The 53,150-nt window shown below is 38.0% G+C and overlaps 1 protein-coding gene across 2 annotated transcripts; it reads left to right on the top strand.

Annotated features, from left to right (window-relative positions):
* The first annotated feature begins 214 nt into the window (after positions 1-214).
* On the top strand, positions 215-49,656 carry Arhgef33 (Rho guanine nucleotide exchange factor 33). 2 transcript variants are annotated; one of them, XM_026410123.2, is made up of 16 exons: positions 215-239; positions 2,221-2,270; positions 9,731-9,895; positions 10,421-10,542; positions 11,878-12,023; positions 15,803-15,862; positions 17,058-17,282; positions 21,802-21,931; positions 27,436-27,568; positions 29,047-29,130; positions 30,422-30,505; positions 33,813-33,961; positions 34,934-35,098; positions 36,396-37,227; positions 41,397-41,536; positions 48,850-49,656. In XM_026410123.2, the coding sequence occupies exons 1-16, from the start codon at positions 215-217 to the stop codon at positions 48,977-48,979; spliced, it is 2,640 nt and encodes an 879-aa protein (XP_026265908.1). In that variant the 3' UTR covers positions 48,980-49,656. The 2 variants fall into 2 exon arrangements, with proteins under 2 accessions (XP_026265908.1, XP_077648280.1); XM_077792154.1 differs by lacking the exon at positions 48,850-49,656 and adding an exon at positions 46,862-48,286.
* Positions 49,657-53,150: the final 3,494 nt, after the last annotated feature.

Below are 53,150 nucleotides of genomic sequence, written 5' to 3' on the forward strand. Positions count from 1 at the left end.
TATTTTTATTCTTCTAAAATTATGTAAACCTCAAGATGTGTTCAATTTTTTTTTCATGTTAACACATAAAGCTAGTTCGGTTTCTTCCTTAGTTCTTCCTGCTATCCCTATTCTTTATTTCAATCCACAGGTGCAGGGAAGGGGAGGTGGCCTGATCAGGACAATGATGATGCAATGTTGAAGAATAAGCTGGAGGAGAGAAGTAACAGGCACCATGGAAAAAACCAAAACAAAGCAAGGTCAGATTTCCCCATGTCTTGCTTTAGAGCTCAGGATTCAATAAATGTAGGTTTTAGTCTTGTCTTGCTACTGTCTCAAAACCTTGTTTCCCAGTCGGGCATGGTGGTACACACTTGTAATCTCAGGGATTTAGAAGCCTGAGGCAGGAGAATTTCAAGTTCAAGAGCAATCTCAGTGATTTATCAAGACCTTTAGCAACTAAGAAACACCCTGTCTCAAAATGTAAGAATAATCAAAAGGTCTGGGGATGTGACTCAGAGGTAAAGCATCCCTGAGTTCAATCCCCAGAACTGAAAAAAAACAAAAAAAAAAAAACAAAAAAAAACAACCCTAAAAAACAAACATGATTTCCCTGTCATCATATAATGACCATGAATATTGTAGACTTGCTGGCAAATAGGAAATGTCATCTATATAAAATTTGGCTTAATTTGTTATCTTATTATTATTATTTTCAGTAGTACCCTTAGGACTGCCTCAGAACAACATGCTCATTGAGGCCAACATACAGATAATCCAACCCCTTCTTAGCTAGCCTGGAAGTACAAGAACTTTCTCTTTTCTTTTTATCAGTACTGATGATTGAACCCAAGAGCACTCTATCACCGAGCTTCATCCCAGCCTTTTTTCAAATTTTTTTATTTTGAGACAGGGTCTAGCTAAGTTGCTGAGGCTGGCCTCAAACTTGTGATCTTCTTGCCTCAGCCTCCTGAGTCGCTGGGATTACAGACACGCGTGGTGTTCAGCTTGAGTTTTCCCTTTTCATCTTTACCATTTAGGAGCAACCACACAGAAGTTTCTGTTACAATCTCCAATTTATGGATGAGGAAACAGTCATGGAGAAGTCAGGCTGCAACTACAAAATGTCAAGGCTAGGTCTGGGATTCTGGTCTGTGTTCCCAAGTCTTGATTCTTGCTGTTATGCCAGGCTGTTGGGTCATAGTATAAAATGGACTAAAAAATTCTTACTCAAGATTATATTGGGAGTTTTTGGTAATCTTAAAATATCTGGATTTCACATGAACTGTTCTGTGTATTGAGTTACATATTATTTATGAACTTAATGTTTTGCATATCTCAGGAGAACAATATGCATATTCAGGCAACCAAATGTCTGCAACCAGAGGTTTCATCTATCAACTGCTCAATTCATATATATATTTAACACAATAGAACAGTAGCCAAACAGATGATCAAGGAGCTAAATGTGTCACATGGGTTGTCTTGCCTTGTCTTCAGGGAGAACCCATGTGGTTCTGGAAGGTTCAATGTAGGCCAATGTTTATCCTCTGTAGGTTGAAAATTATTTTTGCAACTCATGCCTTCCCCCCTCTTTTTTTTTTTTGCCCTGTATTTCCCAGTCTCCATTATTGACAATACTGTTCTATTTCCACCTATATTCTTCGCAGACCTTTTCATTGACAATTTCCTTCTATTAGCCCTCTTACCATGCAAGAGAGTGAGATTCTCTTTGCTAATTTTGGCAATGATAGGAAGGCAGAATTCAGAAGTATGGCAAGGATCAGAGGTAGGAGAAGCAAGGGACATTTATATAGTTCTCCTGAAACTAGTAAATGACAACTGGACTGGTACCTTCCTGGACAGGAAGAACAGGCTTCTTGGCATTAGAACCATCCCCTCAAGTAAACTTCAGTCAGCTCAAGAATATGAGGGAGACACTTCTTGTGCATTCCTTCTTTTCTATTTAAAGATCACTAAATACTCAGTTTGGCCAAAAACTTCCCCACTGTGGTAGAATATGGTCTTCTTCTACAAGAGTTCTATTAGATAGATTTAGTTTGTTTGTTAGGATGTAAACAGAAAAACCAGTTATATCCAGCTTATTTTTTGTTCTCGAATTAATGTTATGCAGTCATATATAGAGAATTCTGTAGGATCTCTATTCCCTGTATATATTTATGAGACAGGATAAGGACAAAACAAGTTGTTTTGATTAAACAAAGCTCTTTCTTTCGACAGGAGAGAATGAACATATGCCGGTGAATAGTCCTTCCACGCAGATTTACCAGGTAAAGACAAATAGATTGTTTTAAATGCTCCCACATGTGACAGTGGCGACTGTCGGTTGTGTGCAGAGATTTTTGGCACTCACAAGTGCTTCCACGTACATTTGTTCTCTTCACAAGATTGAGATAGACAGGGCAGAGGGCCTCTCACATTGTACGTTTGAGAGAAGCAATTATTGTAGGACAAATTATTCAGTTTATAAAATGTAGCACTACTATCCCATCTCAGCTCTGCTTTTCTCACCTGGTGCTACAGTCACATTGGCCCTTACATCATACAATATAACAGTTTCATCAAAGAGGAACAAGCAAGTTCCCTAAGTTCCTTTCTGCTAAATAGTTCCCTATTTTAACAGAAAGAACTGAGAATTGAAAGGAGCTATCATTGCAAGTATTCAAATATGGTGATAGAAAAATTTTAAGCTTTTTTTTTTTAAACAATGGGAACAATTTGATTTACAAAGAAGATAAAAAATCTGCAAAAGAGAACTGGGGTTGTAACTCAGTGGTAGAGTGCTTGCCTAGTAGGTTTGAGGCACTGGGTTTGATTCTCAGCACTGTATATAAAATAAAGTCCATTAACAACTAGAAAAAAAAAGTCTGCAAAACATCTTTGCAGCAAGAGTGACATCAGGTGCTTTGGCTCTGTCAACGGAATTTATTTGTCTTCTATCTTTCAAACTGTAAAATTGAAGACAATTTTTATCTTTAAAAATCATGGAAATTTATTCTGACATAATTTGGAATATATAAGGCTAGGGAAATCCATGTTCCTCTCTAGGCTTAAGACAGTATTATCTGGAATACATGAGAAAGACGGAGGTATTGTCAGATCTTAGCAGAGGTTGAGAGAAAAGTCCTTTTTAAGCTGGTTTTAAGCCCTGGTAACCAGGAAAAGGAGTTGTCTTTCAAGATGAAGAACTGGAGTTCAGAGGAACAGATAGTTTAGGAGAAATATTTTTAAATTGGTTGAGTTTAAGTGACAGCAAGAGTGAAAATAGCAACTAGTGCCCAGAAATATCATGCAAGAGTTCAAATGGTATGGGACCACTGAGGGCAAACCAGAACAGGATTATGAAAATATTTTTAAACATATTGTTTCTAGACTTAAATCAGTCCTGGGAAATTGTAGAGAAAGCAGCCTTTAATTTAATTTATATTTACTGAGTAGTTATTATGTGCAAAGTCTTCTATTTAGTTTAATGGGAGGTTAAACAGATAAAACAAACATTCTCATTGATTTTTAAGTGTCTACAACCTAGAAAACACATATGCTAGATAGTTCTTGCAAGGAAAGTTTTTGAAAAGATTACAGTGGAGGCACTGATTAAATCTACAGGGAGAGATGAATTAGTGTAGACTAAATGATTTGAGGTAGGCATTTAAGGACAAGTTGGTCATTTGACAAGTGGATACGAGAAGGCTAAGTAGGCAGCGAGACCAGCTCAAACGAAGGCCAAGAAGCAGAGTTGGTCTTCACTTGGTGTTGATTTGGTGCCTCACTGATCCTAGGCCTCTCTCTAAATGCTTTCCTTGCCCACTTCTCATCTGTTCTCATCTGACCTGTGTATGGCATTTGAATCAGTGTGAGTACCTCTTTAAACTCAGGTATGATTTAAAGTCTATTATAGATTTTATGTAGGTCATTCCCTGGATGTTGGCTAAATATAGCTGCGATGGGGGTGGCCTCATTAGCTTATCATATCACAAACCCAAATACATCTGTTCACAGTGGAATATACAAAGCAGTAAAAGTGAAGTTGGTCTAGGTGACCCCTGTGACACTATTATAATCCCATCCTTGTTTTAAAAGAACTTTTCCTAAGTCTGTTTACTACAAGCAACTTTTAACCAAGAGAAGAAGAAGTAAAGAAGAGGAAAGAGGGATGTAGGAAGGAATTATCTATAAGAGAATACCTATTACAAGGGAAACTATCTGAAGCAAAATGTGAAATTTCAGCAATTCTGTATCTCCATATTTTATTTTCTTGATAGATCTCTTCCCTTCTTGACATTATCGGATGTGGTAACTTTCTTTTAAAAAATTGTCTGTCTCCTCATCTAGAATGTAAGCTCTAAGGGCAGGGATTTAGTCCATTTTGCTCTTTGTTGTATTCTCAGCATAAAGCACAGTGTTTGGGATATAATGCATATTCGATAAATATTAGTTGAATGAATGAATTAATGAATATATGCAAGATGTGTATATTGCTTTGAGACAAAAGGTCTGATGTAGTCATTGTCTGGTGTCAGTGTTGGGAAAACTGATTCTTTGGGAAAAAAAGAAGAGATCCTCACTTCATACTCTAATCAAAACAATCTCCAAAAGGTTTGTCATAAAGGTTAAGTATAAAAACCAAATCAAAAGTTTTAAAATAAGTATTTTGTTTCTGTATGTAAAGTGTCTTTTTATGTTAAAAAAAAATTGACAGAAATCACAAAGAAAAGGGTTTGAGAGTTTATTCACATCTCAATTTACAACTTTGTCAACATAAAAACATCTTAAAAAAATAACTAAATGCTTTCAACCACTATTGCAAAAGCTTAATGATACAGAAATAGCTCATGAAAATGGATTATTCTAAGACCCAAATAGAAAATGGGTGAAGAAAACAAACAATTTTTCAAAGTAAAGTTATAGATAGCTTAGTTAATAAGCAAAAAAAGTTGATGCTCAAAAAAGTAATGATTAAAATAAGAAGCTTTATTTTTTGATTATCTACTTTAGCAAATAATAAAATAATATTTAGTTCTCATGTATAAATTGGTAGAAACTTTAAGAAAAATTATTAGTTAAAATGCAGGAAATGTGTTCAAATGTTCAATCCATCACTGGCTCCCTGTCCTATAACTATTGGATAGATTTGACCTTCTTGGTGACAGTAAGATACAGTAATCCACATCAGGTCCCAGAAGTCAAAAGGAGAATGAGTAGTACTATCTCCCAGTGCATTCCAGGTAGAATTACCTCCAGAACATCAATCAGTGTGAATATACAATTACCCGTTGGGTTTTTAGGCTCAGGATATTCTCCTTTATTCCATCCCAAGTGTATTTTTTCTCTCATCCTGAATTCCTGGCACATATACCTTTCAAAGTCACTGAATGAGATCTCTTTTCCAGAGTCAGGTGATGGTGTTTCATCCCTGATGACTTCAGTTTGCATATGGATTTTTTCAAATTATAGTCCATTAAAACAAAAAGGGTGGTAACTGCAAAACTTAATTCCAGCCAACCCTCACACCAATGACTGGTACTCCAGGGGTGTTTTTTTGTTTTTGTTTTTTTTTTGTTTGTTTGTTTTTGGCTCTCTTGTAGTTTTAGGAATGTAAACATTGTGGCTTCCTCCAATTCTATTGTTTACACTTCATATATTTTATTATACAAGACACAGTTTCCTAAATCCACAATTTTAGGACCTTATGTCCCATACAGAATGCTTCCAAGAATATGCAACCATAATATTATAATTTTCAAACCCACTGGCCAAATATATTTTATAGAACTATTAATTAATTGAATATTTGCCTCCCTATAATGTAGTAGATTTTTCCCTTTGGGTCAGATCTTACCTAATATCTTTGACTCATAGTAATTTCATATTTCAGAATTTATCCTATTGACAATATAAACAAAATATATGCAAAGCTTTAAATAAAAAGCAGGATATGACAGCATTATTTATAATCTCAAAAAATAACAAATAAATGTTCACCAAGAGTAAATGAATAGGTAAACTCTGGCATGTTTTATATAATAAAATAGTATGTAGCCATTAAAAACTAGACATATAGAAAACATTTTGAAGGCTATGGGAGAGGGCTTATAAGAATCAAAGGGCGAAAAAAGAGGGGAAGATATCTCTAGTGTGATCTCAACCATATAAATGTCTGTATATCTATACATATAATGAAATGGAAAAAATGAATAAACTGAAATGATGAGATTTAGGGTGATTCTTATTTTTCTTCTTTTTCTCTATAATTAAAATAATTGAAGAAAATAACTTAGGTGCCAAAAGGACCTCTAACTGAAAAATTATGGGAACCAGTCCTACAGTAATAAGTTTCATCATCCAAACTGCCATTGAATTTCTTCTAGGATTTGTAAGTCTTGGCTGAGCCTCAGGGTGTTTTGTTTTTTTTTTGCCATTGAGGAATGTTCTAACCCCAGAGAAGTAAACTCTTCTAGGCCTGTAGTGTATCCAGGGATGAATAAGACAACTTTCTAACACAGGAGCCTTCGCCTCAGCATCAACATCGTCTTGAAAGGATGATTTCTGCAGGAGAGTAGAGCCGTAGATTAGGAAATTGCTGTTGATGTTCAAATTACTTACTATCCACTTAGTGCTTTAAATCATTGCATTTCTGGGGGAATCAATAAAGAGGCCTAAATAAAATTGGAAGATGGAAGTTGGCAGAGAGAACAAGCAACCACCCCAGCATCCTTGCCATTATGTGCTACTCCAAAACACTTGACCTTTTGCCCTCGTGAAGTCCAGTGTGGTAGGAATTTGACATGCCTTGTGGAGTTTTCCTAAACCTTGACATTAGGACTTTGCAGAGTTCCCAAGGTATAGGCACAGTCTCTTGAATTTACCTCTTGGTAGCCTCCTGACCTTGGTCATGTGGCAGAAAGGAATGGGAAGTTTATGTAAAAACAAAACAAAACAAGCTGGAATTCATGAGAAATTTAGTTTGAGGCTTGACAGATCTTTGGTGGAAACCAAATTGGAAGACACTGATTAAAAATCATCTTCAGAAGAGTTCAGAAGCCAAGAAGGGAAAGAAAATTGAGAAGCAGAAATTAACAGCAGGAAATAGGAGGAATTCCGACTCCGCTCCCCCATTTCTTTGAGCCTAAGCTGCCCTCTGTGGAACCCTAGGCTTTGAAGTTCAAGTCTTCCCTGAACCTACCTCCAGTGGGAGCCCGCCCCCAGCGGCAGAATGGAGGGATCATAACCTCTCTAGAGCAGCTTCATGAAAAAATCAACGGGATGAGGAACGTGTTCAACTCGCTGGAGAACAAGGTAGACACCTGTTTCTAATCCTTGGGGTGGGCAGTGGGCTGTCAGATGAGAATGTTGAAGAGAGAGCAGAGAAAAGATGTTAAGACACTCATCTTCTGGCTCCTTTTTATTCCCAAGGCTGTGAATGGTCAGGTTGGTATGAACAACCAATCTGTCCCAGCTAAAGACAGTAAGAGCCCTGTGTTGTCTCAGGTGTGTGATTATGCCCATAATGGCATCCCCTTCCTGGCTTGTCACTGGTTGTGAAGCTTATAAAGTAGCAGTGTTACTTTTCTGGAAGAAATAAAGGGAGGAAGTAGACTGACACTCAGAACAGTTTTAGCATTCCCAGAGTCCCTTTATGACCTGGTTGTTAGGAACCTTCCAATGGTTTTAAATTACTTTAGAGCTGAGTTTCTACAAGTGAGAAAAATCTTTTTCCCTAAGACTCTGCTGTTGCCTTTTGGCTTCTAGAAAAACTCCACATATCCACTTATAGGAGCAGTGATAATGAAACCTATTTCTGTTGGGATAGTGGTTCCCTCTTGTTTGATTCAAGTAAGGAAACCTAAGATTTCCTTCTTTCAGTTTTAAAACTTGCATACTTTTTGCTCTGACGTTTATATAGCAATCAATTTTATTTTACTCACAGAAGATGAGTTTATATGATAAAAATTAGCATATCAGAAAGTAATTGATCTGGTGATTTAATCCATCATAATGGTTTAGTACACATGCTAAGATCAATCATAATGATTAGCTTTAACTAAAAATTTTTGGAATCAGACTCAGATTGCTCATGTTGTTTCTAAGTCTTTGAGCCCCAAACACTTAATAAGTTCTGATTTTTTTTTCCTAAAATTTATTTCTTTTCCTCTTATTTTTCCCTATTTCCAGTCCTAGAAAGAAACCATTTGTGAAACACACTTAAACAACAACAACAAATAATCCTGGTTTTTAAAACATAGGGTAGGATACTGATTCATTTTATAGTAGAACGTGTTGCTTCAAATTGAAACCATTTGGATGACTTGATTCTGAAAATGTATAGAAGTACACATATGAAGACACTTTCTTGGTGAATATTTTAAATTATAGAAAAAAACCTTCTAGACCATTATGTCTTGAAGAAAGATGGGAAGTTAAGAATTTCTCTACCTAGCTGGGTATAAGGTCATATGTGTCAAGAAAGTAATGTCGTTGTCTGGCTATCCTATATTATCTTAATTTATTGTTTGTTGAAAATTCATTTTTTATTGTTCAGAAAATAAAACTGGACCTTTAGAAGTGCCCCATTTTCTCTACTTTTCTGTTTGTATTTAACTTTTTGATTTGTCACATAAAGAGGAAATAATTAATTTTTAAAAATACCTGTGTACTAAGCATATGACATAGTAAGTGCCTTACCCACATTTACTCATTTAGTTTTCAAAACATCCCTGTGAAATAAACATTATTATAATTATCTTAAAGATAAGGAAACTGCTGCAAAAGAGCTCTCTAGAAGAGAGCTAGGATTTGTACCCAACCTAATTCTGAAATTATTACCTCACCACCGTGGGGAACTTGACAATAGAAGTCCAATGTGGGCAGTCCTTCGACAGACTGGACTGCTGAAGATGATTCACATCACCATCAACATGCCACACTTCTGCCATTACAGATACTTCTGTGCCTTCCTTATGGATTAAAGCCTGTTGTCATGGAAAATGCCCAAGAATAGAAAGAAAGAAAGAAAAAGAAAGAAAGAAAGAAAGAAAGAAAGAAAGAAGGAAAGAAAGAAAGAAAGAAAGAGAGAAAGACACTTATTTTTTCTCTTTCAAAGAAATTATCATTATTTCTAGGTATTATTGTTCTTATTCTTTAACTTTTTAAGGAAAAAAAACCCCTGAATTTCTTTATCCTCTCTTAATAACCAAGAGGAATGTGACTTATCCGTTCTTTCACAGAATTCAGAGTTGTTGTATTAAGATTGTCTTTTTCACATACTTACATGGCTTTTTAAGTAGACTGCATTTTAATCAAAAGCTGTGAAATGAAAGTAGTTTGCAGGGGCGTGCATAAACTTAGTTGATTGTTTTATTGCCAAGCTTCAACATATTCTGTATAAAGAAGACAAACAGGGCCAAGTTTCCCTTAAGTTGTCCAAATTTAGTAAATGAAGTCTGTAGATTGTCAAGAGCCTGGTTTTTCTCTCTCTCTTTTTACCTTTTTTTTTGTGTGTGTGTGTGTGTGTGTGTGTGGTGCTTGGGATTGAACCAAGGGCCTTGTACATGCCAGGCAAGCACACTACCAACTGAGCTATATCCCTAGCCCAAGAGCCTGGTTTCTTGAAAAAAGAAAAAAAAAAAAAAAAAAAAAGAAGAAGAAGAAAATAGAGGAAGAATTCAAGGAGCAGTGGTGCCATTTATAATAATTTACAGCAAATTGAGTTTATTTTTCATGCATTATTTAGTTGCAGGCCTTAGCCTCTGAGCTGAAAACTGGATTCACAGAAGCAATGCAGGAACTGTCAAGAATCCAACATGGAGAATATGCTTTGGAAGAAAAGGTTAAGAGCTGTAGGTGTTCCATGGAAGAAAAAGTTACTGAGATGAAGAATTCATTAAACTATTTCAAGGTAGGTGCATCTTTTGTTTTCCTGCTGAAAAGAGTATGTTGGGGCTTTTCCCATAGCAGCCAGATATAAGAATTTTCCTCCTGATGCATGGTGGCGCACACCTGTGATCCCATCAACCGAGGAGACTGAGGCAGGAGGATTGTGAATTCAAAGCCAGCCTCAGCAACTCAATGAGGCCCTAAGCTACTTGACAAGACCCTGTTTCAAAATAAAAAGGTTTGGGGATGTGGCTCAATTGTTAAGCACATATGGGTTCAATCCTTGGTACCAAAAAAAAAAAAAAAAAATCCAAACCAAAACAAACAAACAAAAAAGATTTTCTTTCTGAGCCACTCACTAGTTATCATGAAAAAAATATTTATTTCCTGTTTTTCTTTTTGGAGCTCTGTGTCAAAATCAGGGGCCACAATAGATTCATTCATTCATTCAATAAGTATGTACTAAAAACTTATGGAGTGCTGTATATTATGTTCTATGCTTTTATCCTACATACCAGTTTGAAATATAGCAATGCTTATTTTTTAGGAAGAGCTGAGCAATGCCATGTCAATGATCCAGGCTATCACTTCCAAACAAGAAGAAATGCAACAGAAAATTGAACAGCTTCAACAGGAGAAGAGAAGAGAATCTCGAAAAGTTAAAGCCAAGTGAGTGTTTTTTAAGCTATTTACTAAAAAGAACTTTAAGAAAGAAAATGCCTATTAAAACCATAATCAGTTTCTTAAAGTGATCATATAATGTGCTGGTGAGCATGTGGGACAATTGGAACTCACACACTGATGGTAGGAAGTAGTACAATCATTTTTGGAAAACAATTTCCAAATTTCTGAAGGTTTCTTTAATTTATTTAAAGATAATAAATTTTTTAAGAAATTTACTATACAAAGAATATTACTATAATAAATATTTGTAAATAAAGGAAATTAAATTCTTCTTTAAAAATATTTACCAGGAGCTGGTGTTGTGGCTCAGGGGTAGAAACGCTCACCTACCATGCATGAGGCACTGGGTTCAATCCTCAGCACCACATAAAAATAAAATAAAGATAGTAAAAAAATATTTACTAAAGGCAAACTCACAGCAAGAGCTTATAGAAAGGCACTGAGACTACCTTGCCCTTATTAATAATATAGCTAGCTGGCCACTGAGCTTCGCCAGTCAGCATATGATGGCAGGTATACAGCCAGAAAAGTTGGTTAATATAAAAATGAATGATAACTATTAAATATAAAAATTCATTTAATATGATATGAAATGAAAATGATATGAAATGGCATGTATATGTTGATTACAACTGTAAAAATATGTGAAATAACCAGAAAGATATTTTTTAAAATAATAATTGTTGTGCTAAGACTGTGGGGCCACCAGTGATTTTCTTTTTTCTTTTTAAAATAATTTTCTAAAGTTTCTCTAATGCTGCTATTATTTGACTCATATGATTGAAAGCAAATTGACATTCAACACTGCCTCAACTAAATGGAATCAAGTAAAGTTTCACCATTATGCATACATAATCTTCATTTGTTAAGTTTTTGATGTTATTGAATTTAAGACAGAAATATGGGGATAATATTTGTGTGACCAGGTAGAATAGATTATGGTGTTCAGTTGAAGATCTACAACTTTCAGGTACCTTTGAATTGCTTGGTTAAGCAAACGTGAATCATCCCAAGCAAATAGTCACTACTGCTAACTTTATAGATCCTGGTGACAGGGAACCAGTAACAGAAAAATAAGAATGAAGGAATTACATTTAGAAGTGATTTGTAGATATCTGAAGTCTTTCTTGGTTTTAGGTGATGAATTAAGTTGAACTGTACAAATTGCTAGTATTGGACTTTTTAATTTTAAAAAATAGCAATTTATACAATTCAACTTAATAATTTGGACATTTTCTTAAGCTGTCCTGAACTGGATTTCCTCCTACTCTATCAAGTACTAAGAACCAAAGTGACCTTGGGGTTGTTTCCCTTTCCTAGAAAAACTCAAAAAGAAGAACATGGCACACAGGCTGGGCCTGCTCAACAAGCCCAAGGAAGCCCTTTCCGCTCCATCAACATCCCTGAACCTGTTCTGCCAAGTGAAGAATTCACAAATATTTTGCCATCTCAGGCCTATGAGAAAGGTATAGTTTGCAGACCACCACGGTGAACTAAACAAGTATTTCCCTCCTTATTTCTAGGTCTTAAATAATAGCAAAAGTGGGCTCACAAGTTCTCCTTCTTTATTAGATGGAAATCATGCATTGCTCAGAATTTTTCTTCTTTTCTGGAATTTAGAAGAGTCTAGAGAACCAAAGAGATCCTGAGAGTCTGCCCAACTTTAAAGATCTTATTTTTTTGAAAACATACTAATCTGGATTCTTCTAAATTCCAATTGGATTAAGAATAATTTATTGCACAATCAATACTGTACCCAACCATATGAGAGAAATGCTTTTAAAAAATTCACTCTAAAAAATCATTTTGTTGGTGGTGTAACTCCGTATCCATCTTTGTCTGGAAAATGAGAGCTAGTGCTGTCTGTAGACTGAAATGGTCACCAACTACATACCTGCTCTTAGGGATGTGAGAACAGATGTTACAAAATGGTACACTGGCAATACCAGCTTTCCAAGGGATGTGGTTACTGACCTGTGTTCAATTCAGGAAAAAAAAATACATAAAACAACAACAACAAAAAAAATTTGCTACATTTTTGTATCCTTGACAAAATCTAGCAAAACATCTATACAGAAAAATGAATGCAGAAATTAACATTGATTTGATGACCCCTCCCCTTTTTTTTTTGGTCTCATGTAGAAAGTCCTAAAAAGTATAAGTTCCTCAAAGGTAGGATTTGGTGGTTTTCTATCCCTACAGCTTATGGAACAGTTTGGTTTATGTATTCATAGACAATATGTGTGGTTTGAATAACTGAATCTAAAAATATGAATCAAGTGCTTTTTACCTGATGTACTTCTAAGAAAATATTTACTTCATTACTTTTATTTTTCTTACTCAGGTGAGTGTTTACTTTAGAGGCTGATAGGTACAGCCTGGGAAAACTCACTTGATCCATCTGGGAGTGGGTCCACAAGCAGTTCTGTTTTCTTTGTTCCATGAAGTGGACTGCAAGACATGAAGGGATGATCCTTATTGAGAAACAGTTCAGGATTGTCTTAGAAAGTAGAAGTCAGATCAATGCCAGGTCTGGGGCAGCTGAACATGTTCACAAGATAAAATATTAAAGGTTTTATTTGCAAAACACATCTTTAGAGAATATGTACCAGCCCCCAGGGAAAGGAATAATCATAGGGCTTGTTTAACCCATTGAAAACAGCTGATATAAATGTTTTCAGAGTTGACACAGATTTAAATTAACTGTTTAATGGCAACTCCTTCCTTCCCTGCTAGGTAGACATGGTCATAGTTTATTCTACTAAGTTACTGCAGAAATTTGGGGCTAATGTGCTATAACAAAATATTCTGGATACAATTGGTGGTGGCTTATGTTAAAACTTAGGGTTAAAGAACCAAATTTTCTCAATGTGTTGGTTTACCCATTCCTAACGATAAAATGATATGACTGTTAACTATTGTCCTAAAATTCACCGAGTCCGGAGTTGGTGCAGTTTAGTTGGGTGCCACTGGTTCCAGGTCTGTCACAAGGCTACAATCAAGGTGTTAGCCATAGCTATAACCTCATGTGATTTCTCTACTCAGGAAGCGTCTCTTTCCAAACTTATTCACATGGTTGTTGGCAGGCTCTGGTTCTGTGATATTGGCCTCTCCAAGTTGCTGCCTTACAATAAGGCAACCAGCTTCCCCCATGGCAAATGATCTGAGAGAATGCTAAGGACAAAAGCCACAATCATTTTATAACCTAATCTTGGAGGTAGGATTCCATCCTTTCTGCCATATTCTATTTTTTAGAAGCAAATTACTAAATTCAGCTTCTACTTAAAGGATTACATAAGGACATGAATGCCCAGGGATGAAGATAATTGGGAGCCATCTTAAAGGTTGCTTACCACAATGACTAGCCCTCTGTTTGAAAAGGCAGCCTCTTTTTATGTGGGTCCTCTGATGTGAAAGCTTCATTCATATACTTTATAAATACATAACTGGTAGTCTGAAAATGTCATTTTATAGGACTAATTATACTTTTTCTTTCTTTCCCTCTCCTGCCCAAGAAGGCTTCAAGAAAAAAAATATGTACATATACAAATATACACATGTGTGTGTGTGTGTGTGTGTGTGTGTATATATATATATATATATATATATATATATATATATATATTGCAATTAGTCTCCTCATATCCTCACCTTTCACCTATTCTTGTTCAGGACAATTGAAAGAGAACTTATTTTTTTTGTTGTTGTTTGCTTTTTGCAAGACCCTATCTCAAAATTAAAAATTTAAAAGGCTGGGAATGCAGCTCAGCGATAGAGTGCCCATGTGTTAAATTCTCAGTACCAAATAATAATAATAGCAATACAAAGTAAAATATGTTTTGTATTAAATGATGGTAAGTTAAGGAGAAAATAAGTAGAGTAGGATTGCAATTTTAGATAGGGTGCTTGGTAAAGATCTGAAGGAAGGAAGAAAATTAACCTATGAATCTGGAGGGGAAGAAAGGGCACAGCTAGTGCCAAGGTCTTGGTGGGAACAGAACTGAGGTGCCCAAAGAATAGCAAGAAGAGTATTGAGGCTAAAGCAGAGTGGATGAGGGAGAGAATGGAAAATATGATAAGAAAGAAAGAAAGAAAGAAAGAAAGAAAGAAAGAAAGAAAGAAAGGAAGGAAGGAAGGAAGGAAGGAAGGAAGGAAGGAAGGAAGGAAGGAAGGAAGGAAGGAAGGGAAGTGGGAGGGAGGGAGAAAGAAGAAAAAAAGAAAGGGAAGGGGAGGGAGAGAGAAAGAAAAAAAAGAAAGGGAAGGGGGAGGGAGGGAGGGAGAAAGGAGGGAGGGAGGTGCTGCAGGCTGCCCAGCCAGGCCTCGTGGGCTCTCCCGAGCTCCGCTCCTGCCGCTGCTGTCGCCGAGCACGCCTGCTGCCTTCCTGCTGGGCGCCTTCCTGCTGGGATGTCAGTGCACGCCGGCTTGCAATCTTGCAAACCAGTTGGGCACAAAAACACAAGCCAGTCAAACTGAAACAAAGTTTTATTTTGTGAGAGGCCGTGTGCGTCCCCTAACAAGCTGGTCCACACACGTGTGTTCTACCTGAGCCGGGGGCCCCACTTCCCCCGGAACACCCTCCTACCATCCTTTCTCAACCAATGGGAACTCTCCCATTACAAGAGTGACATGAGTAACCTGAGTCCCGTAATGGGCCCAGGTAAACAGCAGGAGTCCAATTACCATATGAATGTAACTTAACATAATCATAATCTCAATGGCTGGCTGGCAGTCACTAAACCCAAAGGTGCCTGTATCAATATTTTTGCTGTGGCTCCTAGCAGGGAGGGAGAAAAGAAATCAAACAAGCAGCAGAGAGCAAATATTCTCGGGCTGTATGATGATTATGAGGACTTGGTCTTCTTACACTGAAATGGGAAGCCATTGAAAGGCTAAGTAGAGGAGTCTGACTTACATTTTAACAGTGCCATTCACCTCTCATTTTTATTATCATCATGGTTAAACAATAATTTTGCTCTTACAGTATTCCAGGTACTACTTTAAGTAGTTTACATACATTACCCTACTTAATTCTTATGGCAATCATTTGAGGTAAGTACCACTGTCATATATATTTTGCAGCTGAGAAACAGCACTTGCCACACCATACTATAATTTTCTTCCTTTTGGCTGCTGTGTCTTTCCCAACAAAGTATAAAATCTATGAGTCTTTCAGTGCCTGGTTCATAGAAGGTTCTTAGTGCATTGGCGGAATGAATGCTGAGTAAGAACTTTCCTTTCTCTGCAGCCCAAGAGTCCAGATCTGTTCATGTAGGAGAGAGTAATGTGAAGGGAATGATGGGTCCTGGTAAGTGGCTCTTGTGTTGGTTCTTTTTTCTTCCATCCATTCCACTCTTTCCCTCTTACATCTTTCCTGCCTCTACTCCCTCAGTCCCAAAACAGGCATGAAAGAACTCAGGCAAGGTAAAGCATTGCTGTTACTAAGATCCTAGGATGTGTGCTAGAGTGGATCAATGACTTGTTTAATCCCAGGGATGGGTGAAGGCCTGGGGAATAATCTTCATTTTTTTTTTCCTGGCTCCTTTCAATTACTAATGAATTAACATTTGCTGAAATCTCACAGGTGAGTGTTTTATGATGTAAGTTTCCCATGAACCACACATCTGTATGGTTTAATTCAAGTTATTTACTGAATTGACAATTTACCAGAATTTCATATATTATTGCATTTTCCCTTTCCCTTCCTTTTTCTAATGTACATCATCAGGGTGAAGGGGATAGCAAAAGAAGACATTGTTGTTGGCATCCTTCTTCCTCCTCATTCTGTTCTTCCTTCCCCACAATATTGCTGGCACCTGGTGTGCTCACCTGAGAGGAAGCTAACATGAGGAGTCAGTACATGCTACTCTAAATTAGCCTCAAGTTTATTTATTATTATTATTGTGTGTGTGGTGCTGGATATTGAACCTATAACTTTGCATATTCTACCACTGAACAATACTCCTAGCCCCATACCTTTATTTTAAAAACTCTATTTAGTAGAGCCTATGTAAAAAGAGTAGAAGATTTGTCTAGAGGCAGAGAGAGGTAACACCTTGCAGTTGGTAAAACTTTTGATCCTTAATTGACATATTTAATCCTTGAAGGATAGTTGTACACATACAAGGGCATATTAGTTGAGAGTAAGTAATGAACACTATTTTTTTTTTTTCATTTCTTTTGTTAGGACATTTTATTGGTTGTTTTTAGTTATGTCTGACAGTAGAGTTCATTTAAATATAAATATGCAAGCATGGAAAGTCATGTCAGATTCATTTTTCTGTCTTTCCTTTTCCTATCTCCTTTTCCTTCCCTTCATTCCCCTTTGTCTAATCCTCTGAGCTTCTATTCTCCTTTCTCCTTTATTGTGGGTTAGCTTCCACATATCAGAGAAAACATTTGATCTTTGGTTTTGGGGAATTGGCTTATTTCACTTAGCATGATAGGCTCCAGATACTAATATTTTATAAAGAAAGATCTTGACAGCAGGTGTTATTTTTCAGGAGTGAACCCAACAACTCCAGAAGCAGATGAAAACCTCAAGTCTTGTCTCTCAGCTGACATCCAGCCCAAAGGCCACCTCTCATCTGGTGTATGGAGGCAGCCAAAGGATGGCAAAGAATGGGGGGAAGAATATGTCACAAAAGACCACCCAGATAAACTCAAGGAAGCTGGCCAGGGTAGACACAGTTCCCTGGAGAATGTTTTATGTGAAACCTCTTTAGCTGGTAAGTTTCACGGGGAATGCAGGTTAAAATTTTAAAGTATAAGGTATACCAGGGCTTGGAACCAAAGGGCTAGAATCCTGGCAATGTAGATCCAGTGGACAAATGTGACACCTAGTCTCTGGGTTCTTTTTCAGATGAAGCAATAAAGGGACTCACCAGAGGTCACATGGCCTGTTGGGTATTAACCTAGATTTTGCATGTTCATGACACTTAGTAATATAGTGCTTTGGAGATAAAAACCAACATAAGGTTGGTGGAGAAGAAGGCAAAACTTCATGAACTATTTAGTGATGTGGAATCTTCAAAATATAAATCTTTTATTAATAGTTCTCTACCGAAATACCAATCACTGGAACAGGTTCTCTCCTCCCTCCCTCTTTCCTTCCTGCCATAATCGTTACTGAACACTTAACTATGTTCAAACAATGGCATTTCCTACGATGGAGGGTAATTTTTTAAACTAAATTTTATTTTTATTATCAAATACATTAAAAATTAAATAGTACTAAAAGGTTTGTTATAAAAAAAACAGCAGCAACCACTTTGAGCTCTTTTGGCAGTTTCTTCTGGTACTTGCTTGCAGCTTTTTATAAAATGTCTGTGCTACTATTTTGCAAACAGTACTTTATTAAAGGTTAATTTCTAGCTAGAGAGTAAAATTCACAGAGTGTATATTTTAGCTTCTTGACTTTTTACATATGTATATCCACAGTGATCATCACTCAGATCAACATATACAATATTTTTACTACCCCAGAAAGTTCTCATACACCTTCCAATCAATATCTAACCAAAAAACTTCTACTATGTCTTCTACTACCATAAATCATGTTTGTCAGTTTTCAAACTTCACATGAATGGAACTGTATGGTATGTGCTTTTTTTGTGTCTGGCTTCTTTCTCTCAATATAATGTTTTCTTGAGATTCACTTATATTATGGAGGTATTAATTCCATTTTATTAATCACACTAAATGAATATACTACATTTTTAAAAAATTCATTCTTCGATGATGAGCATTTGTACTGCTACCATTTTGGGACTATTACTAATTAAACTGCTATAATATTCTTGTACAAATGTTTTAAGTATATACCCTATTTATCTTAGGTTTACACCTACAAGTGGAATCTTTGTTGTAGAGGCTAAGGATATATTTAAAAGAAATGTCAAACAGTTTTCTGAAGTGGTTGGATAATTTTATACTCCCACCACCAATTAATGAGAACTCCAGTTGCTTCACATCCTTGCCATTATCAGCATGAACAGTCTTTTTAATTTTAGCCATTCTCATGAGTTGGTACTTGTAGTAACATACTATACTTTAAATTTGTACGTCTCTGATGATATTGATATTAAACATCTTTTCCTCATATGCTTATTGGTTCTCCATAGATCTTCTTTTACAAAGTACCTGTTTAAGTCCTTTTTAAATGGATTATTTTTTTTTGTCTAGGAATTTAAAATATATCTGGCTATGAGGTCTTTATCAGATGTATGTGATGAGAATACTTTATTCCAGTCTATGGTCTGCCTTTTCACTTTTAGTCATTTTTTGGATAAATAAAAGTTTTAAATTTTGATGAAATCCTATTTGCCAATTTTAAATTCTTTTAATAGCTTGTGACTTTTTTGTGCTTCCAAGAAGTCTCTGCCTATCTCAAGGTTGCAAAGTTATTCTCATGTGTTTCTTCTAAAATATTTATAATTTTAGCTTTCACATTTAGGCCTATCACTTATTTAGAATAAATTTTGACATATGGTGTAAGAAAGGGGTCCAAATTCATTTTTTCCCCCAGATGATTATACAGTTACTTCAGTGCTAGTTACTGAAAATACCCCCATTAATTTACACAAGGGAAAGTCAAGTGATCTTATATGGGTGAGTTTAATTCTAGAATTTATATTTTTATTCAAATTATCAGAGAATGGATACCTTGGTGGTATAAAGTCTTCTATTTGAATAACAGGGTATTTATGTTCTTCCTATCTTCTTATATTTTTCAATTTATAAAGATCTTCTTTAATTTTTCTTAGTCCTATTAAGAGAAACTCTACCCTTTATTTATTTATTTTTTCTTTAAAGCATTTGTCCAAGGGACCTCTGTCATCCTAGTCTACTCTTGCCCATTATACTGCTATTATCCTGGGACTTCAGTCTTCCTAGGGATTTCCTTCATATTTCTCCCATGCTAGATTCCTGCTTGGTTATTGTGTTAGCCAGCTTTTTGTTGCTGTGACCAAAATACCTGACAAAAACAACTTAGTGGAGAAAAGTTTATTTTGCTCAAAGTTTCAGAGGTTCAGTCCGTGGTTAGCCAACTCTGTTGCTTTTGGCCCAAAGGGAGGCAGAAGGTCTTGGTGGAAATTGTGGTGAAAATGAAAGTTGTTTAGCACATGGCAGCCAGGCAGGAGAGAGAGAGAGAAAAAAAAAAGGGGGTGGGGTGGGGAGAGAGGTCAAGCGCAAGGAGTTGGGGACAGATATAGAGTCCCCAAGGCCACTCCCAGAGTGATCTACTTTTTCCAGCCACACTGACCAGTCAACAAATACCATCCAGTAGTCTATTCAACTATCAATGAATTAATCTATTTGCTGGATTAATTCACTGATGAGATCAGAACCCTAATCATTGCCTAAAAGCCCCACTTCTGAACCTTATTGCATTGGGGATCATGCCTTCAAAACATGAGATTTGGGCGACATCCCAGATCCAAACCATAAATTATTGTCACTTATTATGGGTTTTCATCTTGAATGTTCTTGGTATCTTGGTTTACTCCTTATTTTGATGAAACACATCATCTAGTAGTTTTCACATATATGACTGATACTTTGGCTTAATATAAAACCATTTTCCCTCATCAGTTTGAAGCAATTGTTCTATTGTCTTCTAGTTTCTAATGTTGCTATTGGAAAGTTCAATACCATTGTGAACCCTAGTCCCTTGAATGTTACCCTGTTTTTCTACCTGGTTTTGTTGAGTCTCTTTCTCTTTATTCTTGGTGTGCTTAAGTTTCCATGGTGATGTGCTGTGCCTTCCAATGATTTGAGAGTCTTTTTGTTTAATTACGCAGAATACAATGGTCCCTTTCCTTTGGGAATACATGGCCTGGATTTTTTTTTTCTACTATTACTTTGGTAATATCCTTCCACCATTTTTTTTTCATTTTCTTTGAAGCTTCTAATAATTTGAATTTGAATCTCTTAGACCGAATTGTTCAACTGCCATATTTTCTCTCCTATTTTTCTTCAATATCCTCTTTCTTCTTATTTTTATCTGGGGGAGATTTCATTGACTTTATCTTCTACCCTTTTTATTTATGCTATTTTAAAACAAATGCCCAAAAGTTTCTTTTTAAAAGCATTCTGTCTTTTTAAAAATAGCATCTTGGGCTGGGGATGTGGCTCAAGCGGTAGCGCGCTCGCCTAGCATGCGTGCGGCCCGGGTTCGATCCTCAGCACCACATACAAAAAAAAAACGAAGATGTTGTGTCCGCCGAGAACTAAAAAATAAATAAATGTTAAAATTCTCTCTCTCTCTCTGTCCCTCTCTCTCTTTAAAAAAAATAAATAAATAAAAAATAAAAATAGCATCTTATAATTGTTAAATGGCTGGAATATTTTTCTCATATCTCTTTGATAATATTAACTATATAATTTTTAAAAGTTTTCATTATATCTTACATTATCTCTGCTTCTTCAGTCTCCCCCATCTTAAATAAATGCACATATACATTTTCCCTCTTTTATGGTATACACTTATTCAAATTCCTGAGTATCTTCAAGAGATTCTTAAAAAAAAAAAAAAAAAAAAAACCTGGAAATTTTGTGTTGTCTAAGCTTTTAATAAATGGGCTTCATTACAGATGGTGAATCGGATAGCAAATGAACTTTTTTGGCAGGTGACCTCTTCATGTCAATTTCTGAGGGCCTTTTTTCCTTGGAAAGTTCAGCTTATCAAGTGGAGGACTCTCTCCCTTGCCTGGAGTGACAAAGCCTGGCTAGTGGCAATTCTGGGTCCTGCAGGGGAAGGGAACCCAGGGGAATCTCACTGTTCAGAATGCAGGTGGCCTTCTGTGAGTGCCCTTGTTTTCATATTAGCATCTCAACCCTGCCCTCTGGAGTTGTTAGCCCAGATCCCAGAGAAAGGGCTTCTCTAGTTTCACTTTTCCCATTTCCCAAGGGATGGAAGTGAGGAAGCCAGTGAGAATCTGTGTGTTCAACGTACCTACGTAGACTTTTGACCATTTCACTAGTTGGCAGTGGCCCTTACTTGCACTTTCTTGGTGTATCTAGTCCTTGAATCTTTCTGCTGCTTCTCAGTAGATTCTCTATCTGCAGACAGGAGTGTGTCCTTTGCTCTGCTGAATGAATTATCCTGCCTCCATTCTGTTTTCCGTCTTCCAAAAATTTGCTGTCTTTTTTCTGCTTTTGATATCTTTTTATTGCTTTCTGTCATTTTGTAGGATTTGGGAGGGAATGACTAACAAAAATTCCCTCTTTGGTTTGTTTTTAAAGCCAAAAGACAAACTGTGGCTCTAGAACTGCTTGAATCTGAAAGAAAATATGTTATTAACATCTCTCTGATCCTGAAGATAAAGGCAACATTCCAGGGGTCAGATGGAAAGAGGAATTCCAAAGAGAGAAGGTATCCATGTATTCATTGCCTTTGCTTTTCAGATTGATTAGGATTTAAGGTAAGTTGTTCACCATTTCCACCTTGGGAATTCTGGGGCCTACAATGAGTTCTAGAAATAATCTTTGAAAAAACAATAAGCAATGATAGCAGGTAACTCCTGGAAAATCTCAAACTTAGATTCTCAGCAGGTAAGAAAATGAGTATAGTCTCCAGGGCCGGCAGTGTCTCTGATATGGTGACAAAGAACTTAAATGGCATAGTACAGTGACACAGCCATGTCAATATTTAGAGGAGCTCAATTGACAATAGCCAAGCTATAGAATCAATCTAGGTTGCCTTATAACAGATGAATGGATAAAGAAAATATGGTATATATACACAGTAAAATATTACTCAGCCATAAAGAAGAATGAAATTATGGCATTTGCTGGTAAATGGAGAATATCGTGCTAAGTGGAATAAGCCAGTCCTAAAAAGCCAAAGGCAGAATGTTCTCTCTGATGTGTAGATGCTAACCCACAACAAGGGAGGGGAAGAATAGAAGTTCATTGGATTAGACAAAGGGGAACAAAGGGAAGAGAGTGGGCATGGAATAGGAAAGACTATGGAATGAATTGGACATAACATTCCTGTCCTTATATATGAATACATGAGCAATATATCTCCACATCATGTACAGCCACAATAATGGGATCCTAACTGGAACAAGTTATATTTATTCTATGTGTGTATACTGTGTCAAAATATACTCTGTCACGTATATCTAGAAGAACGAATTAAAAAAAAAAAAGAACTTAAAGAGAGGCATTGCTCCCTGTTGCCATGGATCACAGGTCTCAAAGAGGTACAAGGAAATGGATATAGTGGGTCTGAAGCATTAAGTAGCCATTGGATAAATGACACTGGAATGATATAACTCTTCAGGTGCTCCCACAGTACCAGGTCACTTCTAAGATTGCGTGTGCGTGCGCGATCACACACCTGTGTTGTGGGGCAGTGCTCTAAAGTGTAGGTAAAGTATTGTAACAGCTACTATCCCTAATGTTACACACCTCAATCTATACCTGTTCATAGTGTAGATTTTCTCGTTCACTCTCTGTTCAGAGAAAGCAGGAAGGAAAAAGGTAAGACTTGGTGAAGAAGACTAATGTAATAAAGATGAAATGATCCAGAACAATTGAGGCAGGCAAAGGCCAATCCAAATGAATGGATGGGGAGCCCCTAATTATATTTTTCTGCTCCCTACCATGCCCCTAATTTTGCTTGACTTTGCAGCTCCCAGCAATATACCATGTCACCAGAACACAATGCTCCTCCTATCTAAATGACTAAAGTGAGGAAATATTCCCCGACAAACTCACAAGTGCCTTGACTATTTTCAAGGATCATATTACTGTAAAACTGAGGTGAACAAAATTTAAAGTAATAATGAACAGAAAGGATAATGTGACACATTTAAAGCTGTGACCAATAGAGGTTCTGGACTGGGCTTCACCTTCTCTCGGTGGCCACCTGGATTCTCACAGTTCCTTCCCATCCCCTCTGACCATTGATTTGTCCCTTCTAGATACCAATACAGCTTATCTAACCCTCCCACCTCTCATTCAGGGTTCTGGGAAGTTTCTAACCTCTAGGGTTTTGTTTTTATTGGCTATTGCTAAATACCTGCTCAGTTTACGTTAATCAAATCTAAAGGTGAGTCTACCTTTTGGTGTGGCTTTGCTTCCATGTCTGAGAATCCTAACCAGCAGAGTCTCTTCCTAGTTTCTGTCAATTTGGGAAACTAGGACAAGAATGGGAAAAGAGAAAAAGAGAGTTGTTAGCAGGTCCTATGCTAGGCACTTGATTTTAACTTCATGAAATCTTCACCAGACTTGGGGCTAGTGATGTCAGTAGCATGTGTGAGGCTCTGGGTTCCATTCCCAGGACCACAAAAACAATTAATAAAATACAAAATGCTGTGATTTCTACCTTATGGATGAAGAAACTAAGATCTAGAGAAGTTTAAAGCCACATAGACAATTAGTGCGAGAATTCAAATGCAGACCTGTATGACCTGGAACCTTGTACTCTTTCCATGTCAGACAGTTTCTAAGGACCTTGTGGTTTCAAAGACACCACTTCAACTAACAGGAATAGGAAACATTTCTCCAAAAGCAAGAGGCACAAATTTATCTCTTCCTATTTCAAAATTCAGGCTTTTCTCTTGAACAACCCAAAAGTTCTTACTTCGGATCTCAATTGACCTGCCAAATAGAGATGCTAAATATATTTGTAGCTGTCAAAATAGTAGGGTCCTTTTTACTTGCTGTCACTTCCTATTTTTCTGACATTCTCTCATTCTGACATTACTCTCTATAACTGAGTAAGAAGAAGTAGATCCCTCTCCCAAACTTTGAGATTAAAAAAATTAAAGCTTCATATAATCCTCAACAAAAGATAGTTATTTCATATTAGTTATTTACCAAGCTAGCCCTCTTTTCTTTTTGTAAACAAAGCAGAGAAAAAGCATCAATTCCATATTCTTGATACTCAAAATGAATCTCTAAGCCGGTCGTGGTGGCGCACATCTGTAATCCCAGTGGCTTGGGAAGCTGAGACAGGAGGATCATGAGTTCAAAGCCAGCCTCAGCAAAAAGCGAGGTGCTAAGCAACTCAGTGAGACCCTGTCTCTAATAAAATACCAAAGAGGGCTGGGGATGTGGCTCAGTGGTCAAGTTTCTCTGAGTTCAATCCCTGGTACCAAAAAAAAAAAAAAAAAAAAAAAGAATCTCTGGTTCTGAGTGTGGCAGTGTTGTCATTTATCTACCCTAGAATTAAATTTTCATTATCCTTTTTCCTAAGCCTTTCTGAAGCCTCTGTGTACTTTAAATGGACCTATTGGTATTCTCCATGCAAAGGTGAAAATAAATTTATTAACATTTACTGCCTTTTCCATCACAAACTGCAAGCCTTTGGCACTTTCTACCCTATTAGAAAGTAACCTGGGTTGAAAATAAAAACCACGACAACTACAACTTGACACTCAAACCTGACATTGCCACATCTCAAACTAAAATAAAGCTTTAGGTTTTCCCTAGGAGGGAAAAGAAGTGACTTGCTCAAGAGCTGCCTCAGCCTGTCTCGAGGCAGCCTGTGCCTGGCGGAATGGGCTGGAAGCTGCAAGCACATGCTCCCAGCTGAAGCTTGGGCAGATCTTGTTGGAAGATCACAAAAGTTGGAGTTCTGGGCTGTTTTTTGGTCTGACTCACCTAGATAGGTTAGACCTTAACATTAAACACCTGTCTAAATACTTATGGGGAGGATTGCCATTTAGCCTGATAAGCTAAACTCCAGTTGCCACATCCACCCAGAACTGAACCAGCTCTGTGCTATAGATAGCCACCAGGTGGCACATATTTAATTATCCATGCCCATCCAATATGGTTGTAGTGTTCTGTACCTGAAGCCCAGAAGTTATTTTAGCCTACTACTGGACTGGCAAGAGAAAATTTATTAACTTAAAATTATAGCCTCTGGGTAGGCAAAAATGTTTTTGCATCTAGACTTTTGCTGATACAAGTGTTTTACTCTGTTAGCACCATCAGTTGTGCTTTCCTCCACCAGGTTTATGGTCTTTTCCCAGCCTTTCTACATGGCTTCTAGCAACCCCTCCAAATTTCTCTCTGGTCTAGACAGGGATTACTAAGACCTTCCAAGTCCATCATCCTATCTGTACAGCTCAGATGGAGAGGTCTCTCATCTGATACTTAGGATCAGCAACCTTTGCATATGTGGAGACTCATTGAACAGAAGGTGGAGGGAATGGAATGGAAGGTTTCCTTGTATATTAGTCAGGATTCTCTAGAGGAACAATCAACAGGATCTATCTATCTGATTATGAAAAGGGGATTTATTAGATTGGCTTACAGGATCAGAAGCCAAATAGTCCCACATTGGTCAACTGTTGAGTGGAGGACTGGAGAAATTAGTAGCTGCTCAGTCCAAGAAGCCGGAGTCTAAGAAGAGGAGAAAACTATGATTCAGTCCCAGTTCACGACTAGAGGCTGGACACTCCCTGGAGACTGGTCAGAGTCTGCTTTGGAAGAGAGAAGGAGCTGAAATCCAGTGTCCTCAGGTGATCTCAGCAGCCGTCTAAGCAGCTGCTCAAGAAGAATGAGTTTTAATCTACATTGATTTTCTCCTTCTTCCATCTTTTTTCCATCCAGGTCCCCAGCCTTTTGGACTAAACCATCTACATTCAGGGCAGGTCTCACCCTTTGGTTTGCTCTTCCACATAATAATTATCTCTGGAAACACCCTCGTCAATGTACCCAAAAGTCTCTTAACTTTAGGCATTTATTAATCCAATCAAATTGGTAATCCCAGTTAACTATCATAGTTTGTATCTTTCATAGGGGATCTTGGTACCTTATTCGGTTTGTTTGTCTTCGCTGAGTTACAGCCACAGGGAAGTCTTTGGAAATGGGTTGAAAAATCCAACCCATTCTTCTCAATTTGATGTCCTTTCTACTTTTCCAGGAAAATTCTGCTTGTTGGCAAATCACCCCAGTTGTCCACTAATTTGCTCCCATTAGAACCTGAGAAAGTATTTAAATAAGTTCAGCACTCAGTGACAAGTAGGCCATCGCTTTCATCTTTCTTAAATTTGTTGTGTTGAAAGCATAGGGAACCTACTTTCAATTTACTTCTCTTTTCCACTCTACCTTTCTCTGACTTCTCTCTTCCTCCCTTCATTTCCTCTGGGGGGAAAATGATCCATATTAAGAGGAAGAGGAAAGAGATTTGAGGGTGGGAAAGAGATTCTGTGAAACTCCAAGGAGTACCAGGACATCCCTGGTCTCTAGCCTCTGCAGGCAAGACTTTGTCTTTGCCCAGTTTGCCTCTTAGGAACTGAAAGAAAGGGGAAAAGAGACCCTCTCATTGCCCCCCAACTCCCTGAGCTTTTAGTTACTAGCTTTAAACAAATTTTTCTACTTACCTAAATAGCAGTCTGCTAGCCAAGAATAACTAAGTGCCACATTAGATGCCGTCATCTACAGCACAAATTAGAATAGATTATTTGCATATTAAATTGGAATAAGTATAAAATATTAAAAAAAGGCTTCCCTTAGAATTTTCACTCTTAGGTATGATAAATAAGAGTGTACCAGGTGAACTTTAAAAAGGTCAATTGAGTGATAGGCTCTTACTATTTGATCAATACACATTTGTATAGGGGCCATCAGTAATGGGGTCTTTTTACAGTGTGAAGGCATCAGCTAAGGTCTATGACAATTTTTTTTTAATCTTAAATGCAGACCTGTAACTCACAGTATTTCAGAGGACTGTGAAAATGTGACCTTCTATATTTATCCCTACCCCTGCCCCCATGCTAGGGGTTTCATCCAGGGCCTCATGCATGCCAGGGGACCACTTACCACGGAGCCACATCCCCAGGCCCTTAATTTATGCTTGTAGGATCTTTTCTTCTCTACACCTGGCACGTGTTTCTTTCTGTGCTCTGTTTCAAGCCTCTTCCCTGGGTCTTTACGGTACATTGTCCAGCAGCACCTGGATTTGCTTCATGCACTGCAGGAAAGGGTCCTGAAATGGCCACGCCAAGGAGTTCTTGGAGATTTATTCCTTAAACTAACAAATGATGAGGTAAGCCATTTTTTAAATCCTCCTCTACAACTTTAATTATATTGATCTGTGTTTCCCTCATCTGCTTCTCTTAACGGAGAATCTAAAAAAGAGTGATTTTCAGAGGAACTACTACTAACTTCCTTATTCTACAATTACTGAATAAGATTCAGAGAGATTTTAAAGGCTTTTCTGAAATCACCCAGCTTGCTGGGTAATGAGATATCTGTGTGACTGGAAACATGGTAGGTCTTTTAACTTCTGGTTCATAACTTTATATAGAACTATAACTGACTTCACTGAAAATGCAAGTATATATGATTATATGTGTTTCTGTTCATATACTCATGCTCATAAATATGCATACATACTTGTAAAATAAGCGTATAAGTATATATGTGTGTATTTTCACACATAATTTTCATTCTTTAGAGATTTTTTAAAGTATGACTATTTGTCCTGGATATCTTTTGTTTTCACTTTCTTGGTGAAAGGAAAGGGTGCTAAGTTTTGAAAGTCTATATAATGTTTTACATAGAAAATATGATCCAGACCAAGGCTACAAATTCAAATGTCTGCAGGGCCAGATAGTGACATAAATGAGAGATGTGGGTTAAATGTAATACAATATGGACTGGTGGGAATTACACCGAATTGCACATATATTTTACTATAAAAATAGCTCACAGTTTTATCCAGTTATTGTTCAGGAAAATGGACTAGAGTTGCCATACTTCTATTTTAAGAGAAGTGAATAATCCACAATTTTGTGTAATTTTTCTTATTTTTAAAACACTGTGTGGGCTACTTACAATTGGTCTGAAAATCAGTTCTTGCCTGTAATCAACCTCTGTATAATGATTCTCAAATGCAGGTAACAACACAAAGTTTACAAATTAGTTGTAGAGAAAAGTAAGTATAATGCTATCTCTCTAATATCCCTTTCACTTGTTTGTAGTCACTGTGATTTCTGGGGCTAAGAATTGTTATATCTGTGAGAATATCACTTTGGAAACTATGTTTTTCTAAGGGAAAATTGCATAGGTGAATATGCACTTAGTTGAAAGATGCAGGTAGTTGAAAACACTGAGAACTGCTGGTCCAGATAATATGAGAAGGGTTGGCCAGTGTTTTTATTTGGATGTAGATAATTAAAATGAAAATGAATTACAAAAACAAAATAAGCATCTTTATCATTGAACAATTTAAAAATACTTTTTCAACTTTAAGACTTTCATTCTGCCCTTAGTTTATTATTTCATGTCATTGAGGTAGGGCCATTGAGTTTTGGTTTCCAAATTGTAGTGATGTTTACATTAAAACCAAAAAGATTTATTAAAAAGATAACACAAACCTCCAAAATACATTAAAGAACACATTAATTGAATGATTAAGATAATCTCTGCCAAGCATTCCTTTTCAATATACATAGCTTTATAAATATATTGTCATTCCTGTTTCCAGGTTCTTACCTTGCATTTTTTGTGTTTCTTTTAAAGAATAACTTCTTGGATTATTATGTTGCCTATTTGAGGGATTTACCAGAATGCATCTCATTGGTTCATGTTGTTGTTCTGAAGGAGGTAAGTTAATTCTATGTGTGTACTGTCTTTTATTGGCATATCATCTATGCCATGTTGCTGATCTACCCAGTCAGTACAGCATGTACACTCTGAGCCTGTTTTCAGGTTAAGGGATTGCCTCAACAGAGCCACTGACACCTTTCCTGGGGCTTTAGGAGCCTACTCAAGATCACTTCTGTTGCTTTGGTCCTTGCCCTGCTTTATTGGACCTCTGTTTTACTTCAATGGAATTATAGGCAACGTAAATAGGTGTTCTAACCAGAACTCTTCAGGTTGCAGCTTTTATGCTGTGTGTGTGTGTGTGTGTGTGTGTGTGTGTGTGTGTGTGTTTCAGGTTTGGAAGATATGAATCTCAATATTAAGTTCAAATCATCTTTTGTCAGTTTATACGATCATAAAGTGACTGTAATCGTGTTGCTTTAAGTGCTACTGCTGTGGTGATATATTAGGTGATCAATAAGTATGTATACATCTATAACACTTCTATTTATTTTAGGTCAATAGGAAAAAACAGTGTCAGAAGCCCCAAAGCTGCAAATTAATCAAGTCTCATAAGAGATAAGAGGCTCTGTCTTGCTTTCTACTTCAAACTTCCACCCCTACTCCCAATCTGGTATAATGACTACTATAAGTTAGCATTCAGCAAATGTTTGGGAAGCAGGAAGGGGAAATGGAGGAAAGGAAAGGCACATAGAGAAAGCCCAACATGTTTTCTGCTTCCAGGCCAAACAACCAATTTCTAATGACATTTCCCTCCAACTCTGATGAAACTCTAAGCCATCCTTAGAGCCTATTAGTAAACCATCATAATGATTACTTGCTGGAGAACTTTAATTAATTAATTGAATTCAAATATAATTTAAGTGCCCATTTCTCTTTTTTAAAAATATTGTTTGGTTGTCAATGGATCTTTATTTTATTTATTTATATGTGGTGCTGAGAATCAAACCCAGTGCCTCACACATGCTAGGCAAGCGCTCTACCACTGAGTCACAACCCCAGTCCTTAAATGCCCATCTCTATTTAGCTCTGTACTAAGATGCAAGTGGGGAAGGAAAGTGTAGTTTGGAAATTTAAGTGGATTCAAAAGACATATATGATACGCTCCTTGCTAAAGAAGAGTTACCTCCTTTGTCATGTCCCTGCACATGTGAAAGATCAATGCTTCATGGTGATCTTTGGCAAGAGAATGCTCTGGGCATAAATCCTTTCTCTGGTGCAACTGACTCCAGGGTTCTGCTGCCAGAGCTGGAGGAACACTGAAAAGTGACTCCACCTTTCTTTCATTCAGGGTGATGAAGAGATTAAATCTGACATCTATACACTGTTTTTTCACATAGTCCAGCGGATCCCTGAATATCTGATACATCTGCAGGTAAGCATTGCAAGGCAAGCCATCAAACTGATTCTCATATTGAAATATTATTTTTGGTTTCCAACTTATACTGTAAAGGTTCAAGGAATCATTAATATTTCCAAGTGTTTACATGGCTTATATTATTATGACTACCCCATACCTCATCCTACTCTGTGGGATAAGCTAAAAATCTCGTATCTCCAAAAATCTTTTTTTTTTTTTTTTTTTACCAAGGATTAAACTTATGGGCAGTTGACCACTGAGCCACATCCCCAGCCCTATTTTGTATTTTCTTCAGAAACAGGGCCTCACTGAGTTGCTTAGTGCCTTGCTTTAGCTGAGGCTGGCTTTCAACTCTTGATCTTCCTGCTTCAGCCTCTAGAGCCACTGGTGACACAGGCGTGCACCAAGTGCCTGGCTCCAAAAATATCTTGACTTATGATGACTGACTTTGAGTTTTATCTTTATTTATGAGCCATGTCCCCCTCTGGTGGCCCAGGATTGAAACACTTTATTTAGTGCCATCTACTTTGGCTCTACAGTCATCTAAATGTCAGCTCTTGGTGTCTAAATTTCTATTTAACCTGCCCACTTAATTGCTATCCCGATTACTTTCACTTGACTCAAGTCAAAAGTTTTACTTTACAATGCTTATACTTTATGTCACAGAAGAGTAATGAAGAAGCTGATGAGCAAATTTCTTCACACTATTTTCCCACAGGGTTTGAGGCATATTGGAGGAAGTAGACCCTAGAGACTCATCAATCTCTTACTAGTCCCTCTTCTTCCAATCACCCACCTGTTCTGCTTTAACTACTGACTGGTTTTTGAAGTAATTCAGCAAAAACATCTTAGAAATACTTGTGATTAATCTTAGATGGAAGCAGTCCAATGTCAATATTGAGGTTTTCTAAATTTTGTATGGCTTTAAGGCCTAATAGCATTTTCTCATAATAATTATATTATTACTTAATATAATTCCTTTCAAAAATCCCATAAGATAGGAATCATTGTTACCATTTTTTAGATGAGAATATGAAGGGCCAAAGAAGTAAGTAATATGCCTAAGTTCTTATCTAGCGGTGAAAAACTAGGGCTGAAGTCCAGGTCTTGCAAGTGTTAGAATATGGTAAATAAGCCCTGGTTATACCTTGTGATTTAAGTTCAAAGCCTTCCTCCATTACTTACTAGATATGTGATTTAGTAAAGATCACTTAATTTCTCTGAACCCCCAATTTTCTTATTTGCTAAAGAGAGATAATAATTATACCTGTCTAACTAGGTTGTGGTAAAAATTAAATGGGGTAATATATATAAACGACTCAGTTCCTGACAAGAAGTATTAAACCAATGTTAGAGAGAGAGAGCTAATGCAGCTTTCTCTGGGTCATCTTTTATTGCAAATTTTCTCATCATTATAGATTCAGAATACGTCATTGATTATACAATTTAAAATTTTTGCCAAGACATGACATTTCCTTAACCATGATTAGGGGTACAAAAAATGTGACATTAATTTACATTTTTCCAGGATATGACCTTTAGTTATTTAATTATTAAAAGTACAGAATCATTAATAAAATGCATCACTAATTTACATTTTTCAGATTTTTCCAAGATTTACTATTTTTCCCAAGATATGCTATTTTCTTATTAACTAATGCCAAACTATGTAACCAGACTCTAAGTCTCCTAATCTATCATTAACCTTTAAGTTTAAAGTACACCTTTACTTTATTTCTAATCTAAAGTTCCCATCTAAAAAAGTTCCCTTAAATCTTATACTTAAAATATCCTAAAGTTTATAAGTCATTCTTAAAACATATCAGAAACCCATACAACTAAAAACTTAAGAATTTCTAAACCAAAAATCTAAATAGGATAATATTTCTAACATTATTCTAAAAATATCTTATAAAGCTTCTTTAATTAATTCCTAAATTTATTCTCATAAAACTGGTTGAGCTGCTTTTTCAAAGAGTTTCTTTGTTTCTCAGTCAAGGTGCACTAGTTCTCATATCTTTATAATCTTTCTCAAAAGAAAGTAAGTTCTAAAATCAGTCCACTTCCCGCCAATATTAACTATGCTCATCATAAATCCCTATATAAAGTAAAAAAGGGTTTATAAAAAGAGAAGAATATATCTTTATATGTTTTAACTTTCCTAAGTGTATAATATAACTTTCCTTAATCAAAAATGAGACTACATATGGTGGGCTTTGTAAAATAAGCATAATGATTAGGTTTTCTAAGAGGCTGGAAATATGGGCTTGGGTTCTAGTTGATATAATCAATGTGGTGCCCAAAATTCTCGTGACCTTTCAGAGAATGATTGTTGTCAATTATCAGATTTGTCCTCAATGTACCGAGATAGAAGAACAGCCTTCTACTTTGACCTTGATATGCTGAGGGGTAGTAGAACAGCCTTCAAGGCATGAACTACCTGTTATGTTCTAGCCATCTGAAATTTGTTTGGCATTTAACATACTCATGCCTCCTGTCAGAAACATAAGCATGAAAATGAAAAGTCCCAATTACATAAAAAAAGGGTCTTATGGTTTCGGTTTCCCACCAACCAGTGCGGCTTTGCCAGCATTCATCCTCACTGTGACCCTGTCAAGACAGTGGGAGAGCGGCTTTGCCAGCACTTATTTTCACTGTGACCCTGTCAAGACAGTGAGTGGGGGATGGCCTTCACCAGGGAGGGTCCAGGCTTACTTATTTATAACAACTCACTCTCATGAGAACTAACCATCTTCATAAGACCAGCATTAATCCCTTTAAGAGTGTGGTCAGTCACCTAATCATATCTCACTAAGCCCCACCTCTCAAAGGTCCTACCAACTTTCAATACCACTACATCATATGCCAAGCTTCGAGCACATGAACCCATAGGGAATAAACCATATCCAAACCATAGCAACAAGCAATGTAATAGGAGAGGTCACCAGGCCAGGTTTGATGATAATCACCCATCCACCAACCACCCCTACCTGCCTGTCTTGATGCCTGACATTCTCATCAGTAGTCTGACTCATTTGAATTAAGACATTAATTATAGTAATTGTTAGAATGCCTCTACTATTTCAGAGATCTAATTCATAGATCCTTCTAACTTTCCAGTTGGAACTGTAATGACTTATTTTCCCTTGGAATGGTGGACAGAGAACAGCAAATTTGACATTCTAGTTTATTAGATGGGTCATATGTATTGTTTTTTTGACTAAAAGGCTATCAAACTTAAAATAGGTCCAAGTAAGATGCAGAAGAGACAAAACAACTTTTCCTTCTTCTTATATAATGCTTCCTTTTTCTCTCCATGAAGAATGTCCTCAAGTTCACAGAGCAAGAACATCCTGACTATTACCTACTACTGGTGTGCGTTCAGCGTCTCCGAGTATTTATCTCACACTATACCCTGCTGTTTCAGTGCAATGAGGATTTGCTTATTCAGAAACGGAAAAAGCTCAAGAAGTAAGTTTCTGATAATTCAATTGGGAAGGTCTATCAAAGGTTCTGAGAATAGGTTACATAGACCAGTCAAATGTAGGTATCTGTCACAAGTAACCACATTGTGGTTATGTGGCTGAGATACAGTGGTGGGAGGTAGGAGAGAGTAGGAGAGGTGCCCAGACAGTACAGGAGGGAAACACCTATAACCTGGTCGAAATTACTTTAGAAAAAGAGCATTTTCACTCTAATGCCCTCTCATGTTAACTACCTCAAAAATAGTTCAGTTTCCCTAAACTTATCAGGTACAAAATCACAGTTTAAGGGCCAAAGATCATTTCCTTCATCAATCTAGTGAACATTTATTGAGCCCCTGTTCTATTATTCTACACACTGAATACATTGCAATGAACAAAATGGTCAGAAACCCCTGCCACATGGAGCTTACTTTTCATAGTTGGACAGTGAACAAATAAGTTAGATGTTAATAAGTGCTATGTATAAAAGTAAAGCAAATGATGTGGGGAAAGAGTTTGAAGAAAGAGAAGGTTAGGAAACTTCTGGGCTCCAAAGGGAACTGATGCAACCCATAGCATAGCTTCCTGATGACCTGGAATTCAATAACAATCAATAACAATCAAGATTCAATAACAATCTTCAAAGTTAGAAGAGTCAGATCAACCTTATCCCAACCCACTTGATGGAAAATAGAATTATTTCTGTCACAGCTTCAGACCAGAAAAGATGCTCTCTCAAGTCAGGGCTCTTCTAATAGCATGCATCTCTCAATACTACCCCCTACCCCCAATCTCTTGTCAGCCAGTTAATCAGAATCCATACTTGTAACCAGGTTGCTTACCTGATTTTAGACCGCCCTGGAGAAAGAGAAAGCTCACAACAAGGGTCATCTGAGAATTCTTTCTTAGCATAATCTGTGCATTTAGAGAGCCACTTTCCCCTTGTACAACCTGAGAATCTTTACTTCTATCCTGTTAGGTCATCAATGGCAAAGCTATACAAAGGGCTGGCTTCCCAGTGTGCAAATGCTGGCCAAGATGCTTCCCCTACTGCAGGCCCTGAGGCTGTCCGAGACGGTGGGATCCACTCAGAAGAGATTCTGCAACCCTACCCATCTGCTCCCAGTTCTGGCCCCACTGTCACGTAAGCACCTATTGCTATGGAAAGGCTGATGGCAATGCCCTTAGTCCCAGGCAGTTTGTGTGGGTTAGTAGGCTGATCTGGAAAGGAGTATATCTACAGAACTCTTCCTCTTTACCCCATCAGGCCTATCTGTGACAGCTAAGCAGTTGACTAGATGCTTTGTTTCAAGAGAAAGACACTAATTTTGAGAGACTGGCCTACAGTGGGAATAGAGATAGAAAGTGTAAGTTTACTTTGTGGATTACTCCAACTCTTGAGACAGTGATAAAGCCTTTTATCTTCCTTGAAGTGCAACAAACAGAGCTCCAAAATGAAATATCTAGCATTTTATCCCAGACTGAACAACATGGCTATCATTACACTCCGTGCAAAGAAAATAAAATTCAATAACAATCTTCAAAGTTAGAAGAGTCAGATCAAGATTCCATTTCACTATTTCTTTTCACATCTATAAATGTAAGACCTAATTTTCATTTTAGGATCACCAAAGTAAGATACTCTGGTGTCTTACTTTTTTATATATTTCTGAGGTAAGAATTTAAATATGAATAAATTAGAACACTACTTTGAATCAATGTGGAGTTGTCCATTTACATCTGTCTGGCAGCTGAAGCAAAACTGGAAAGTCCCCTCTGATGGGTATACTATACTACATTGTAACCTATGTAAACTATTCACTATTCATGATCCCTCCCCAAACAAATGAACAAAACCTTCCATGATATTGGGCATATTCAGAGCGGAAACTCTTAAAACAGTATTAATGCTTTGTGGGTGGAAGTTTGGGGTTACTTAGCATCATTATAGCCATAGTTTTTTTTTTTTTAAATTAAGAAAAATTTAAATTTACCCAAGTACAATGAACCCCACATGCCACCATTCGGATTCAACAGTTATCAAGACATGCCACATTTATTTCATCTAGGAATATATTTGTTTTTAAGTGTGAAGATCCATGGGTGGAACAAAAATTGAATTTCCATTATTTTGTATAAACCAGGGCAAGAAAGAGCAGTTTTAAGAGATGCCTTGGGACACTGTGACTGATGTTGGGAGGGTCAGAGCTTACACAAAGGGGAATGAAAATGGTCCTTGGTGCCATTGAGGGGCTCAGGCATCCACTTCCTCCTGGCCATTTCTACTCTTCCACTTGGGGACAGAGGTTCCTGGGAATTATTCAGTAGAAGTTTGTGGAGCTTGGCAGGCACCTGGGACGGGAAGGGCGAGCCATTATCATTAAGAGGTTAGCACTAATAAACAATAAGCACACCTCTTCTGTATTGTTTCCCCTTTAAAGACACCTGATGCCCCCAGTGAAGAAAGGCCAACAGCAGCAAAGCATGATGGAGAGCATGCAGCCCGGGAAGCCCAGTGACTGGGAGATGGAGGGTAGAAAGCACGAGAGGCCTGAGAGCCTGCTGGCGCCGGCACAGTTCTGTGCGGCCGAGCAGGACGTGAAGGCGCTCGCCGGGCCCCTGCAGGCCATCCCCGAGATGGACTTCGAGCCCTCTCCCGCCGAGCAGCTGGGCAACGTGGAGCGCTCCCTGCGCGCCCCGGCCGAGCTGCTGCCCGACGCCCGCGGCTTCGTGCCGGCGGGCTACGAGGAGTTCGAATACGGCGGCGAGATCTTCGCGCTGCCTGCGCCTTACGACGAGGAGCCCTTCCAGGCCCCGGCCCTCTTCGAGAACTGCTCGCCGGCCTCTTCCGAGTCCAGCCTGGACATCTGTTTCCTGAGGCCCGTCAGCTTCGCCATGGAGGCCGAGCGGCCCGAGCACGCGCTGCAGCCGCTGCCCAAGAGCGCCACGTCGCCGGCGAGCAGCAGCGGCGCCTATAAGCTGGAGGCAGCGGCGCAGGCGCAGGCGCACGGCAAGACCAAGCCGCTGAGTCGCTCGCTCAAGGAGTTCCCGCGCACGCCGCCCGCCGAGGGCGTGGCCCCGCGCCTCTACAGCACGCGCAGCAGCAGCGGCGGCCGCGCGCCGCTCAAGGCCGAGCGCGCGGAGCGCGCGGAGCGCGCCGCGCAGCCCCACGGCCCGGCCGGTGGCGCCGCCGTACCCCGCGGCGCGCCGCGGACCTTCTTCCCCCAACAGAGGTCCCAAAGCGAAAAACAGACCTATTTGGAAGTAAGGAGGGTAAAGTAAAACCGAACCGAAACCCACAACGCCGGCGGCCCCGGGCCTAGAGCGGCAGGGCCAGCCCGACGCCCCCTAGCGAGGAGGGGAGTGGGGTGAGGCCAGGCTAGGGACCCAGAAGTCGCCTGCCCCAGTAAAAGGCCTCGGTGGCCTTGAAGGCGAGTGGCAGCTCCCGTACAGGACACTGAGCAGGTCACACAAGTACATGTGTGAGGGCAGAGAAGACCTCGACCCCATTTTAGATCTGCGTTGTCTCCATGTTCATACTCATTCTCTCTCCCTCGCCCCTCCTCTCCAATCTCTCCCTTCTCTCCTCTCTGTGAAAGCGTTCTCTTCCCGTCTCCCCTTTCTCCTCTCGCTCTGAGAGGATTAGGAGTGATGTTATTCTCCTTCAGCTTGTGACGCCTTAGAGTTGAACTTGTTTCAAAGCGTTGCACGCAACTCCCTGGCTTGGCTTTCCCCCCTTGCCTGTTAGGAACCCCTCCTTGTTTAAACGTTGAAGACTGTGTGACAGCTACCCTACTCCAAGCCCCCACTGTCCTTGTTTGTAGCTAGGGATGAGGCAAGTTGCCCTGCTTTTAGTGTGGGCTTTGAGAAGTTTGCTGCAAAGCTGACTTTCATTTCTGCTTGCTTTCTTTTTGATTAGAAAAGGATGTCACATTAATTTATATTGGATGGGACAAGGACATCCCATGATAGAGAAGAATTGACTCAAAAAACACCTTCTTTGGTCTCAGTGAACGTTGATGCATTTTGATGCCTATCCTTAGTGTTTTCAAGCCTTGGGGCCTTAAAAAGAGTGATTAAACACATGTCCATGAAAGGGCCAGTAGTTCCTAAGCAAATACTTAAGTTCTTAATGTGATTGAAACAGGCAATTTCTGATTTGGCAGAAAGTAACACAACTTTCACCTGTACCACAACCCTTCCATTCCACTTATTCTCATCTCCGAGTAGGGACAGATTGATGATCACTGACTCCTTTAATTAATTTTCCAACAAACAAAATTAAGTGCCTGCCTTGTTCTAATTTCTATGCTCATTGATGAGGATTTAGAAACAAACAACATCTAATTTCTGTCCTCCAGGATTACTAGCTTAGTATAGGAGTAAGGCACAAAAACACAGAACTGTGATAAACTGTAGGAGCCCACAAGAGGATTATCTAAAATTTCTTGGTATGATGGTGGTCAGAAAAGCCTTCCTAAATACAGGAAGTATTTAGGAAGTATTGGGTGTCTGAATTAGATTTGAAAAGTTGCCTAGAAGTTAGCTGAGGGAAATCTGAGGTAGTCAGGCATGAAAAAAAGTAATTAGTATAGTTTATGCTGTTAAAAATGCTTTCATTTCACATGTTCATAAAAATGTTTTTCCCTAATTGATGTGTGAAAATTTAGGGGTTCAACAATTGCCAGGTAAAAACCATTAATCAGAAATAACAAGTAATATATCTGAGAAACAATGAGTAATATATTTGTGACTGTTTAACAGACATATGAAATAACAATATGTTAGAAACTGTTAATCACACAAATTGGGCAACAAATTTCCTCTCCTAACATTGTAAGACAGAAGTCAAGTCAGTTTAAGAAGAGATACTAAAGAAGTATCAAATGAAATCTGTTTTAAAAAGATCTTTTCTCTAGCAGTACATGTCAGTAAAATTTTCAAATATGCAAAAGTTCCCATTGCTTATTTCTGATTTTGGACAAATTTTTCTTTATAAAAACTCAGAAGGCCTAGATTAATAGAATTCCTAGAGAGAGTTGTGTGCAGAGTGCAGGTGGGCAGAGATTGTGTATGAGTATTAAAGTTGGTGCAAATGTGTATGTGCATGCATGCATGTTTGTATATATGGGTGAGTGCATGTATATATGAATAAGTGTATATGAAGTGGGGGCAGGATGGGGAATTTTGTTGCAAAAGATAACCCTACAACTATCCCCCCTTTTGGTGGTATGGGGGATTGGATTCAGGGGTCCTCTAACCCTGAGGTACATCCCCAGCCCTTTTAATTTTTTGAGACAGAGTCTCATTAAGTTGCCCAGGCTGGCCTGGAACTTGCAGTCCTTCTGTCTCAAGACTCCTGAGTTGCTGGGATTATAGGCATGTGCCACCATACCTCACCTTATCTTATTTGACTATTGAGATGTGGAAAACTTCTGTTCTATCTCTATATACTCTGCATCTCCTACGTCTGCCCAGGAGAGCCAACTGAAGCCTAGTCCTTAGTGTCCTCTCTCAAAATCAAGAAAGAAGATAGTGTGTTTTAGTGCAAAGAGCATCTGATTGGGTGTCAGGAGCTCTAGGTTCTAATTCTGGCTCTATGCTAAATAGCTATGTGCTTTTAGACAATTCACTTGGCTTCTCTGTGTTTCCAGCTTTCTTACCTATAAAAACAAGGCAATATTTTTACCTTACTTATGTCACAGGTTTGTTGTGAAGATCAGGCCAAAAAAGATAAAATTTGTCAATATGCTTTGTAAAGTATGGGATGCTATTCAGATATAAAATTTTATTAAGCTTATGGTTCTACAGAAAGATTTTTTTTCTTAAACAGTTAATAGATTTAGTTTCCCTAAATGAATGATTTGATGAGGGTCCTAGTTAAAAATCACTTTAATAGAGTTTCCATACTCAACTGGAGGCAAAAATAAGCTATTTCCTTCTGTAGTCCTGAATTCCAAGTCCTTGTGTGAAACATCACCCACCAGGCATTTTCGCCAACACTGTAGCCTGGTTGTAGTCCCTAAAAGCCCATTTCTCAAAATATAATTGTCAAGCTAGTGGTGAGTGCATTGCCTAGGAATTTGTTATATCCAGAATTTATAGCCTAACCTACTGAATCAGAAACTGCAATTTAGGATTCATACCTACGTGATTCATGTAAACATGAAGAGAAGATGAGAAGAAACATGCCTTAAATCACTGATTTTCATGTGCAAGTGTGCTTAAGGATTATCCAGGCTTCACTTCAGAGATTCTGATTAAGAAAGTTGGGTGGGGCTCAGGTGTTTTTGAGATAGGGTCTTGCTATGTTGTCTAGGCTTGTCTCAAACTCCTGACACAAACAATCCTCCTGTCTCCACTTCTGAGTTACTGGTAATACCAGTGTGTGCCACCATGAAAGGCAAAAATCTACATTTTAAATAGAGGCCTCAGCTGATCTTGTAGTCCCAGGACCACACATCTGAGAAACACTCTACTAAGCCATCAGGATATTGATCTCCATAGTCTAGTTATGAATCTTAGCAGAATCTCAGATAATTTCAGATCTGTGACTACAACCCCAACTTAATTTCTCTAAGTCAAACCTGTATGTTTCCTGAAAAAAAAAAAATCATCCTCATGTTTTGCTCTTCTATCAGCAGTCACCCATCCAATTCATGTGACTTACAGGGCATTCTCTATATTTTTTTGCCTTGACTTCTTGGATACTTTTAAGGTTATTCAAAATCCAGAAACTATTTTTAGATTAATTTTAAATTAGTTAACTCAAGATATAATATATATGTATATGCACATCTAGCTTATATACAGATGAATACATATTCACATCTATTAGTTGACACATTTCACATTTTAAAAATGAGAGTTCACAAAAGATATATCCTTATTTCTATTTTATTTTATATTCCAAATATCATGGATTCAGAATTGTAAAAACTGTGTTAAAGGCTTATTTTCAGTTTGGAGATAGTAGGTGATCTTACTTCTAAACAGTTCTGACCTCTCAAAAACTCCTTTCCTCATTTATGCCTAAAATGGAGAATTAGAAACATGAGTTTAAAACTCATATTACAATTAAGGAGATTTCTTATTTTTTAGAAAGAAATATATTCAGAGATATGAAGGGGCTTAGTACTGGGTTTCCAGCAAGACAGTGTCAGTGCCAGAATAAGCATTTACTTTCTATACTTTTTAAGCATTCACTATGTTCCTATCCTAGATTATTGATATATAGGAAATACTACACACAGCAGAAAATTTTCTCCTTTTCACTTCATGATTTCTTTATTAGCCTAAGTGTGCTTTAGTTGCGATTGGGTATTCACTGATAAGTCTTTTGGGGTAGGTGAGGAAAGTGACAAAATAAAAAAACTGACCCATAGTCAGGATAGATATTTTTGGAAAAGAGTAAAAAAGCAGTACCTCTTTTGTGTTTTCAGGAGATGCATTTAGAAGACACCACCCGATTCTGTCCAAAGGAAGAAAGAGAAAGTGAACAAACATCTTTCAGCGATCAAAATCCCAGGCAAGACCAGAAAGGGGGCTTTCGCAGCTCCTTCCGCAAGCTCTTTAAAAAGAAGTGAGTAGCCTTAGACAAGACAGCATTGTAACTCATTTCCCTTTGGGCTAAGTCTGGAGGTTTTAACATTAATAATTATCAAGTAGTCTGGTCTCGCATAGTTTCAAGTTTAGTGCTTGCTCCCAGTGGCCACAATTTCTGCAGGGTGAAGATGTTTCTCATTGTAATCTCCCAGAGTAGAAGCACACTCAACTCTCTCTCCTGCTACTTCTTTTATCCCTTCTTTCTTGTTCCCAAAGTCACCTGCCCTGAGAGGAGTGAGCAGAGGAGGTTTCTCTGGGAGTGGGATCCTCTATTGAAGTTGAGTTTAATGGGTACTCCATCAGAATCTCCTCCACACTTGGAGAAAGCTTTTTTTTTCTCCCCCCCCCTTTTTTTTTTTAAAAAAAAATATTGTTGTTGGATGGGGTATCAAATCCAGGGCCTCACAATGCTACTGGGAGGTTTTCTAAGGGCATCACAGCACTTCTGCTTTTACGGGCCTATAGTTTTCTGGGGTACTACATGTTTATTGGGACTTCTGCTAGTGTTTTCCCTGAATGGATGATTTGGCCTGGGTTCTAGTTAAAAATCACTTTAATGAAGTGTCCATGCTCCTCACAAGGCAACAAGGCATTTCCCTCTGTGGTTCTTCTAATATTCTAGGTCTTTGTTGTTGGATGAAACACCACCCACCAGGCATTTTGTCCAGCACTCAGCTACAGTCTAGGAGACAGGGCCAAACCCTATCATAAATATAAGGGGGAGATGAGCATTAACATTTGAATACTGAGAGATTTGCCTGTCCAGCCATTGCCTGCCTGAGTCACTGCTGTTTGTATCTCCACTGTTCCTTAGGTCTGCCTCTCTTTCCTTTAGAGAGATCTCTCTGCTATTTATTTTCTCTTGGTAGAAAGTTTTTTGCAGTCACTTTTAATAGCAAGTCTTCATATTTTGTGGTTTGAAAAGTTAAACATTTGAGGTGTTGTTGTTGCCTTTGGAGAATTGCTGGAAAATCATTTTTGCCTTGAAGATAGAGGTTATTGGCTGATTTAGATCATGGTCTTAAATGGAGAAGAGGGGCAGACATTGAGTATGGATTTTTTTTATGGTTTGCTTAATTTTACAAAGGGAGGGTGGTACTAAGATCAGTGGGTCTCCAATTGTTGGTCTTTGCCTATTGTTACTAGATGAAAGAGGAAGAGGAAGAACAGTTCTGTAGTTAACCACAGCCCTACAGTCCCCTTTCAGTTTTGTTAAGGCAACCCAATGTGTGCATGACTGCTGCTAGATCCTCAAGACACTTTATTCAGGGGTTGAAATGTCAAGAATTGTATATTCTTTCTAGGATAATAGACTTAGATCTTTCTTGGCCTAATGCCTGCTTCTGTCAAGTTTGATAGCTTTCCAGTCTGAACTTGGGATTAAGGGACTCCAGATTCCTAAAGGCACTTCTTGAGCCTATTCTTTTTCTTTTTTTTCAAACCATGGTATTCCTGAAACAGTCACTTTTTGCTCACTACCATTTATACTGACTGGTTACTGTCTTGGAAAACAATGAGAAATAGATTCACCACTGGTTCCTTTTCAAATTTCTGTTTATTAGAGAAATATAAAAATATGCTCTTCTGGTTACATGAGACAGAGGGAGTGGACTTGTCCTCTTTGTATCCAGAGGGCAGGAATAGCAGCCGTGGGTGAAAAGGAGAGCTCCCTAAAATGTACCCATAACTGGGGCTGGTGACCTCATGAGAGAGTGAGTTCTCTTAAGTAGAAGCAGGGTGACTGCTCAGGGATACTATGAAAGGACTCCCTGCACTGGGTAGGAGATTGCTCAGGAAATCACCAGTCCTTTCTAGTTTGGTTTGACTTTATTGTAGCTCAGTCTGAGTAATCACATCATTTTGTCACCAGAAACAAGAAGTGAATGTGGCCTTGAACTTATAATTCTAATTTTAAAACTTTAATTTTAAAGATCCATCACATAGAAGGCCAGGATTTATCTTTTTGTAGCCCCTCCCCCATAGAACTTTATATAATGTTGAGGACTTGCTTTGGACTCTCCAAATTCATGTTAGCTAATTGCTTTTAGTTCTCTTGCAGCTTTTGGGGATTCTCTTTAGATATGGCCAATATATTCCCTTAATCCTCTTTCCCTTTCTCATAGATCAGCCTGTATCAGTCATATTACTGTCAACAATACTGGAACTGTCATTTATATTTAAATCTTGAGTGTTATATGAGAGGAAGTAAAGGTGGAGCCATACAGATAACTCTTCTGGCAGGCTTTACTGGCTTGGTAGCTCTGGCCTAGGACAGTCAGCACCATCAGGTGATGCCGGCATGGCCTTGTGCTTAGGGTGCCATGGTGGGCACTTTGGTGACTTGGCATGGGATAAAGAAGCAACTTAAGTAGCTTCTCCTGAGTGTTTTCATCTGAGAACCATGGAATGTCCATTATGGACCATGCTAAAATATGATACTATAGAAAGAAGGGGCAGAGAGGCCCCAGCATAGCTCAGAAGTGCTAGTACCTTTTAACTCAGATGAGAACACAGCATCTTCTATCCCTGCACTATTCCAGACATTTGTATAGGATCTTGAATGACATGATCCCAGCCAATTGCATAGGAACTTGTACTCTGAACTCAGCCATGTGGACAGGTACTGGAAGGAACTAGGAAGAGACATTTAGCCCAGTCACCACTTATGTGTCAGGAAGTCAGACTGGCAGCAAGCCCAGTGACTTTAAGAAGGTAGCTAAGCCTGGTACTGGAACTACTCCAGAGTTTGGTCTCATAGGTCCACATGGGCCAGGGCCAGTGAAGCTGCTGTGTCATTTCTAGGGCTCATTGCCTTCCTCTCCTACAGCCCTTTGGAGGCTCATTCTTGTCTACACTGACACACTTTTTGTTCCATAGGGGCTTGTTTGGCTGGTGGCCCCACACACCCAGAATGCTGCTTCGGGATGAAGCTAGGCATGGAGCCAGATGCAGCAGAAAACCTGAGAAAGGGTTCTCTTCCCTCTGAGACTCATATCCACAAGGATTCAAAAGGGAAAGTCAAGTTGACATCATAAAAAAAAATCTTGAAAAATGCCCACGATAACTGGGGACAAGGATGACCCTCTGATTGTTTCTATCTCAGGCATATTTGTCCTGGGTAGATACCAGGTTACATGTCCCTGAAAGGTATCCAGAATTGATCAAAATAAATCTATGTATCTTAAAGTTTGAAAATATTAAGTGACTTTAAACATTTTAAAATGAAGATTCTTAGAAGCCTAATGTGAAAGGCTGATGCTGGACTGAACACTTCTTCCCCTGCCTTTAAGCAGGACAGAGGCAAACTATCACTTCTAGAAGGATCTAAATGAAGACTGTCAAAGACTTTAACCTAGCTTATTGTGAAGGCTGAGGCAAATGCTACTTCATCTTTATATGTAAATCTTGCAGTTAGGTAAACAGTATTCTTGGTTGGGAGTGTGGCAGTGGGAAGAGAATTATGTAAGACAGTTCAGGGGTAAGAAATGTAGATGGTACTTTATCTTTTTGTCTTCAAATGTGGGTGGGAAAATGGAATATGGCATCCAAATAATTAATTCTATTTCCTCCCCCATTCTCTTCCTTTTTAGCACTTTGTAACTTACATGCTTTTAGAGTCATTACTATTTTTCTATCAGTCACATCAAAAATCTATTTTTCCCTCTTTTTCTTTCTTCCCCCACCCTACCCAGTACTGGGGACCAAATATGGGGCCTTGTACATGCTAAGCAAGTGCTCTATCACTGAGATATATCCCCATCCCTCTATTTTCTTAATCACACACTGGGAGAGAATTTCTACAGGGTCCTATATAACTGAATATCAGTGAATTCTTTTCTTCTGACATCTTTTCAACTGTTTTTATATATGCTCAGCTTTAGCTGAGGAACGGATCATGTAATAGAAATCGGGACTGTCAAAGAATCAATTTATCATTTTATCTTCACTTGCTTCTCTACCTCCTTAAAGCTCATCACAAGTCCCACACCCATTGTTACCCACTTTAAGATTCTCATATCTCATTTCATCTCCTATATAATTTTAAAATTGAAGGGGATGGTTGAAGGGATAGACATTTGATACTACTTAATCCTGATAATAAATATTTTTTCAATAAGTCATTTGAAATCCATTATTAAATTAAGGATCTTAAGTATACTAGGTTTTGTCCAGTACAAAAGAAATAAAAGAAATAGTTCTTGCCCATTAAGAACTTAAAGTTCAATATAAAGGTAATCTAGCTTCAAGTTAATAAGTGTTATTGGCACTTAGTAAGCACTCAAAAATATTCATTACTCTCATAGTGTACCATGCCAGAACAAACTGTGCCTTGAACCATTTCCGGCCCTCTGTGCCTGTAGGCTGTTGGCACTGAAGAAGGTTGCATAGTGGGGAAAACAACAACAACAACTCGTTACATGAATGCTCATTTGATACCTTCTTGATTATCAGGGCTGACTGATTTGTCCAAGAGTATAGGTGGTCCCCCACCAGTCCCCCTGCATTCTTCTCCCTATACATGTCTCCTGAAACTTTTAGGAAGGATAGTCTTTCCAATCAGAGAATCAATCTCTTCTAAAGTCTGAGGTTCTATGTCATAGAACCACTCCTCTCCCTTCCCCAAACCAAATAAGCTTTCCAGATTTACCTGTAGCAAATCTATACTTACTGATCTACCTGACTTGTGCTTTTCTTTGTCTCTGTAACTTGAATGGAAGGAAAGTTACCAATGAGTCTCTTCTGTTTCCTCTTTCTACCAAATGCTTGAATTGGCTATGTGATGTATTGGGAGCCATTTCCCTTCCCTAGCAAGTCTTTGCTCAGATCTGTTCTGCTGTTAGCCAAGACAGCTCCAGAAGCTCAAAAGCCATTTCTATGTTTTACAGAGAAAGAAAATAAAAGTAGATATATTGACTCTTTCTCCTAAACTCTGAAGGTCATTTCCTAGTACTTTAGGTGTACATTACTTCAGAGTCTAATAGTGATGCCTTTGGAAGAGTACAGGTGTTCTTATAGCACATATTAAGCATCATTAAGAGGGCAGTTAAAATTATCTGTAAAAAAGATGAAAATGAGTTTCTAGTCATGGCTACATTAGAATATCAGATTTTGAAAAGGATTAGTAAGTTAGCCTTTAGTTAATGAATAGTTAGTTAATATAAGAAATGCAGAGACATTCAGGTACTAGAAACCCAGGGAAGCTACAATTTGTGATAAGAGCAGTTAAAAAAAAAAAAAAAACAACTAAGCTGAGTTTGTGGACTTTAAAAACTAGACAGGGCGATTTTGGCATTTGTTTCAGAAATGGGAACTCAACTGGTGAAGATTTCTGTGGTCCTTGGGGCTGGTGGTGACATCAAAGCTTTCCCATTTCCAGGTAAACACTAAACAGTTGCATGTTGGAACATCAAAGTGTGACATGTTGGGTTTTGGAGAGATCAGATATAGATAAGGGGAAATGTGAGGTGAAGATTTTGTTTTGATTAATAACTTTCTGCTGAGAAAGTGTGATGGGGGAGGTGGGAACAATTTAGAAGAAACAGCAGCACACGCCTGCCTATAATCCCAGCAGCTCAGGAGGCTAAGGCAGGAGGATCGCAAGTTCAAAACCAGCCTCAGCAACTTAACAAGGCCTTAAGCAACTTAGTGAGACACTGTCTTTAAATAAAAAACTTGTAGGCTGGGGTTGTAGCTCAGTGGTTAAATGCTCCTGAGTTCAATCCCTGATACCAAAAAAAGAAACAACAGCCCAATTCAAATCCTACCTTCCTGAATTCCTAGTGTTCTAAACAACAGAAGATATAGGGAAAGAATGAAATGGTTAAAAACATATTTTCCTAGCTTTTGGGGTCTAGCTATACTAATCAGGGATGATTTGAACTGGGCGTAGGCAGGAGTTCTGATAAGGACTGGAGTTTTAGGGAAAGGCATGTGACGTCTGTTTTATGGGAGAGTTCAGTGGGGATGCCTGAAAAAGAGAACTTCACCCAGTAAGAATCATTTTATTTGATAAACATCCAGATATACTGGAATTGATAGAATAGTTTTTTTCTTTCTTTGCTGGGATGCAGGGGAAAAGTGTTCCTTACCAGATAGAAGTAAGAGGAGCTGTGGCTTCATCTGTGATACCAAATATCAAGGTGAAAATATCTAGTCAGTCATCAGGTTTCTAGGCATCAGGATTTTAGTCTGTGTCAATACAACTTCTTTCCTTGAATAATGTAAAGGAATAGAATTCTGCCCAATTCAGGAAATAATAATAGAGTCATAATTAACTTACCTAATAACAACAATAAGGATCCAACAATAACATACCAATGATAGTGAAAGAGCTTGGAGGCCAGTTGTCCTTCTTAGTGGATAGTGGAAGCAACCTGACTGAGCATCAGCATATGGAGAACTTGTTCAGTTGTATAGGCGCTTTGCACAAAGAACTTCACGTCTAGCATCACTTTCATGCATCCTGCTTATTGTCTTTGGTATTAGCTCTTTGTTACTGGGCTAGTGTCACCCATCAGAGTTTAAGCTAGTGAGAGGGCCCCATCTGTCTTATCAGAGGTTATTTCCAGAAAGCCTCCTCCCTGCAGGGACTTCTGACATGAACAAACTGGAGAAGGTACAGAGCTGGAATGGATTGCCCAACTGGCTTACCCAAGATAAAAGGAAGAATGCACCCTCGACTGGGGACTCAAATGGACTGATTTGAGTTGTTGACTATTGATTGGCCTTGGTCTCCTTTGTGGTGGTTGAGATTATAGTATTTTCTTAATTTTATTACTGTACTTATTTCTGGATTCTACCAAATGTAGCATATATGTGTGGTTGGCTTCAATAAATCTTTTATTTAAAAATGAAAACCAGCAAAAGCAAGAGTTTGTAATGTAATGCCCAGACTCAGTAAAGGCCCTTGATAAACTTTGTTGAGAACGATGAGTTCTGTCCATTTTAATTTCAAGGCCTTGGTAATTTGTGGAGTAGTTACCTCGATGAATCAAAATAGGATTTTTTCAATTCTCTGAGCCCTATTATAATGTTATTACATGGTATCTTACATGGACATAGACAGATGTCACAATTATTCCCTAAAGCCATTAGAAAGATATTATCTTTTTTGTGTTTGCTGCAAATTTTAGATCACATATCCTGAGTCTTGAAATTCAGTGGAGTAAAAATTTTTCCAGATCTAGGAGACAATTGTTTTACAAATGCAAAACAATTTGGGTAGATAAAATATTTGAAAACAATTTAAACCAAATCAACCTGTACTTTATCTGTGTGCTGAGATTTTAGGTCCAGTGGATCAGAATACAGGGAAAAAACTAATGAGAATCCCTCAATGGATCCTTCACCCACCAAACAAGATTTCTTCAGAAACCGACTTGCTCTTGCAAATGACCTTGACCAAGGAACAGCTGTGTAAAACATATTTAAAGTTGTATTGTCAAGTGGTAAGATGAGGATAAAAAGCTTGTATATATCTGTGTAGGAATATATGTATATATATATATACATAAAATATATATATCAATGTATAAATCCCTGAGGAAAACCAATATAAATACTTACATATGAAACTAACAACATACAAGACATTGAAGAGATGAAGATTAGTGTATGGTTAAGACCTGGCTTTTTGAAACTCAATACTTGGGAAAAGGGAATGAAGACTTTTCATATCATTACAGAAAAACACAATCAATTTGGAGGAAAATAAATGTTTGTAAGAACAAAACCTTGCACCTTGAAGTCATTCCCCAAGTATAATATTGAGCATGTTCATATTTCACAGGGATGTGAATTTTGTGTTTCCTAGGCATTTAGCTTATTAATGCATCCTAGTGTGCTTAGATTAATATACACTGCTAGGGGCCAATTGTGTCTTGCCATATGTCTTCAGAACCCCTAAGGCAATAGGTAACATCCCTTAAAACAAAGCAGGTTAATTAACACAACTGTATCTTACATGTTGCAAATCTGAGTTATGAAGAATTTGTGCTTAAGCCATGATACAAAAAAGTTCAAAGGTTAAAGACACTTGATCTTCAAACTTGTTTGGTGGTAATGGAAAACAGTAATAGGAACAATGATTTCTGTAGACACTGGGTAGCTGGGGAACAAAAAAAAAAGCTCCATATTTTTCCCTTGTATGGATTGTACTGAGGTTGGGAATAATCCAGAGTCTTTGTATTGCTGAGTACTCAGTATTCCAGATCCACCTGTGATCCTAAGTGTCACACACACTCATGATCAGATGGATTAAGAAAAAAGCACTGATTTCGCCACATCCTTAAAAAAAGACTTTCTTCAGTCTGGACAGAAGGTGGCAACAGCAATAGTACTTTAACAGTAGACACATAGAGGTTACTACAAACACCAGGTCATAATGAAAACTCAGGGATGCAGTACCTAACTTTTGCAGAAGTTGTAAAGACACAAAGCTCTTATAGGTCAGATAAAGGAATCATAATGCAATGAATGTCTTCCTGGTTCTGGGGTAGTAAAATGTGCTGTTTCCTTATAGACATGGCCCAAATGACTGGTGTCCTTGATATGCCCATGATAATAAAAAAAATAGATTTAAAATATTTGTCTCCATTCCTAGTCAGTTACCTATAAAAAATTAGGAGTATTTGACTTATGTACATTCAGAATCCTAGTACTCAACCTGACTTCTTCAGACCATGTTCCTCTGTGAATGAATGCACTGTTGGATAAAATAGGGGATGTTTTATTTCTAAGTATTACAACTTTACTTCTCTTTGGCAATTAATTAGCAACATTAGTAGCGTGAACAGTAGGTTTCTGGAACATGTTAAGAATCACTGCCAAGTTTTTGAAGTTTGCAATATTAAATTTAAGTCAACCTGGTCATTAAGGCACACACCTGTAATTCTAACTACTCAGGAGGTTGAGGCAGGAAGATATCAAGTTCAAGGCCAGTCTGGGCAACTTAATGAGTTCTTGTCTAAAATTAAAAAGAGCTGGAGATGTAGCAGTGGTAGAGCACATGACTAAAATGTGTGAGGCCCTGGGTTTGATCCCCAGCATAGCCGAAGAAAAAAAGAAATTAATGGATTAATTTGAAATTATTAGGCCAAACTGTTTTAAGGCAGTGCTTGCAAAGCACAATGCCAGATCAACTGGACATGAAAATAGAAGTCATGACCTCTTAAATAAAATGTAATCAACAGTAAAATGCCTTTCCCTTTCATATCCTGTTTTCTCATCAAAATGGTCAGTTACTAGGAAGGTTTAAAAAAAATCACACCCATCTCAAATTTCATTTGATAACATCCTCTGAAAAATCTTGATTTACATTTATAGCACAGCTCAATTTAGTTGTATTTTATGAAATCAACCAATGAAACTAGTAATAATTATGCTATTTTGGGTCTTTGTCTCCTGAAATTTGCATTTTGGGGGGTAGTTTTCTAGTTGCCTACAAGTACTCTGCCCCCACTCCTATATGTTTCTAACACACTAAATATTCTGAAATACTGCTCATTGTGAAACTCTTTGACTGTTCTTGTATTATCAACTAAACTCCTTGACTTGACATTTAAGTTTGTCTCTCTATAGTATGGCTGCTAGTTTTCTTTCTCACTGTCATCTCATACTTTGCTGTTCTGGGTAAACTAAGTTATCCTAACTGGGCTTCTATTGTTTTCAGTAAACCATGTACCTTGCCCAGGCTCACTCTTGCTTCATACCTTTTCTCTAGCTGCTGTTTCTCTGTTAATCTTAAAATCCAATTTAAGCCCCCTCATCTTTTTTGTGACCTCTTGTGGTGTGACTAGTTTATCTTTTGATGTATTTGTATTATCTTCCCATTAGGAATGCAAGTTCTTTCAAGGGACTATGCCATATCTTTTTTTTTTTTTAATTCTCCTCCACTCCTAGAAAAGTACATAGTAGGTGCTCAATAAATGCTTGATGTCAACTTTCATGGTGATGCTATAATAGGTAGAGTGATACAGAAAATAAATAGTACTCTTGATTTGACAAAGAGCCTCAGGGTTCATACTTTATCTTTGGCCTTTTACTTTTTTAAAGGAAAAAAGTCACAAATAAAATACAGTTGTCTTCGGAAGCAGTTAAAGACACTGTTGCTGTTTTCACAGCACCTAGCATTAGAAAACATCTCTCCAATTAAAAAAAAAACTTTGCTATTTTTTTGTTGTTCTAACTTATTTTATATAATCTTTCTAGGTAGTATTATAAATTGAGGAGAGACAGGATGATTAGTGATAGTAATGATATATAATGTAATATGGCATTAGGGATGAAAGTCAGTATGGGAGTTTGACAGTTGTTAATCTGTGAACTCCAGTCCTCTGGAGAAATGCAGTTTACACATGAGACCACAGATATCTTTGGGAAGTGTTTGGGTTGATGAACAGAAAGAAGCACTCCACCAAAAAATGGAGATTTTTGCACAGGCAAGGGAGTTATGATAGGTCTCTTCTGTAACCTTGTGGGATTTACATGCAGATCCAAGCAAGACTGTCTTGTTTCTCTGACTTCAGAATTAGAACCTTTGAGAAGCACGGATTTGTGTACTCCTAAGGTTCTCTCTAGTGGGCTATTCTGTATATATATCTGTTATATATTAAACTAATCTAAGACTTGAAACTAGAATGTCAGGGAAGCACTTTGAAGGGCATTTTCTGTAATACCCCATGTTTCATCCCTTTACCTCCTTCAAGTCTTTACTCATGTTACCTTCTCCATGAGAGCCCTTGTAAAATATAGACTCCTGGGCACTATTTTAGTCCCATTTTATTAGGAACATTTGAGGACGGGCCCCAGGAATCTGCACTGTATTTATTTTTGTGGTGCTGGGAATCAAACCCAGGGCTTCATCAAGATTAGGCAAGTGCTGTACCACTGACCTAGTCTCAGTCCCAGGAATCTGCATTTTAAATGAACTCATGTTATTTTCTTTGGTTCACTGAAATTTTAGAGCCACTACCTCTTAGGCCAGTAAATTGAATGATCTGATATGCAAATGTCAGGATTCTTGTCATAGATTGAATTTTAGGACAGGAGGTTGGTTAGACCTGAGGCACAAAAAACTAATAGTTTGTTGAAACCCAGGTGAGTATTTTTGCATTCTTAAATTTATCAGCTGTAGCCCCCCCTTTTTTTAGTATTTTAGCTATAGATGGACATAATACTATTTATTTATTATTTGTTTGTTTGTTTTTATGTGGTGCTGAGGATTGAACCCAGGGCCTCACACATGCTAGGGAAATGTTCTACCCCTGAGCCCAACCCCAGCCCCATCAGCTGTAACCTTTACCATCCTATACAGCAAGATTTTTATTTAAAAAAAAATACACACACACACACACACACACACACACACACACACGGTGAGTGTATTTTATAAGTGGTAAAATTGAAGTGTATTTTATGAAGTGGCATATTACAAAGAACTGATTGCATGCACTTAAAATGACAAATGTCTTTGAGTTGTATAATAAAATTGTTTAGTTTTCAGACTAAACTTTTTCTTGAAACATCACCATTAATAACTTCCCTCCTGAGCATTAAAAAAAAAAAACCATGGTTTTCAGGACAGTTAGAAT

The sequence above is a fragment of the Urocitellus parryii genome, chromosome 12 (assembly GCF_045843805.1).
Source record: "Urocitellus parryii isolate mUroPar1 chromosome 12, mUroPar1.hap1, whole genome shotgun sequence".
NCBI classification, from domain to species: domain Eukaryota; kingdom Metazoa; phylum Chordata; class Mammalia; order Rodentia; family Sciuridae; genus Urocitellus; species Urocitellus parryii.

Excerpts from the sequence above, each read along its gene's own strand:
- Arhgef33 (XM_026410123.2), top strand. The coding sequence starts at position 215 with ATGGAAAAAACCAAAACAAAGCAAG. Across the intron at positions 29,131-30,421 it reads ATGTTGTTGTTCTGAAGGAG|GGTGATGAAGAGATTAAATC; the intron begins GTAAGTTAATTC and ends TCTTTCATTCAG. Across the intron at positions 35,099-36,395 it reads AGTTCTGGCCCCACTGTCAC|ACACCTGATGCCCCCAGTGA; the intron begins GTAAGCACCTAT and ends TCCCCTTTAAAG.